A 72089-nucleotide genomic window follows, 5' to 3' on the forward strand; every position below is an offset into this window, starting at 1 on the left:
TGATATTATAGGAAAGCAACATCTAGTTATATGTAAATTTCCTTTAAATGATCTGAAAACAAACGAAATTTCCAGCGATTGCATTGAACCTTTCATTAATCTTTTTGAAGTCACTTAAAATTCCTTTTATATATTTTTTGAACGTCTGGTGTATTTTTGGTGAGAACGATGTAAGGGAAAGAATATCCCTCTGATGGTGACATCCCATCTGTAAAACATGGTGGAAAAACATTAATTCCATCAATGAAAAAAAAAGTTCTCTAATAATAAGGCAAATGATATTTTTCAACAGGACTTCCACTTTGCCACGTTTCTCACAAAAGCAAAGAACCAGCTTGATTGGGTTTCTCAGTCAACATATTTGAATCCCATTAAATCTGTGAATTAAAATTAAATTGGAATTAATAATAAAAATTAAAAAGTGGAATTAAAAACCACTGTTGGTAAACGAAATTCAACTACAAAAAATAGTTTTTTCGTGAAACTAAAAAAAAGAGTGGGAAAAATCAGTAAAGATGTTTATGTGAATGTTATCAGCACAATGCCTAATATTTTAAGTGAGGTCATAAAAGCCACAAAATATAAAGTTGCAATATTTTAATATAGTAACAAATTTGTACCAAGTGTTATTTTTGTACCTTTAACTCAAAATAAAAATTGTAAGTGCTTAATAATCCTAAAGGCTAAATTAAAAAAACAAGTTGCGAACTTCGTAGCTAAATAGAACAATATATTTATTGATTATAGGATAAGAGAGGAAAACGTCACTCTCTACAATCAATTAGAGGCATTATTGAGGTATTAAAACAAAAGATTTTGACCATTGACAGGATATTAGAGAAAATTAATTTAGATATGAAAAAGTTGACATCAATATTCAAGCATAAAATAGTTTTCTTCTAGTTTGATTTTAGGATATGGAGTGCGTAACAACAGCCGATCTTTTTATATCTTATCGCACTAAGAATAATAAATGCCACACAATATCCTGCAAATGTGATTGCATCAGCAATGGTATCTTTTATAAAATTATTACCAATATATTTCTCAAAAATTGACCCTTAGTGACCAAATGACCTCGTTATTATTATATTGGTAACGTCTTTGGTTGCTACACAATGTCATGGAAAATTTTTCCCATCATCAACATCGGACATTCATCCACCTCGGGAATGTATCATAGCTTGATGCATTCAAAAATGATATTCAATAAAAACTAAACGACATGCAATTACAGTAATGAATATTATGCTTACTAGGTTTTTATGTAGGAGATAATAGCACATAACATTAGCGTTAATAGTGAGTAAGACAAGTTATCTGAAACCGATTTTCTCATGCTATTAACATTTAATTTTTTTTTGTTACACAAGAAAATGCGAGTTTTTTTCTACCATAGATTTTCTCACGTCATTAGGAGGAGAGTTCAACATTTAAAATTGAAAAAAAATGAAATTATTTGATTTCTTGATTTTAAAGTTGCTAGGTCAAATTTGGTACTTTCCTTTGAAAATATTTAAAACAAATTTTCTGTTTGTACACTTGTTAAAAATGTCTTGTAAATTTACATTTAGTCAAATAGCAATGCTTTTTAAAATGAATTTGTTTATATAAAATAAGTTGTTTACATTGAATAATTCTTAATTTCATCAATGTTGTTTCTTATTTAGTTTATAACAAGAATTTCAAAAAATACATATCATCGTGCCTGTTGATCACAACAACATAAACTAAAATGTCTAGGTCCAGGCGCCTGCCTAATCCTGCTTATCCTAGACGAGTATGGTCTTTACTAGACAATGGCACATTTCTTGAATGGATCCATGGATGGAACCATCAAGAAAGCGAAAAGGCTTGTGCATGTGTGTGTGAGCGAGGAAGTGGAAGAAAGAAAAGAGAGAGAGAGAAATCGAGAGAGAGAGAAAAGTCACGAAGCTATTCATCTCATTTTTACGTATTTCTTATCGTTTCCATATTAAAATAATTGATAATAATAGAGGAGAAAAAATCATATTTACATTATTGGATGTAATAATAATTCTATTTTTCGAAGGAATATTCATTAAAAGTTTTCAGACTAATTTAAAGAAAAGTTTTTAATCATAAGGGCCTTGGTGAAAATTTAGGCTTTTATTTGCCAATTATTCCCTTTTATATCTTGCAACTAGTATTCATTCCATTCGTAAAGTACAAATTAGACGTTCCTTGGAGATAGTGGATAAAACTGGGTATGTAATACCCATCCTGCTGTTGGTTTTGTTTTGATCGATTTTCTCTTTTATCGGAGGAAACAACAACAAGGGTCTAAATCATTCGACCAATTCTCACAACGGACAGTGAATTCGATATTGAGAAAAAAACATCTTAGATAAACCAGAGAAAAGTAAGTTAGTTCTGCTCCATGCTCCTATTAGTCGTTAGGGATATATTGAACTTCATTAACGTAATAAAAAATGTATGCATTATTTAGTACCATTTAGATATTATTTGGTTAAGCAGTAATTTTATTAAGTAAACGTTCCTAATCTGAAGAGGCTATGTGTCAGGTAATGATAACGATAAGTTAATAAATGATTAATGATGTCATAAAAAATTAAATCAAATTCGGTTGCGTGTGTTTAATTTAGACAGAATTTTCTCTCAATTTTCAAACAAGGTGTTTTGCCCCCAGGACAGACGAAGTATACAAATGTTCGACTATTTATTCAGGACGTGCCCGCCTCGACAACCCTGACCTCTAAACCATGAAATTCCTCTAAAGATCGGTCTCGTGATTTATATCTTCCGGCGAGTTTTGTATTGTGTACAACTAATTCAGTTCGGCGGAAAATATCCTGATTGCACGTTTTCAAAAACTTATCTTTGTGTGTACTCGTGTGTCTCAACAGGGCTTGTCTGGAAGGCTAGACGTTCTGTAATTCCATTTTTTATGTGGATACAACTGTTATATTATTGATGTGTGTGTGTGTGTGTGTGTGTGTGTGTGTGTGTGTGTGAGAGAGAGAGAGAGAGAGAGAGAGAGAGAGAGAGAGAGAGAGAGAGAGTGATTAATTTGTCCAGAACCCCATTAACATTAAAATCTGGATTGAGTAACTGTCATTGTAAAATAAAATAAATGCTTTTTGATCGCTAAAATGGCCTACTGTGCATTTTTATTTTGATGCTAGAGAAAAATATCATACTGATACAATCGTTCATAGATTTATTTTTGATGGATACCAGAGACGGTCCTATTAGTGTGTGGCTAATATAAGAAGATTTCGTATTATGTCATAAACTCTTTTCTTACACATACGATGAGGAGGGGCAATATACAACAAGGGTCATCGCTGGCCCTATGCGCCAGAGTACTCGATATTCCTCGGGGCAGGGTTAAACGATCTTTACGCTAATAAATTACGTTTATTTCAATAATTTAACATAAACAAAACACCTGGCACAAACAAACATGTCTAGTCACAATCACTCCCCCAGAATACTCGATAATACTGGGGGCGGGGTTGAACTAACTCCATTCTCGCTAATAACTTACTTTTACTCTCCAGACGTCACACCCTCATCCCAGAGTAATCGATATTACTACGGGCAGGGTTAAACTGCCCATTTATTCTTATAATCTTTAAATGATGTTTTCTTTTCGTATGTAAATCATTCCGTAAATGTAGCTTTCAAGGAGATACCATCGTTAGTATGTGTGTCACTAATTTTGCAAAACGTCGATTATTCCAAGCTGATTTTTGTTGTTATCTTTAATTAATATATGTATAACTATTTATATTGGTCAAGACTACATAAAGTTCGCACAAGTGCAGAACTTTCTTCATTTTTGTTGGCTGTCACAAAAGAAAATCTGTGTTTAACTGGTCATTGGATAAGAAATGTTTTTGGTGGGACGTGCTGTATTGCTAGACAAAATGCTGACAAAATATTATGATCATTATAAACCTTTTTAAATTTTGTATCTCAATTTCTTGTCAATTATTTATTTATTTTTAATTTTAGTTATCTAAACAGTGGACATAAAAACACGACATTGAGTAATAAAAATAAAAATAGCTTCATATTATAGAAGATAAGAATATAATATCTACTTAATTGACTTTCAATTTCTTTTAAGTATCATCTAACAGAATAGTTTGCTACTGTTGTAATAATTGTTATGTTGTTATCCTAATTGAGTTTGTCATATTGCACAACACTTTCGGTGTCAAAAAGTCTGTCGTTTCTTTCCCCCTGAATTTAGCTACTGTCTGGTAAGACCGTTTGGATTCCGTCATCCGGAAAATCGGTTTTTTATACAATTCGGTCTGCTCCCTTGCATAACCAAAGCACATTTTGTCAGACTGAAGGGTTTCCATTACGCATTTTTAACCTTTTCATATGTAAATACTTTCTAGGGTTCCGTGCAGCTAATGATATATACGGTCTGCACAAAGGAAAATACATAACTTTTCGTTTCTAAGGGGATATCGACTCGTCTTCAGGCTATCGGCAACGAGCTCGAGGAACAGTACAAGTAATCCAATTGCAGCCCACCGTGGTGGGAGAGTAGGAAGAGAGGAGGAAGGCAGAAGTGCATGGGAGTAGAAAGATGGAAGTGACTGGTCCGAAGAAAGCTTCACTTTCACGACATTGGATTTCACTTTCCAATCCTCTTGCCACGCGTACACATCTGAAAATCTCAAGGTCGGCTTCCAACAGAATCAACAGGAAAGCAATTTAAAATGAAATGTATAGAATGTATAGAAAAAATAATGAAACGAAGAACCTTCTGATTGTGTGTTGGACAGTACAGTAGTATGGATAGGGAAGGTGTATCTGTGGGCACTTGTAGACATTTGGCAGAACTAGAGTAATTCTTAACAATTTTCAAACATTTTATAAACCATCTTTACCTATTCGAATTACTTATTACTATCTAGAAAAAATAATAAAACTTGCTTTCCCCCAGAGTGCACAATTTCATTGAGGATTTATGGCTACAATAAATTATTTGGTAATAATACCAATATATACCTGTATACAAAGGAAAAGAGTAGAAAGTTTTAATTTAAATTTATGTACACCCAAAAAAAATTAATTAAACACTCTATACGCTTAGGTCGCAATTTTTATGAATAATCACTCCATAAATAAAGTAAAGAATAGGGAAACATTAAAACGCTCCAAAAAGATATTATAACTAAGAATAAGATTTCAGGTGATTGATCATATTAAAGAAAAAAGTACAAATAGTTCATTGTTAAAAAAGTTAGTTGCAACCATAGTACTTTTTTGAATGATTAATGTTTTATGGCTTGAAATTATTTTATATTAGAAAAATTATCCTTGGATAACAGACTGATAATAATGCAGTATAGAAAAAATGCAAATCATGAATGAAATTGAAAATAAAAACAATATTTAAAATTATTTTTATTTTTTTAAAATTATTTTTTGTTTTGTTTTGTTTCCCCATTACCCATGTCCCTAGCAATTCAAAATTATTAAGTGTAATGTACAAAAAATACAATTAAGTACTTAATTACAGTAAGTATGTAAAAAATTAATTAATGAACTATTAATTGTAGAATTTTAATTTGAAAAGATAAAAATTATATTAAGGTCAGAAAATAATATATATAAAAAAACCCACTTTGTAAGATTGATTTGCAATGTTCATATCAAAAGAAACCCAGTGCAGTGCAAATAGAATATTAATCAATTTTATGATTAAACAATAACAGTAACTTTCAAAATTATTTCCACATTATCGTTTATAAATATGGGTATTATTTATCCGACAAATATTTAAATAACAAAGATACGCTAAATATATTTCTAAAAGGTAAAAATCATGGCCAACCTGGTAATGGTTTAATTCTTTGCTAGCAATTAATAATTTTAATCGACATTATAAAATAGCAAAACGCAAATATTGTTTCTTTTTTCAGCTTTGTATAACGACAATAAAGTAGTCTGAAGACTGTGAATAAATTAAAGGCTGACGTGGAATTAATCGCTGAAGAAGATAAATAAAAATAGAAAAACAGTGTCTTAAACATTTCAAAGATATGAAATACTTGTGTCTATGTAATACTGGTAATGTTTATGTTGCTTAGATTTCGCTGCAGCTTCTTCTAAGTATTTGTTTCTGGATCATGACATCATTGGAATGCCGTGCGTAGATATCAGCGACTTGAGAGATAAGGCAGGCTGAAGATGATCGATAATGATAAAAATTTTCTCATTAGATGTCGGCCACCTTCTCTGATGAGGTTGATATCATCGATACCAGCCGAGTCAAGGTAATAAGAAAGTGAATATATTCAGAATTTGCAGGAAACCACTAATTTTAAACATTAGAAACCTTTCGAAACCAAAAAATAATATTTTTGAAAAATTCAGTCGATGACATAGAAGATGTTCACAAGACTATATTTAACTTGCATTGTTTTTCTATAATTGGCCTTTATAAATATTTCGCCTTTGTTAAAATTAACAAGTAAGATATTTACTGGTTTTGTGCATCTTATGTAAGATAATTATAAAAATTTATGAAAGATAATATTATTAAGAATTTCTGGTTCTAACAAGGGGAGGCTACGGACGTGGTAGCACAGATTTTAATGAAAATAATATTTTGGTGATACTAGGTCTGAAAATATTAGAGCCGAGCCCGAGGTGCCGATAAAATCTTTTAAAAAAATAAGTTAATAACTTTTTAAAATGTATTTTTCTGCCTTTGTTGTGCAGATACTGATGTGTTTAATCAATTTGTTTTCACCTAGGGTAAGAAAATAATATGTACGATTATAATGAATGAGATTAGACATATAAAAAGGTACAAAAATGAAAATGCGCTCCTAGTAAGACAAATATAATATTTTTGTGGAAAAAAATTGGATTCGTTCTAACTATTAAAGCTCTTAAATACGAATATTATGGCAATCGAAAAATATATAATATTTAGGCTAGATTAGTTAAGAACAACTTGTTTCTTCAAAGTCCAGTTTTCAGGCTTAAGTTCCTCTGGATTTGATCCAAATTCAACTTTTATTATAACTGTTGAAAACCATTGCGACTTCTCTATTTCCATACTATTTTAAAACGTTTAGATAATATGACATTGCAAAGGAAAAAATAAGGCTAAAATTAACAACAGAATTTTATTTTATATCTCCAGTTCTAATTTATTTAGGGAAACCAGGCTTGTGGCAATAAACCGCTGTAAGGGTGTTAAGCCCTTGAATCGTCTTAGAAACTACTGTTTCTCTAATTGTTTTAAAAATCGGATGCATTTGGAATGAGAAACATTTGAGAGAAAAAAAATTATTTAGAGGTGATTTAGGGTGAAAAAAGAATATGAAATTTGTTTCTTACTAATCATCTTTCATCGAACTTTCCTTCGTCACTGGGTGAAAATGTATTAAGCATTTCAATATCTGCGATCCTAGAAGCCTACTTTTGTAACTTTTTATAAATCTCGTTTAATACGATCCTTCTTATTACTTTCTTATCCTTGGTAAAAAAAGAAATACTGGTTTGTAACAACCTTGGAATATATGGCCAACAAAGGTAGAAATTGCTTTAAAAAAATTTATTTCTAAATTATGACTTAAAAAAAATATTTCAGTTTTCCCGTTGGCTAAAACGCTCGCTACGTGTGTAATATGTTTCGATCTAGTATCATCAAGTTTCATTAGATTTTATGATCCCACATCCATGTTAATTAAGTACAGTCCAACAGGGTCGACAATATTTTTAATTATCATTTTTTTATAATGTTTGAATCAATCCGGTGACTGGATCAACGCGAATCAATACAGTATACAACAAAAAAGGGCTTTTTAATTCAATGGATCTATGGGAACAAACAAATGTTCTGGAAATAATTTGAAATAAATAAATTGAATAATGTGGAGGATTGGTATGGTTAATATATAAAATGTTAACTAAAAATAATTTAATATTGTACAGAGGTTCTGATTCTTAAGTTAAGTAAACCCAACACAGGCGAAAGAGAAAAGAAAGATACTTTCAATCGCTTCGTTGAATAAGTGCGAAAAAATATAATAATTTAACAAACATTAATTTAATTCACAACTATATATGTGTATATTTACATTTAGGTTGTAACCTTTTTTGTATTTTCAGCGGGTTTTTAATTTTGGGGTTGGGCTCTCCCTAATCATTCTGGTTCGCCTATTATTGCTGATCCTTTTTGGATAAAGGCGTTTTGATAGTTCACATTTGTCGCGCTAGTCCCTTTTACAGAACACCGATCCACTCGAATGTATTTTTCTCCATTTGATTTTTATTAGAAAAAAAATGCTAATGCTAAAAATCGTATAGACCAAAGAGTTCGTTTGCCTGCCTTAACAACGAAATTAGGCTGACCAGATCAAATCGCGGCCAGATTAGAGTAGAATTTTGAAATAATAAAATGTGATCATACTCATTCCTTATTGTGGGAAATCGCAGATCGACTATTATCTTTTTGAAATGTCGGTTCCTTTTTAGATTTATAGGAAATCCGAAGTTGATTGTGAATAGCGGCCAAAGTTGAAAGACCTAAGTAGATATTTTGCAACGTACCCTATGCCGATTCCCCTCCATCACGCCCATTCACAATCTAGGATGGGCCGTCTAATCGAAGAACATGCAGTCGTCTCGGCAGGGAAGTGACTCACGTCCATATAGCGTTTTATGAGCGGAGCATGCACAACGAACCGTGGAACGATTCTTTACACCACTCTCGAAAAATCCTACGGACCGAGGGGATTTTAAACCACCAGCAAACATTAACGCAACATTCATTCATGATCTTGAACGGAAAAGTCTTAATGTTTAAATGTCAGAAAAACAATCACCTGTATTTTTTGTGAAAACCGATCGTTTAAACCGTTTCGTATTATAATGTTCAAGGAATTATCAAAGAGAAGTGTCTGTTTCAGATTGAAACGTCTTTCAAATGAGATCTGGAAGTGAGACGTTCGTTTCTGCCAGTTCAAAACGTTTCGAAAACGTGCAGTGGATGTAAATCGTTTAGGACGTTCTTCCTCTCTTTTCATCCATTTTCCATCGGTTGAGAGTGGCAGTTAAAAGACAGAGGGAGTATTCAGCCGCACATAAAAAAGTGTACGCTATCGACTCAACAAGAAGTAGACTGCCTCATTTATATTGAAATTTTACATTGAATAAGGGGGATTGAGTTTGAAACTAGTGAAACTGGCTATTTACTTACATGCATTCATCTTTCTCACTGTTTTCCTTCTATCTATGTCCCTATGTATTTGTCACTGTCTACATTCTGTCTGTCTATCTCTCTCTTAACCTCACTCTTCCTTTTGTTCTATTTTTAATACATTTCATATTTCAAAAATTTTATACGAAAGGATATTAGCGCAAATCGTTTTAGAAATGTAAAAATCAACATGTGCTCAAACTAGAAAAAGTCACCATATCCGGATTTTTGGTCAAGTAATTATGTACTAACATTATATGGAAATTATGAACACACACATTAAAACTGACACTAGTGTTTCAATGTTTTTGAACAATGAGTGACGTTGCAAAAACTCAAATATCTTGGAGTTGCTTAGATTCAAGGTATTCCTGGAATGTGCATATCAAGTGTATAAACAAAAAAGCCTGCCGCTGATAAATAAGTTCTCAAGGTAAGCCAAAGTTTCCTGGGAGATTTTTGTAGAAGTCTTTCTAACAGTATTAGTATAGTAGTAGTATTTATATAATGATGCTCTGATCTGCCTACACCCTTACTCTTCCAGTTTGGTACGAAGTAATTAACAAAAAGAAAAATATGAAAAAAATCCTTAGAGTACAAAGGCTCTTCTTGTTCAGAATAATCAAAGGATTCCTTACTATCCAGTAACAAAGGCCTACATTTTAGCTAATATCCCTCCGATGTATAAAGATGGCAGAATTGTAGCAAATAATGGAGGAATTTGAACTGGAGGTTGAATTGGCAAGCAGGTTCTACCATTGGCTGCATCGAAGCTACATTTCCACTCTGACCAAGAGTGTTCCGACTTCAAATTGCAAATTTATATTGACAGGATCAGGAGAAATAAAAATGTCGGAAGTGCCTTTGAAGCGTATTTGAATAGAGACCAAGAAGGAAAATTTAAATTATCAGCCCGAGCTGTTTACTACTAATACTACTACTTTGGAATGGCTAAAGGAGTATATTTCATCTATAGGCGAAGATGGCAATGAAAGAGATAACAGAAGCTTCTGAAGATTTCCCTCTGCCAATATTTTATAGTTTGTTACCGAAGACAAATATGGATGGCTTGGCCGATGCTTACAGGGAGGAAACGATGTTGTTTACTGAAAGTTGTTTTATTGTTCTACAGGATAACCCTAGTTCTCTCAGGCTGGACGGAATCGAGCATAGCTCCATAAATTCAAAGTAATGATCATGTTCACCCTTGTGATGGTGTAACAGCAGACATGGAATCATATCCAATTCTAGTTGCTTGCCAATCACAAAGAACTCCTTTTCTCTGAGATCGCGATCGAGATGCGTTCCTTGGCCTCTAACAATAATGGTGTAATGAGTGACAGTGGATTTGTACTATGTACAGCAATTTAATATATTCTATTAACTTAGAAAAGCATTAATACAAAAGAAATGTTTTGTTTTATACCGTCTGTAAATTTCAAAGTGCAAATATAAAATTATATTAAAAATATAAATTTGTGCTTTAAGGGCATGTAATTTTGTAATGTGAAACAGGCAGAAATAAATCATAGTATTAAAAAAATAAATATTGATTTAAGTCTTCTGTAAAGCAAAGGCTCCAAGGAGCCAAAAGCAGGTCCATTTTCAGTTTCCAGTACACCCGGGCTCCAGTATAATATTCATATTTAATTATTCTGTCGAAAAAACTGTATTTGTTAACCATCCGAGGTGCCAACGTCATGTATGCAGAATTAAATTTCTTTCTGCGAATTGAGTATATTGTATTTAGCTTTCATTAAAAATTCAGCATTGTTGATTTTCTTAGGCATTTAATGATAATGATTTTCTTAAGCATAGGATCCCAGATATATTTTTTAGTTATATTACTATTGTTGTTTTAAAACCTTGCTTTCTTTTCGAGATGAATTTTTTCTAAGTAGGAAGTGGTCTAAAACGCAGGTGAAGCCTTTAGGGCATTTCAGGCATTTTTTGTTTCAATCTTTTTAATATATTTAATTAAAGAATAATCGTGCATGCTGGCTTCCATTTATGAAATAACGCAGGTTACAGATGACTGTTATTTTATATTTCTTTTCTAGATTATTCAACTTTATGTGACTTTTTGTAAATAATGACATAGCTATACAAAAACATTATGAAACTAATAGCCTGGTCATCAATCAAAAATATGTCTACCATATCCATCTATAGATATATTTCAAATTCAGTAAACAGAGTGATCATATTTATATGAACGTGAAGTTGCAAGTAGTCATCATAACCTTCGATGTCCGGAAGGAAGAATCGTATCAGCAGCTGCACATCAAACATATTTTTATAATTAATTGCAGACCCAATTAAGGAAATTAGTAAGCTAAATGTATACACTCGTAAGATATCGTACGGTGTAATTAATAATTGGCTAGACATATTAATGAGATTGAACGAGGATGATCTTTTACGTCTATGATAAAAGGTTTTCACGTCCAATCTGTTATTTAAACAAATTTCCTTCCCAGATGTTGAGTACGTGAACATTTGACAAAGAGGTTTATTTGTCTGCAACACCACAAGTGCAGAAGTATAGTAAGAATTTGTTTGGCGGTGAAGTTCTGATGGAAGGGATTGAAAAGAGGTTGGAAGTAAAATTGGATAAACGAGTTTTCCAAGGGAAAGAGCCGAATCAGGGCTCTGATTCATATCCAACAACTGAAGCGGAGTTGAATCTAGAAAGTAGAGAAAAAGCCTCATAGAAATGCATCATTGATCCAATGCCTTTTGCTTGGCTGTCTTTCTTAACGAACAAAACAATTATTCAAGAGGGAACAGGAGTTTTCACTCTTTTCCGAAAGAACCTGAGTGTGACACCTTCAATAATCAGTGGTCTGCGATTTCGGAATGAAATACTACTTATTGATTTGAAAAATATCTGTTTTTCAATAGCACATATGTTTTTCTATTTTGAAACTAAAAACATTAACTAATGTCTTTTTAAACATGTGCACATAGTCTAATTCTTTGTTAAATAAATTCTAAGAAACATGCTTAAAATCACTAGGCGTGGATTTGTTTTTGTTTTGAAATGCCGGCGTTTACTAACAGAATACCTTGTCTGGAACACTTGCGCCTTGTGGTAAGCGAGACGGAAAAACATTGTTTTGCTTCTTTTCTGCCGGAGAAGATAATTCCTAACCTTGGGATTAGAGTTTACCTCGTCTTAAATTCACAGACGGTGGAATAAATGAAAAACAGCTAATTTTCCATAGGAGATTGTCTATTTGTTCGTCAATTAATTCCACTTTTAAAATACGACTATTATTTTTCAAAAATTGTATCCTCCATAACTTCTTTGCTGGGAGGATTTTGCTTTTGGGTAATAATACCAGAATTTATTAAAACATAGGGCCAATAGGGTTGGTTTAATTACAAACCTCATATTATAGTATGTATTCCGTTTGTTAAGTTTTATTTTGATTATTGAAGGAGAATAATTCAAGAGATCCTCGTGATAAATATTCCGTTATTTGGTACGTTTCGGGCTCATTGATCTATCCTTAGCAGCTCTAATGAGTCATAACAGACGATTTGACATACCATATTGCAACTATGAGCATGGATGGAAATAAGAACATGAATTATTAACATCTATCTATCAATACCGACGTTTCTGTTTGAACATCGTAAATTGTTATGTAATAATTGGTATAATATACTAATTATATATAATCTATAATTTATGAGTCATATATCTGTTAGTTTTATTAAAGGGCTAATTTCGGGTTTTCGGACAAACAGCATGTTTTTTAATTTAATTTTTATTACCCCTATTCCCCATTCTTCATTGTTCGTTTTAATTTGGATACACCATTTATTTTTCATGAGAGTCTGTAGGTTCTGATTAAGTATCAAATCTAAAATTTTGCCGTATTTCATTAATTTTTAATGGTCATTCACTTGTTTAAACAGAAACCGAAAGTTTGCCATTTTCGATACCATTTTCTCTGAATATTTTGGTCTATTATGACCAATATTTTTTGTTTGTTTTATTTTCAGTAATTAACTACAAATTTGTAGTAGGTTTTTAACAAATAGCTAATCAATTTTTAAAAATAACCTAAAGCGATTAAAATTTAGACCTTTTTTAATGTAAAAATCTTTCTTCGCCTTTGGATGTCTGTGTCATGTACTTATATGTTATTGTTTTTAAATCAGTAGTTACCCGTGGAATTTGGTAATCACTGTAGTCAATAAACCAAATCTAATTTCGTCAAAACTGATAGAAAAGTGAAAAGCTACTCATTGATATGTTCAAAGTTTGACAATATTACAATAGTTATTGGCTAATGTTATAAAGTTACCAAATTGTGTGGGATTTTAAATAGTTAATCATTAAAACATTATACAATTTAATTTTGAAAAAAATGTTGGCCTACCAAGAAAGCTTATATAATTGTTTGCAGTCCCTCGAAAATGGCCACATTTATTTTCGTTCCTTAGGTAAACTTAGGACTTCAATGTACAGAGAAGAGACACTCGCAAAGTTGTGCAATAAATTACAAGAGATTATTTCTGGTAGACGAAAAAATTGGGTAGGCATACAACCGTATAGGGTACGCGCAAAGGCGTACTCCCTGGTAAGGAATGGCAGTTTGCACGTTAATAAACAGTAATGATTTATGATTATGACCTTTGCTTTAAACACTAGAAACAATAGTGACACAAATTTCATCTCAGCTCTTATGATTTAACCTTGGTCCCTAGTACATACAATTTAACATCCATGCGGTTTCATTATACTTCTTTGTAAATTATCCCGTTAATGTCTTGCGTAAAGAGCGGATATTGTTTTGTGTCATTGTAAAACTTAAATAAGTAAAATTTAAAATACTGAAATACTTATTGAAAGAGTAGTACAAAATCTTGTAGGAATTGTTATGATAATCAGAACCGGAGCGAGTGTTTCGGAGGCTCCAATGTCATGTCTGCCTCCAATTATAAAGAAGGGTCTAATTAAATTTAATACCCAGGGCCCAACAATTTTGGAAGCTTCTCCGGTTTCTCGAATGTGATAACGTCCTTATTGCGCAAATATCGTTACATATTCTTTGGATCATTAAAAAGCTCAATTTCAACAATTTAAATCGGTTATGTAACAACTGCTTCTCGTGCTTTGACCGGCAGTCTTAATCGTAATAAATTAGAGCTTCATGATCTATGAATATTGCTATTGACGTTTAAGTGATATACTGATATTTTAGACGTCAATGGTGCAATTTCGGTATGGGGAATTTCCACGTATTGAAGTTTTGATAGTAATACAGGGTAAGATGTGCTAAAGATCAAGACAAATATTTACAAGGATAAAATGCGTTCGTCGAGAGCATCAAAAACGACATGTAAAAACAGATAATCAGAAATAAAACGTGCCTTTTCAAGCATCGATAAGAAAACAGTATTTTCAAGTTTTATTAAACACTCAGGTGTGTACTATGAATTTAAAAGGCATTAGAAAAAAGTCTCAATGGATCACTTTTAAGCAATTTTAAACTTTAAATGGACGAGAAATATACAAACCGTCACTGCAAAAGCAATAATTTTACATTGAATCATATTTTTTGTTTATACTTTTTTGTGTGAAAATTTCTGTTGTTTGCATACAAGTAGACAAAACGATAGGTTTAGTTTTGCACATCCATCTCTCTAGAGCTTTTTAGGGTTAGCGATTTTTAGCTTTAGACCTTTGATAAAAATCCATTTTTTCTAGTAATGTTTTTATTACGCTCGTATTTAATAAATGGAATATAGGTGTTTTAATGTACTTAATTCTATCTTGACTTTTTGGTGTATACTTATCATTGATAGCTGTATAATTTTTAACATGAAATTGCTCTTTTATGGGCAATAGATAGCTTCTAAAAATCTGCCATATAATTGAACATAATCTATAAGAGAATAAATAGACACGTCAACTTACCTTTCGCTAGATGTGTAAAATAGGATAAATCAATGTGAATTTAAAACAAGAAATGAGGAGAGGATACGGATATGGGATCACTGATTTTAATGAAAATATTTTTTTTAGTTATACTAGGTCGAAAAATATTAGACCCGTGAACTAACATACTTGCCAATTGGCTTAGGAACCGAGATAATAAATAAAAGCTATTTACTTAAATTTTTAAAAAAAATATGGTCTTCTGCCACTGTTGTGCATGTATTTTAAGGCTGTTATATATCGCTCGATTTGTTTGTCTAGAAGAACAAAATAATGTCACGATTGTATTGAGACAAGAAGGTTATGTAAACAATTTTGAGAATGCGAACAAGATTCAGTAAAGTAGGCCAAAATGTTTGTTTTTGAATAAACCTTCGTTTTAAGCTCTGTTAGGCCTCTTGAGTTCGAATTTTTATTTGAATAATAACATTTTCAGTTTTATTTGAACTGGATATAAACCAGGGCCAATTTTTTAAAAATAAATTAATTTAATTATATTAAAAAGAAGCATCCCCTTATAAGTAAAACCTATTTGGGCAATTTTGGTAGAATTTAGTAATTTAATTGTGGTCTCGAAATTGCGGGGGGAGTTCAAAAGGAAAGTGCGAAGAATTTGTGAGAATTGAATTATTCTACTAATTTTAATTGGGCTCTCCATTGGTATTTACTTCTTTAATAATAAATAAATACATAAATGATCATGTTAAGATTGCATTTTATCTTAAAAAATATTTGGTTCTTAACCAGAAAAATAAGTATTATAAGTCCGCAGACAGTATAACTTCTGTTGTACCAAATGAATTAAAATAAATATATAAGACTGTTCTACTAAGTGTATTTACTTTTCCACATTTAAATTTTTCTGGAATGAGAAATTTCCCGCATACCGTTATTCACTTTTTTAATTAATAAAAAGTGTTAATAATGGGATACAAACATTTGTACAATTAATATGGTACGCAAATGTTGTAACGCTTCATTCGACGATGATCTATAAAAATAAACTTCAATTTATTTCTTGAAAAACTGACTAATGTTGCTTAAAAATGAAGGTTCTATTAGGCAGGTAGATAGTTATCTTTACAATTATTTTTTTATAGTTATAAAATATGAGTTTTTTACATTAAAATATTAATAAATACAAATATTTAAAAAAAAATTATCTTTTTAATGGAATATTTAAAATGGGTTAAGCTTACCATGACAGTAAATATGTACATAATATATAAATGAATATAATGCAATAATAAAAATAAAAAGACATAATAAAAAATGAATCTCATTCTCCACTCTCTCTCTCTCACTCTCTTTCTTTCTTGTGTATATGTACTACTTCATCTTGCGGTGGGAATATTTCATGAGGTTCACCTCTTTTTCTTCAGTTACTACATACAGGCAATAAAAAGTGAAGTAAACGGAAGTTCGTTAAAGGGTAAAATTAGATAAATTTAAATAAAGATTATGTGAAAAATGTACTTCTTGGAAATCTGAAAATTATTATAAACAAGTTAGTTTTGAATATCACTGCTGACTGGTGGCCACTACCACATTTGCTCAATTTAAACAACGTTGAGGGATTCTTGTCGCCTCTTTCGTTTCAAATTTGTATTGTACTTTAAACAACTTTGAATTCACGCGGTTTATAGAGGTTTTAACAATGAAGGACACAAAAGTATATCCCTTTTTCTTCCCTCACTGAATCGAAAGTGATTTAAAGTTATATCGGCCTAAATATAATACCTATTATTAAATGATGAATGTTACGACAAATAATTCTAGTAACAAAGTCACTAGGTAACCGGTCAACTTGAACTTGATCACGAATACGAGCCATGCCATGAGTCATTTCCAGAGAGAACACGAATATTTCCAGCGCTCGCTGATTACATGACTCACCTGATTTCTGCACCAAGTTCATTCTCGGATAATGACCAAGAGGCCGCGATTTTAGTATTTTCCTGTCGTTTTCCAGTCTTAAAATTTTCTTTCTGGGAAGAATAGGCCGGATAAACGTTAACGAAAACCCTTTCCCATGGTTAGTCTCCATTTTTTTCAACATGGCATTTGACGTCTTAAAAGAAAGCATTTAGCCAGATAGTAAACAGCATCCTGGGAAACGCGGGACATCCTCAACAATCAACTGTTGACAAACAATGAAGTTCTCATACGCGATTGCCGAGAGGTTCAAGGATGGCCGATAATAGCTCTCCCAGTTCCCGAACTTTGTCCCAGCTTCAAGGTCCGTTCCCTCCCCATTTCAGCGATAATAGAGACTTTTCAGTCGTTGTATTGTATTACGACATTTGGCGTTTCACGCTCAACACTAAAAAACGTCATACAAAAGATTTCGAGAAGAAAAGATTATTGAGCAATAATTTCAATTAAAATGACGCACGTAAAACGATGTCCAAAAAATATTAAAGCTGCAAAACCACTTTGCAGGTCTTTTATCAATTATTTAATTTTAATATGGTAGAATAAAGTTTAATATTTATTTTTATTAAAAATCATAGTCACATTGACCTTATATTAATAGCTTTTATAACTAACTAAATTACAGCATTAAATTTTGTTGTTAAGTATAGTTTAAGACAGGAGATGAGCTGATTTAAGCATTCCCTTTAACTTATTTAATTCATTGTCTTCTATATTTTTTAAGCTAGTTACAAGAGATCTTTCTCAAAGGTTTTATTTAAATTAATCATTGTTAACTTATTTGAACTAAATGATATGCTTCTGCATAATACTACGTATATACCGAGTGAGTAAAAAAAAATCATAGCCTTTTATTTTTACGCTGCTTATTTTATAGTAAAATTAAGGAGGTTGTAAAGGTTTGTTTTTTCACGTAAAATATGCTATTGCTATTATATTTTTAATAATTTGGCGCGTTATGGTGATCAAATTTGTATTTTTTTAGCGTCATGCCCTATTTTTTCAAACGATTTTGAAAGTCCTTTCTGTTGTAAATAAAATGATACCACAAACCAAAAACCTTTACAAAAATTCCTTTGAAACTCGATAATTTCAATTTATCTTATAACAGGACGAAAAAATTGCAAATTTAATCGAATAGAATATTTTTAAAATTAAATATGAATAATTTAATGTGAGTTGAATTTTTTAAATCTAAACAAAAAAATAACAATTGACAATAAAGTATTGACATTGTCCTGTCCTGAAAGAAAACTTCAATATCTTTAAAACAAATCGATGAACGAAAACTTTATATTCAAAAATTGTAGAATGGAAAAATTCGAATTTGATGCATTTTCCCTCTACAAGTACAACGATAAATCGAAATTATGAGCTTTGAACGAAAACTTCAATAACTTTTCATTTTTTATAATGGACAGTACTTTCAAAATGTATGAAAAAATAAGTCATTACATTAAAACATTAAGCTTAAGCTTAACGGGCTTCTAATTCTAATAAAACATTAGAAGACCTACCGCAATATAGTAATCTAAAAAAATTCTAGTTTTACAATAAGGTAGTCAGAGTAATAATGTAGACTGTCCATTTATAAATATAGAAGTTTAGGTACTTTCATGCTTTTTTTATCAATCTACATAATGTTATGCTATTACAAGAGGAATAAATATAGAGCAGCTTAATTATTAGAGTTGATTATTATTGTGCTTGGTAATAATTATTTCAAGATTTCTCCTTAATTCTGCGGACACAAACACACAACACACTGTTGCTTACAGATTGCGAAACGAATATGTCATCGAGGATAAGAAAACCAAAAAGATCACATACTATTGACATAGTTTAAACAATTTCTTTTTGATGAAATCTAATTTATTGTTTTTCTCTTCTATTTACTTAGTTCTGTTTTGCACTGTCGCTTCAGTCTTAGTTTTTTGAAGAAAGAGAAATACCCATAAGATAGGAGTGAGCAGCTGTGGCACTTACGAAATCGGGATTGGACAAGGTCTTTTACAAAAGGAATAGGCTTTTTGAACGTAGAAAAGGAACATTGGTGATGATGTGAAGGAACCCATGAGTTGAATGTAAGTGATGGATTCGATAATGGTTTGCAAACATTTTCAACTTATTTTGTTTTCCTATATTAAAAGTTGGCGTTTTTTATTAATTCCGTGTATTCCGATTTCTGGGATCCGTACTGCCAATACGTGTGTGGTTTGCCACAGCACCTGTTACGAAAGAGCCTTAATAGCTTTTTTGTTTTCAACCCAGCGGAAATTTGGTTTTGAAAATTGATTCGCCAGTTCATTTTTGGAAAGAGCGATTCTGTAACAAACTATTAATAGAGTCAATCCCGCCAAATTAGTCACAGCTCTTGAGATGGAGTCCAAGGTCGCACATTATAAATAATGACAGCACTAACGTTTTGCCAAGGCTAGGTCAAAATCCCCATCCGCGCGAGTGTTTATGACAGGTTAAAATTTTTCCTTGGTTATTTTCTATGCAATTTTAAGTGAAACATGTCATTTTCAGCTGTACGGTTTAAAGTATGTATCCTTAGTTGACGGTCTTAAAATTTAAAAGGGACAAACCTTGGTGAGGTGTACATTTTTAAACATGAATCTACTAACACTGCAGAATTCTTGTGTCAATATTCCTAAAATAAATTTAATTTAAAAAATTTCGCTGTTTTCGGCACGCAAATAGTTATGGGAACCTGGACGGATGCGGGTGAAATTTCTTTCCAGTTTCCATTCGAACGGGCCGTTTCCGAACGCGCACATTGTCCATCTGCCGCTTGAAGAATGAGTCGTTTAGGCATAAAAGCGGGAGCTCCTTTTACAAAATAATTTATTCAGGTACTTCCTTCTTTTTCTGGGTCACGATAATAAATTCGAAGACTTTCTTTCGGGATCACGTCGTAAATTTCACCACCCCCAGGTGCGCTACATAAGTAATGCACATAAGAATATGTTTTACATGTATCGGCTTTCGTAGAACAGTAAATGCAACTGCAAAGAGCAGAACACATAAAAGATGCTGAAAAATTGCAATCACACCCAATAATAATGATGGTTTATATTATCAGTTTTATCTATATTTCACTTTTCCATCAGTACTTGATTTAAAACTAATTGATAATATGATCAATATTTCAATTCAGTTAAATCCATAAAGTGTTATAAACAAAAGTGTAGTTCTGTCACGTAAGTATAGAACAACATACATTCTTCGTGGAGATTTGTTTTATAAAAGTGCGAATAGCTAACGTAAACTTTTCAAGGTAAAATAAACTCCTCCTTATTTATGAACACAATTTAGAAACTTTCGCTTATATTAACTTTCTTTGGCTGGCGATAGAAAACAAACAAACTTAGGACTAAGTTTTTTATCACATGCCAATATCAATTAGAAAAACGCACAATATATTATAGTTATTTCAATTTATTAAGTAATGGTTTTTATTAATTAAATTTCTTTCTTTTGTAGTTTTAAATGATTATAAATATCCAATGGTAGTGTGCAAGTTGCGCTAAAGAAACGGATCACTTGCGATTAACGGATAATTAATACAGATCATCAAAAATACGTAATGTGTGATTTTTGGCCAACATAATAATTTAATTTTCAATAGTTATTGTAAGTTTAACAAAATTATAATGCCTGACATTGAGAGAAATATTTTTAAACATATTATAGAATGTTTACGGTAATATATTTTCATATAAGATGTTTAAAATTTGAAAAATGTATTGAAAATAGAACAAGAGAGAGTGAGTGAGAGAGAGAGAGTGNAGAGAGAGAGAGAGAGAGAGAGAGAGAGAGAGAGAGATGAAATAGAGAGGCATTTGAAAAAAATGGCGAGAGAAGAAGAGTAACAACAAAAAAGTATAAGTTGACTAACTAGTTGAAAGAGAGAATAGGAGGAGAGAGAATTAAGAGTAAAAGTGAGTGTATGAGTGAATTTTTTGTGTAACAGCATCATTAAACTCAGCAACATACACTGAAACGGAGTCAGTATTACTTCACCCTCCTTATAACCCAGATGTTGCTTTCTCTGAGTATGGTGAGCAAAGTGAGTGTATTTGTGTTGTTGAGAGAGACATTTGAAAAAAAAAATGACGGGAAGAAGAGTACAAAAAGAAGAAAAGTTTACGAACTAGTTGAAAGTTCTTTTGTAACGACATCGTACTTGTTAAACATCGCAACATACACTGAAATGGGTCATAGTCTTACTTCACCCTGCTTGTAACCTAGACGTTATTCTATCTAGCTTAGTTAGCACTTAGTTAGCTAAGTGAGTGTGTGGTTTGAAGAGAGGGAAAAAAAGAGAGAGAGAGAGTGTGTGAGAGAGAGAGAGAGAGAGAGGAATGAGAGAGGGTAAGAGGGAAAGAGAGTGCTATGAAAATAGTTTTTGCAGTTTCATTGATATGTTTAATTGTTTTCTTGATATATAGCTTGATATATGAATGTATGTATCATATTGTTTTATAGGCTTTTTCCAATTTTTTTAATAAGAACAAAAACAATTATTATTATTATATTGTTTAAGTCCAGGGACATCCGACAGCTAGGTCATTTCTGCCCGAGTGCATGCGAAATATAACAACACACATCCAATACGCATTCACACGAATAAATACATTCACACCTATGTACATTGCGTTCATTCCGTTTAGTAGATGGAGTACTCAATATTCCTCCATCGATTTGCCCACAATAACAAACTAATCTATTTGGGGTGGATGGGGTACTTTTATAAATATTCCGCCTTCGACCAAGTCACGCAAACAGTTCGAGGGACGATGAACATACTAATTCAGCCCCTCTCCATTCACACTAATAAATACACTTCCCCATACAAAACACATATTCACATAACACATATGTTGAAGGCTATACACAATAAAAAAATTCCCAATTCCCCTAACAAGCGGAACAATGAACCCTGAAATTCGCTACGGTGTGAGAACCCCTTTTAAATCTGGTGGTATGCCCACTCTCACCCTATAAGGAGCCAAGGTATGACACATTATGTGGGACACATCTAGCATCCTTTCTCTGCATAGGGGGCACCTGCGCGGGGGTTGGTTCACGAGTCAACCGCGTATGACCTATCCTTCATCTCGCAAGGACTATTCCTTGTTTCCGGTTCGGGCTCTCGCGGGACCATCTGCTTGTCGTGCTCTTAACATACAAGACCCTCTCAGACGAACCCGCTCACTGACGCTGCCATCTCTCCCTTATATTGTTTTTACGGCTCGCTTAGCGTCAGAGGGCTGATCGCGATGGGAGGGTGAGTCTTCCGGCTTTCGCCGCTGCGTCTGCACGTTCGTTACCTTCCAGGCCGATGTGACCAGGAAACGAACAATTATTGTATGTATAATGAGCCGAGGGGGAATGAGCATTGTATCACATCGATGTAAAAGTACCACATTTCTCAATGCAATTCTTGGTATTGGATGAATGACTTTCTTTTGTTTGTTAATTAATTACTTCTTGTGTTTAAAAAAAATAGTTTATCTATAAGAAGATATGGTTTAAATTTGTATCTTGCAAAACGTTCCTTGTTCTCAGACTTAATAAAAAAATAATCTGATAGCACTGAACAATCTTATATTTATTCGCTGCCAGGCTGCACCATATAGATTTTGCGGTCGTGTCTCACCGAAGATATTTTACAATTCCCAGGCTTCGGGCGATAAATTAGAAATGAAGGCGCCTATTCATGAAATGAATGCCAATGGAATTAGAGTAGCCAGTAAATCTGTTTTAAAAAGGCTATTAATTAGGATTCGAGGTCGTCGAAATCTTTGATTCGCAAGACAGATTCTATTAAGTTTCAATTAAAATAATATAGGGTCCGATCAATTTGTGTGCGCTTACTATAATTTTTCTTCATCTTCTGCCGATTAGTAACGGATTTTTTCTAACTTCCAATTAATTTCTGCTGTACGAGGCAGGTAAAGGATTCGTGACTTCAAGAATAGGAGTGCCTGTGATACAAAGAAAATAAAAGGAGAAGAAAAAAATCCTTGAAGACTTTTATAAACACATATATATTTCTCTTCCGGAATTAAATCTTATACATGCCACTATTTGGGGTGAGTCATAAATTGCTTGTAATTTCCCAACGTTAAAGCGATCACTTATCGACTCTATCTTCAAATTATTGTTTCTTTTGTTTTCGGAATCACGTCTGACCTCATGCGTGTCAAAAGATCAATTCGTGATTTACTTTTGTAAGTACAGATAAAAACGTCTACTTCATGTACAGAATTGTCCTTGATAAAGTGGACAACGTTCGATCACTGGTAGTAAAAATGTATATCTGCATCCTACAGCTTTTTTTATTTTCATTGTAATCAAAAACTTTAAGAACTAACGAAGGTTTTCAGCTCAATGTTAGCATTCCTTTTTTTAACACAACAGCTATCAAACACTGTCATATGTATTAATAAATATGAAATGAAAATTAAGGTTCAGATTAATTAGCAACTAGACTCTATTCAAGCCAGCAATAACAGAAAGTTTTATATCCTAAAATTATTCGTAATATAATTTATAACTTCATAAAAATATGTAAGCACAATTAACATTTTCTTAGTTTGACATTAAAGTCTCAGTTTAAAAAAAAAAAAAAAAAAAAAAAAAAAAAAAAAAAAAAAAAAAAAAAAAAAAAAAGTTTAAAAACGTTTCTTGCCAAACTGTATTGTGCTAGGAAGAAAATGTACGACATCCGTGACAGGTGAGTCCCATAAATTAAAAAATGCATTCCATTAATGGTTTTTAAGGAAAACACGTTCTAATATTCTATGTAATAATCGCAAAAACTAAGCAGCATTAAAGAAAGACAACATGAGGAAAGGCTATTTTAGAATTATGAATGGTTCGATAACCTCATGAAACAGTTTTTGTTAACTTCGGTAAAGTGGTATCAGTATCGGTAAACAGTTTGGGTGAATTCACTTTTAGGAAACGATGGCTGTGTAAAAGTTGTCTGATCTAAAAATATTTAAGAATTGTCGAAGTTTAAAAAATCAACAAACCGTTAAAATAATTTCATTAAATAGACCACTAATGTGTAATTGTAATTTCGTGTATTACGAAACATGGAAATCCCATGTAGGATAGATTTTATTCTATTTAATCTCTAAGCATTGACAATTGATCATATTTCACTATTTATATGCGTAATTCGTTAAAAAAGCTAAAGTTATAAAAAAAAAGCTTAAAACATATTCATACATAGCGTGAATTCTGCTTTGACTTACTCAACCAAAATTTCTACCGATTTGATACAAAATTTCGATAACTGATACAAACAGTTAATAGCAATTAAATATTATCTATGAATTGTTCGATTGCTAGGAAAATCTCATAATTGAAAAATTTGACTAATTACTGTTTTGAATGATTATGAAGTCTGAAACTGTAACGTTGTCTCAAGAGTAATCTTGATGAAATCTTCATCTTAAAGCACTAACTGAACATCAATTCAATAGATTGTTTTAATAATTTCTTTAATAAAGCTTCCCGTTGATTAAACGTAACATGCATTTTCAATTATTCAGGAAAGTGAAAGCCAGTGTCTCCAGGCTCCGGGATTGTTTAAGCTAATAAATCAGATAAGACAGGGAATTCAATAATCTTTATCTTTTATCGAAGAGACTAGGGAAAACCTCACGCTAGCTATGTCTAAGGGGTCTCCGTTTCCACGTTTCCGTCAGATTCCGAGTGTTTTATGAGATCGTGATCCTGCCTGGAGACACAGAGATTAAATTTCGTTGAATACAGCACCACTCAGTTTCACTCTAACCGAGTGCTGCAGAATGGCATCTGTATTCATTTGAAAATACAATGTTTATAATAGCTTTTGTTTGCCTACTATCGAAAGCCTAATTATACAGTAAATAAAAATATACAATAAATCAAGCAAACTCGTATTGAGTGAAACCTTGAAAAACATTCAAAATATGCAATTTGAACATGTAATTTTTCAGTTTTAATTACTTCAACACTTATCGAGGAATCGAAAAAATAATGGAAAATTTATTAATTAATTTGATAACACAGATCTGAGGGTTTTTCATATAGATAAATAATTAATATTTTGATAGTACATTAATGAAAACTTAAGAATGCTATCAGAAAAAGTATTAAGATTTTGGTCTATAATGAAGATTTCTACACGACAGAAAACCAAAAAGGTTATTCATTTAAAAAATGCATGTGCATAATTAAATTTTTACACTTTTTAGGATAGAATTTGTTTGAATGTCGAAAACCTTAGGGATTGTGGTCCAATTTATTTGTACATTATTTTCAATGTATTGAGGTTTAAATAAGCTAATTTTGAATTTATACTACATTTATATATATAAATAAAACACAAATTGGTCATTTCCCCAATAAATTGAAATTTTTCCCCCTACTATTTAAAATCTTTTGTTGAATGGTAAAATTATTATTTATTACTTATACTGCCCAGTTTCTTAGTATAATCGGTTTGTTTGATGTCTGGTGATGATTTTGACATCATCCCTTTTGCAATGTTTTCTACGTCATTTTTTAATTTCTTCTAGGTATTATAGGTACATTTCTAAGTTAGACTCGATAATTAGGAATTTTATAATAACAGCCCAAGTAAAACGGACTCAAAAAATTACGTGAATTATAAAAATGTACTAAAAGTAATATACATCAATATTAATTGGGCATACATTATTTTAATAATGCATATTACGCATTCATAATTTCTTAAACTGTAAGGAATCACAAATGATAATGTATGATAAAAATGTAAGATTTTACTTGAAGCCAAATGCAGAAAAAAATTACTGTAAATAGAAATTTGAATGGTTGAGTTTTCCTACTTCCATGGGCTCTAATTTCATGAGATTCTGTCTTTCTTTTATCACCAGATAATTAACCTGACCTGAATTTGGCGATATTATGTGCCCGATAGGTTTAACAGTCTTTACGTTAATTATGACTTTTAGTTATCTTATCTTCTCTACAAAGAGAAACATGTGCGGCTAAGGTTTGTTAAGTTTTACAAATCTTTTTTTACAATTTCTCAAATTTGGTTGATTATATGTAACAATTATTCAGGACTTTAAAAATTTTGTCAAATGTTGCCCCTGTAGTCTGATTAACAAAAGTTAATATTTTAGTTTTAACATGGATCAATATCCATGCCCAATTGGAGAATAGACAAATATTTCTGAGTGATCATTATCGCGCGGGAGTGTTAGGTTTAGTTGAAGTTAGAATTCGGTTGGAGTTAGGTTATGTATGGTTAGGGTTACAGAGGCGAGTATGGTTTGATTGGTTTAGGCAGGTTTATGAATTAAGACTGGAGATTTTAGGCAGTGAGTTAGTGGAGAATTAGGTTTAGGGTCAAGATTTGTTTAGAAACGGTAAGCATTATGATAGGTTTAGATTACATTTTCATGATTCAATGTTTTTCCGTGAAACGGAAACAATATGTTATTTAGAAGCGCAAGTTTTATAATAACTTTGTCTCTGTCTTTTTTATTTTACTTTATACATCTCGCTGTTTTGCTATGTTGGTCTTGTTAAAAATGTCAGTCACATATTTTTGTCTGTCGGAAATATAACGACTCTATATTTTTTCTAGGAAAATTGGTATAATTTCTAAGTGACCGTAATGTTTCAAAAACATTAAAGCCAACAAGTTTTTTGTTTATTTTTATTTGTTTAGAATTGGACGGTAATATCGGCGAGCAGGCCGTGTGGAGGCGGCACGAGCCTTGAAAGAGAACAGGTTCGGGTCGACCATACACTGTGGACAAAAAGGCCACACTGGATACTAACAAGGCTGATCTCGAACAAAAAAAATCCATCAACTATCAGACGAAGTAGGTCCGTCCCACACAATGTACACCAGCCAACATACACGGATTAGCGAAAGTGAAACGTCCGTGAAGAAAAGTTCCGAATGTAGCGAGAGATTGCACCGAAACATCCGCACTTGCTCTTTCAAAATCGTCCATCAAAAGAAATATTGATTTCTACGTAAGTTGGATATAGTGGCGTAACCTTACCACTGAGAGCGTAATGGATAGACTGTGGTTTGCCTGGTATACTGTACTGCTCTGAATATTACATGGAAAACGTACATGACTACATGCCCTTAGTCTTTTTTAATTTATAAGCGGATAAATCCATGAAGTTTCTATCCAGTGGATACGTATCTTGATTTACATCGTACAAAACGGCAATAAAGTATCATAACGCAATCGTTACCAACTTTCGTGGGCATAATAATTTCCTATCAACCAACATTTCCTGAGTTAATCTGTGCTACAAAATAAATCAGAATTAGAAGAAAAAGAGACTATACCATTTATTATTTAGAATCTGACAAGTTTAAGTAGCAAAATATTTCTCGATTACCATTTTTTAATGAGTTTATTTGCCTTTTTGCATTTTTTAAGAAATTAAAGGCAAATCGGGCAATTATCTGACCTCTCCATACGTTAATTATTTCTTTCCTTCCCATTGTCATTGATGTTGATCGTTCAGAACGGCTATAAAGTGTCTTATCTCTTATGATCGGTTTTTATGGATAAATAATGATTCAAACAACACTTCCTGCGATAAGGTATACAGAACAAATTAATTGTAAAAAGTGAACAGAATTTGCATATCAAGTGCCTATATGTTCTGCAATTTATTGTACAGAAACGGACGGTTGGCATGTCTAAGCAGCAAAAATATGTCTTAATCGTAATTTTTTAACCTTATTTGTTTGTCACTTTAATAGACAAGATAAGCAATTATTTTGATGTGTCGGTTTATTCTCAATGGATGTTTTCTATAAGCTCTAATCGATTAAATAAGATGCGACACCAAACAAACTGCCTGTTCTCAAGTATTCTACAAATTATATCAGACATATGAGAAAAAGAGACCATGAGAAGTTCAATTCAAAGTACGGGAATGTGTGGTTGGTAGGTGTAAACAGCAAAATTTTTTTCAATAGCAATTTCTCGCTGTTTGCTTATGGCTTTTATGAACACGTTAGATCTACTCTCCCCCTATGTGTTAAGTATGTATTTCCTATGTTAGATTGATTAGTACATTTTTCTCTGGGTTCGTCAACCAATAACAAATATTTTCCAGAATCCAGTAAGTCAATAATTTGAAATAATTGAAAAGGAAATACGTATAAAATTGCATTTGTGTTCAAGATATTGAATCTTCTTCCTCATTGACTTTCCTTGCTAACTTTGATAATTTGATACTCAAAAGCGTTTAAACAGACAAAACAATTAATTTAAATAACTTTTAATTTTATTCGGATTTAATTGGATTTAGAAATGTAAAATGATCAAAATGATATTGCGTCTTGTTATGTAATGAACTTGTCAATTATATTAACGTTACATATGACTGGTTTGAAACTTGTTCGGTTGTCAAACAAACTTAAAGCAAGTATGTAATTTTTTTTATAAAATGATATGTTTTTAAATTATCGTACGTTTTTATCAGATAAATGAAAAGCTTAAACTACTAAGCCAGTTCTGATAATTTTTCTTTTCTTTTTAGATTCGTATCCAATGTACAATAATACAATTCACAGTCTGTTGCAGGTACCCGGGTCGGGTTGATATAAAGATCGCCGAGCCTGCCAAAGCGATTAAAAAACCTTCAACGCCGCAGCGGGATCTCGCCGAGCCGGGCACCATGAGCAAAAAGACGAAATTCGCATCCAGCTCCAAACAGGTTTGCAGTTTTTGGCCAGGACGACCGAGACTTGTTTTTTTTCTATCGCTTCCTCGAAGCCAGCACTCTCCAATCCTGAATTTTACTTCAAACTCGTTATTGATCCACAGTGGTCCCGGCGACTCTCGATTTCCTAGAAGAAGGAAGAATAGCAGTATGCTCCAGATCGTCTGAGGGAGTGTCGTCAGGATTACTTTGACTTATGTTATGACGTCAAACTACGCCAGAGAAGCTAATAGCCATTAAATTAAAATTAAAAACAAAATTCCACCTATCAAGTATGGAAATAATTATTACCATCTAAAATTCTTTTATTTTTGTAGGTCTTAAATTTACCTCCTATATACAACTAATGATCAATCTTCAAAATTATTATTTTATATTAAAGGACAGTCATGGCGTGAGGCCAATTAGAAAGAAAACATCTTCGTCCAGCTCTCGAGGAATGCATCCCCTAAAATTTTGTTACATTTTTTACTGGTCATGTTTGTCTGGTTTTGTATAATTTCAATTTCTAATTTTCAAGGAGAAGTACGTCAGTGTCATTGATTTTAATTACAATTTTTTGATGATACTAAGGCAAAAAATATTAAACGTCCGAGCATTCTTGCCAATAGCCCTAGGGCCCCATTTGTTACAAAGTAATTTAAGTACTTTTTTTAAAGCATTTTTCTGCCTATGCATATATTTCAATGTTTTATTTAGAAACCAGGAAACCAGTCTATTTATTTTGTTATGTAGAGCAAGAAAGTGATAAACGATCGTAATAAAGTGAGATTAGGTTAATAAAAGTTACAAAAACCGAAGGACATATTTTGCCTAATTTTTGACCTAGCGATGGAGTAGGATGAAATATTTTTTTGGCATGAAACAAATTTTAATAAAATAAATACTATTTTCCCACCCCAATAAACGCTGAATGTACATTTTTAGCAAATAAATTTGTTTATGGATTTTTTAACAACGATAAGAAAGGAATAAGTAGGATCGTATTAATGAGATTATTCATATTTAAAAAGAAAACCAAAGACACTTCCAAGCCAAAAAAATATTTTTGTGAAAAATAAATACGATTTTAGGGCCAACGAAAAAGAATTTATTTTTATATATAAATAATATATTTTTAAGCTTTTTTTCTCCGATGTCCTGCGTTCTAAAAATTGATAACTCTGCTAAACTTTACCCAAATTCAAATTTATTACAACCATTTAAAAGCTGGACTTCTGCACTCTAAACAAACAAAAAAATTTTAATAAGTGGCATAACTTTTTAAAAATATATTTTTTATCTTCATTGTGTATGTATTTCAAGTATCAGTCGAATTGTTTTCTTACCTAGGACAGGAAAAAATAAGCAGGTATTATATGAAATTAAATTTGTAAAATGTTACAAAAAACAAAACCATGTTTCCAGCAAATTATATCAAAAACCCTTTTTAAAATTTAAATTATTCGGATTCGTTTTAAGCGCTTTGTTTTTTATGAATGGATTTTCCTTGTAATAAAATTATTTCCGTTTTCGAGCTGCATTATAAAGAGGCAAATTTTTTGCTCTGACATTCAGAGAATATGCAGCTAAGTATGTTAAAATATTATTTAGCAAAACACAGGGAGAAAGATGATATTCGGTTTTTTGCCCCTCCCCACCAAACGAAAAATCCCTCAAAATCTTCGCCTTTGCAATTCCTCCGATTTTTTCGAAATTTCAAAAATGGTGATAACTTTAATAACTCCACCGATCTGCGGGAAACTCTACTTATAAACTTTACTTAAGATACACGTAAGGGAATAAATCTGGTTTCAGTTAATAAATTAGAACCGGTGATATAAAATGAAACATAATTTAGACGTTTTTGCTAAATTATTCTTATTTTGTTAAATTGTCTACTAGTTGAACTTTGTTGACACAGCCTGAAAGTAGATGATAATATTCAGCTTTTCAACGATTGTAATGTCCTTGATTTTTTGATCAAATAAATAGGAGTGTAACAAACTGCCCCCGGCTAATTCTGCCAAAACAATCTATTTTTCGATTGCTATAAAACTCGTATTTTAGGGTTTTGAAGGATGCTTAAAACGAATCCGAATTGTCTTTTCAAAATTTCTTTGCATAAATAATTTGTTGACCTATTTTACTGGAAATGAACTTTTATTTATACTTTTTTAAATTTAATTTAAATGTAAAGATCGTATAAGCTTGAACAGATCCTGAACATTTTATTGCGTTCGTTCAATTACAAAAGCTGTTAACACAAAATGTGAGGAAGTGTGAAACTTTTGTTTTACTTTATCTGAGCTTCTGATAATTCATGTTTGAAATAATACATGTTGTCGTATGGATAAGTTGAATGTAAAAGTTTGCAGTTAAGTGATCCTAATTGATCGTATTTGCCTTTCGCAATCTCGGCTTTCATGCCATTTATTTTAGAAAATATTCTGATAAAATAAGACATGCCTCATTAATAATCCTTTATATCGGTGTTAAAAAGTGCATTGATGTCAAACGTGAACTTTTGAAAAAAAATCGTCTTTCAAGATTATTAAAGCGATTTGAGCTTTAATTTAAATTAAAAATAATTTATTAGTTAAAAACATATTTGTATATCAGGACGTTTAGGAATGAATCCTTGGTATAATATGAAGACATTATTTTTTAAATATGAGATCAGCATTTTTATTTATTTATTTTTACTAACTTTTTCTACTTTCCTGTTACAACTGAAAAAATATTGTAGAGTTTCCTATATATTTGTAATAAATGCTATCTATGAATCGTAGTTTTTCTTTGGCCTTATCTGTTCCTCTGTTTCAGCGTTTTTGCAGAAACAGTACTGTTAATAATGATTATTTATTAATTTTCTTTCTTATTATTATGTTATTATTTTTATTAACATTTCTTTGAGTAACCATCAAAATTTAATTTTTTTTAAGTTTTAGTAACTTCAAATGATGACATTTACGTGACAATTACTTGTAAAATAGGATTTTATCATTGCTTTTAAGGTCGATGTTAGAGAAAAAATGTTTTTGACATATCCAACAAAGAGTAGAATAAAGTCATAAAAATAATTGACATAATGGCACTTTGAGAGTATGTTTTATAATATTTTATCGAAGAAATGAATAAATGCGAGTTGTTAGTAGCTTGCAACCCGATATTCTCCTGACATGAAAAAATTGTAAATCGAGCTGAACAAGTTAAGAAAGAGCTTATATTCATAAATTGTATACACACAAGACTGTGAATATGAAATAAGAATAATTTAATTTTAAGACGTTAAATCTTTCAGCTCTGAAATATAAAATGGGTGATATGTGTCGACCTTGCCCCAGTTTGATGCAATTCTGCAGGCTGCAACATCTTTCAGCGCAAGCACGGTCGGAACATTTGTTACCTTGAACCTTAAAATTAACTCGTTTTTTAAATTCTCCGCGGTGTTTAAGCTAGACAAAGTAGATAAGAAAGTTCAGCTGGCTGTAAATTAACCCTGGTCAAACTTTGCTACTTCGAGAGGACTTGACTCCGGTCAGATGTGTACTGGTTGCAGAAGAACATCACCTTTTGGGAAGGCGACGATTCCCTTGGTGTGAACCGGTTTGGCCGATAGACTTTCGTTTTCGAGGAGGAGTGCAAGTGTGTCTTGTTGGGTAAGACGGCATCCAGCCCTGTCGCAAGACAAATGTCAACACCGCAGCCACACTTTTAAACGGCCTGACATACAATAAAATGACATAAAACAACCAAAAAAGATGTACTGCCTAATTTATGAAATTAAAATTTTAGACGTACGATTTGTAAAAAAAACTGTTTTTGTGGCGGTAATTGATAAAAAAGAAGTAAGAACATAACACATTACAAGTTATTCAGCAATGATTTTTCGCTGATTGGATTCGACTTTTGTCAAAACGTTATTTATTTATAATTTATTAAGATATATTATTTATAAAAATTAAATAATGAAAAAACAAATACTTTAAAATAAGGGTGTTTTAATCAAGATTTTTTCCCTTACTTTCCCAGTAACCCGAAGGGACAAATTGAAAAAAAATCTTGATTAAAACACCTGTATCAACAAGTATTTATTTTTTCATTATTTAATTTTCATAAACAATTAGACAATTATATTAAAAATAGAAACTTAAGGACTGTTAAATATTGTAATATCAAATAGAATATATATTGCGTTACTGGCAGTTTCTTGGAAGTTGAAAAACTATAATGCCTTTTACAGATAAAATTGTTATTTCTTAGGGCTGTTTGTTATCTTTTCTCTTTTTCTGCGTGAGGGGGCATAAAGTATGAACCCGGCCGTTAACGTAACTTAGGTTTTTTAAAACGAAATTCTAAAAAAAGCGATTTTCTATATTTGAATGGGTTTAATTGGTTATTGATGCTAATCATAAGTACGAATGGTTCAAAGATAATCTTTTTTCCAAAAAAACAAAATTGAAACATAAATGTTTTTGTACGTTGAACAAAAATGTTAAGAATAATTTGAGCGAATAAGCAAAATAAATGGGTTTGGAATTGATGCATTCGTCGAGTTTTCGTCCGAAAAGAATCAGTTGGGGCTTCAAATACAGCCGGATAGGATAGCTCAGCGACTTCCTTTTTGCAATTGCCTTCATAAAATGACTCGATCCGAGTTGGCAGTAAGAGGACAAACGGGGTTTATTCTCGGAATAGGCGTTTGTTATCGGATTTGCATATTTGGGTGTCTTCCTTATAGTGCCTTCGTCATACGATTTAATCCTCTGGCTTAAACAAATCGGATGTAAAGCTTGGATATTATTTCCGAAAAAATAAATCGGCTTTGAACCACATTTTAGCAAACGACAAAAGCATTCCGAATCTTGGTCGTTGCGACGAAACGACGCAAATTTACGCCTGCATTTCCTTAAGTCCTATTCCTTATTACAATGTTACCAAACTTTTAGGATATATTCAATTCACTAATTTCGTGGTCCGCTTGACCAATTAATATCTTACAATTAATTAAGGTTTTCAGTTGAGATAAAAAAAGTCAATGGCACGAGCGGGATTCGAACCCACGATCTTCGGCTTGATACGCCGCTGCTCATCAAGCCAAAGATCGTGGGTTCGAATCCCGCTCGTGCCATTGACTTTTTTTATCTCAACTGAAAACCTTAATTAATTTTAGGATATACTTGACTTGGGACTTCCAATAGATTATAATTTCAAATAAAACCTTTGGGCAGAAGGATATCAAAAGAAATAAACTAATAGCTATACAAAAAATATATCAGTGACGTGACATCATTTTCGGTGGTGTTAAGGCAAAATTTATTGAACTTAAACATGTCATGTACAACCAAATAATTAATTATTCATCTCATTAGTTGTCTATTCAAGCGAAATAATAATAAATTAATTAATCAATTTTCTTTTTAACGGCTAAGATTTATTGATCTGTTGAATGAAATAGTATGCTTTCATTATGTACTATATAAATATAACTAGTGCGGGACTCTGTTTTAATGCATCTTTCTAATGAGAGGCAGAGTACTACTATGGCTTTCTAATATGATGTCTCCATTCTCAAATTCTTCTATTCTTCAGCATACTTCGGTCTGTACATGGCATTGTCCATATGATTCTCTTCGGGATGGAATTTCAAGAAATCCTTTTTTAGCGGCTGTTCGTATCATTATAAGCATGCATTGTCGAAATGTCAGCAGTTTAGATCAGCGGTTTGGTCTGTGCGTTTTCTGCCAGTCAGTCACGAACCGTTTTATACATATAGAAGAGCTATAATAAGCTAAATAATTATTAAACTTTGATTGTGACATTTTGGGTTTGTTACGGTAAATAATAGAAAGCTCCATAAAAACAATTGCGATGAAAAACATGATTAAAAGGAAATAGCTTCGGTGAGCCAAATCAGCAGAGAAGCTCTCACTTATCAAGAATTCGTCAATAGGCAGTTCTAAGAGGATCATAATAAGAATAGGCAATGCTTTTCCAAAGTCCTTATATGTGTCCACAAAAGAAAGGAAGAATAATGATCGTGCTAAGGATGTTTCCTTGGGGGAATCCAGATGTTACTGGAATATGAGAGGAAATGGATGTTCCCAACAGACTCAGCAATACAGGTCTGTCAAGTAGATCGGAGGATAAGGTAAAAGGCATCGGGAAGAATCTTCTTGTGTTTCCAAAGTAAATCTAGGTGCGATGCCCGGGCAAAAGCCTAGGCGCAGTTATTAAATTAATATGTATTTTCTTTGATTTGTGAACAGTACTGAAATGAAAATATAACTTAGTACGTTCTTTTTTTTGCTTGACTTGGATATAATGACCTGAAACAATAGACATTAATGCAATATTTATAAGCTACGTTTAAATCAGGAGTTGAAAAACTGGTTGGAAAACATTGGTAAAACAATAATAGAATGTAGTTAGGAAAATATCTGAAATTAAGAATTTCTGTAGTTCAATCTTTGAAAATTTTCCAGAAGTGAGTATGTTAGCCTAAAATAAATCCCATGAATATGCATTGCTTCACTTGTTCACCTCATTAACATGTTTTTCTTGTACATTTTCCTTATGAAAAAAAATTAAAAATGGCTTGTCATTGAACTATTAAATCGGTTCACATGGAACCCTAATAAAACAAGCTAATAATAACCTAGTTTTTAAAACACAAATGTTCTAACATATACGACTTGATAATGGAAAACCGAAAACAGCATTTTTTTTATTTGCTGTTTGAATTGCGAAACACATCTTATTGGAATATACAGCGAGGTGAAGCGGACCAGGATACAAATGTAAAAATGTTCTACGCTGAACAATATATAAATCATTTTAGAACAGTTAATCTCAGTTTAATCTTCTAATTGAAGTGCCTTTGCTGGCTTTTTCACAAATAGAAATTACAAATTGTCAAAATCGAAAGTCAAATTTAAGAAATCTTTGCCTATATTGGATATATTTTATGTTGATATGCTAAACACTTAGCTGAATGTCAGGAAATTGACGAAATTGCCATTATAATATTTCTATATTTATCTGTAGATGCTATCAGTACGACAAACACTCGAACAGAGTGTTAATAAAAGGACAGAAAAAATCCTCGTTACTAACTTATTGACTTTAGTTATCGCGGTTTAGTAAAAATTGACTTAACAATTGATAGGAGACCGTTTTAACTTTGATAATATAGTAATCAATCAGCACGGCCGCATTCAAGGACGTAAGACGTTCTGCTTTAAATTACAACCTCATCTATAACCTATAATTTTAAAAGCCATTCTGAACGTGCTAAACTAAGTCTTGGGTGAAAAATCGTCTATTATCTTTCGAATTGTAGGACAGGTGCGTTTCGAAAGGTGTCTTCCAATTAATTTTTTTGCCTTCTGACTTAACTAATCGAAGTAATTTTTGTAGATGAAACACTTGATATGTTGCGATGACATTACTGTTAGTTTAACTAATTTCACTATACGCTCAATTTTTGCAAAGCAAAATTATCCTTCTGATTGCTATTAATTGTAAAGGAGTCAGGAGGTTTTGGGTTATATGCAAAGAGTCCTCAATGTATCCTAGAGATAAAACTCTATTTTACATTTAAAATTAATTAAAAAAGTATACAATCTCGTCTTTATACCACCATGGTTTGGTCATAAAAAGAAAAAAAAGGAAAGAAAAATAATCACACCAGGTCTCATAAAACTTATATATTTAACGAGTTCAGGTTCCTCCTTGAAAAAGGAAGTAGGATTTATGCAACGTCAGCCAATAAATATATGTATTGATTAAAAATGGAAATTTCTCACTGAATTCCCAAAACAACCACCAATAATTAAAAATAGTCATCACAATTATTATTTAGAGATCGTGAGATGCGGTCTGGCGTGACGTATGTTTTAGAAAAACATTTTCTTTATCGTGCCAACGTTTCGACCTTTATTGAGATCATCTTCGGAGCCTGGGATTTGTAAACATTGTGTAAATTATACAAATACAGGTAGAATGTGAAAAAAATGAATTTATATAATGCTAGAAATTTTAGATTCAATCAAATCAAGTCATCACAATCTTAATTATTTGTAAAGTTCAAATCTTCTAAAAGCCGTGTCTGTGTCAGGCATGAAAAGAAAACTTGCTCGACGTGTCCCCAATTGAAGGGTATCATTTTTTGGTTCTATATCGAGTAGTTAGAACACCTGATATAACAATTGAGCTTGAGCACAGCAAAGGAAACCAACCTTGTCTTAAGGTCCTCTGTTTGGGTTAAGGAGAAACAGATCTATAACAGATATCTTTTTAAACTTTTTAAATTTCCATTTATCATTTCTATTAATTTGCTGGTCTGTTTTATTGTATGTAGTACTTGTAAGATATCACGCTTTATGTTTTCTTTGGTGTGTATTGAGAGTGAATGTATTTATTAGAAAAAATGTATAGTGTTAGAGAGTCTATGGTGTAATATTGAATAATCACCGACCCTTAATTTGATTAGTTTTGTAGAATATGTATAGATTTGTTCATTTATAGGTTAATGCATAAACATCAATTTTTTATAGTTAAAACACAAACGAAAAAAAGTTTGAGATTGTGTTTATTTACAATTTCCAGTTTTGCTTAAAATGGTGGTTTAAAAATCATTATTTCTTTAATCGGCTGTGTTTGACACTGTCTTATTTTCGAAAGGCGTTGAAAACAATTGAATGGGAAATTACTGAATGACGGCCGAACACTGAGAAGTATTTTAACATAATTCTGAAATATAGTCTGTCCGCCTGTTTTGAATACGTTCAGGGTCGAAACTTTAACAGGTCGAATGAAGCAAAACATTTCTTAGAACGTTCCCGAAGTCGCGCCATATTTTAATAAAGGTTCCCATTCAGCGTATTTACATTAACATATTTACACATGCCAGCGAGTTATTTAATAAACTTTATATAGGAAAACATCTCTGATAATGAAATTTGAACATAGAGCTATCTTAATTTTATCTTTGTTCACGAAGACGTATAATAAGTTCTCAAACATTCCATGGTATTATTTTCATATATTTCCTACTTAATATAAGAAGAGAGTACACGTTACACTGAAGTGGCTATCAGTTTTGATTACATATTTAAATTAATCTCTCGAAACCTTGATAAGATAAGAAACAAAATTAATCCCAAATGCAAGAGATCAATTTATTTAAACTAGACTACACGATTCCGACGAAAAGGTTTACACAAAAACCTGCTGAGGCTCATTTTAGGCTTGATAAAATATGTCGTCCAAATACTAAATGGCCTGGTTCTTCAGTGCCTAAATTCCGTGACTATCGTTCGGTTCATCTACAGCTGAACGTACTTGGGTGTCGACGACAAGCTGAGAGGAAGTAATTATGAATTTTGTCTGAAAAAGCTTCTTAAGACTCTTAACTTTAAATCTAATAACATGGTTGTTTTGGTATAAATTTGAACCTCTTATATCAAAATTCCGCCGAAGGCTTCACGCTTTATATAAAAATTGACTCTTTTTTTTCCATTTTTCTACATGAAATTTAAATTTATAGCCCTGTTTGAGAGTTAAAGATCCCTAAGGCGTAATAGAGCTACCGACATTAATAGATTTACAGCATAGAGAAGCCTATTGGCTTAATTAGCGGCTAGACGAAGAGAGGGAGCAACAAGTGGATGCTGCTTTGTTTCCGGCCCCCGAGCAATCATTCCGCTTGCTTGTAATGTCAAATAAATTGAATTAAATTACGCTTGACAGTCTTTATTTGAAAATTATTATAATTTATTTGGGCATCGGGGCTGAAATGCGTTCTCAAGCTGGACCAACTATCGCACCGTTACACAGATAAACAGTGACTAAGGAGTAATAATTAAAAGGAATGGAAAATTGGAATCCTAAATGAATGTATCTCATGATCTTGTATAGTTTAATCATCATTTTAATTATATTTAAAAAGTGATATGTTTCAGAGCATCAAATAAAGTAAGCAAGAATGTTCTCAAGCAACGAAATTGTTACGCCAATCTCTTTAAACTGTATTACAAATATGGTTTACGATGTTAACTGTTGGCTTTCCTATACATCCCAACAACATCATGGCCTATGCGGAAGACACCGCATCTCTTTTATCTCAGACGAATAGTATACAGGCAACCTTCAATATAGAAGAGACCTTGAGTTTATCGAAGGTAAAATGTGAAAAGATTGAATGAGGACTATACGTAGGCAGTAGATTGACTTGGAATCCCTACACAACACTTAAGAGCCAACAACTTAACATAGACTTTTAGCACATAGACCTATGGGGTTCTGCCAAGCCACCCACCTTCCTATTAAAAGTTATCAGATAAATTGTATTTTTTAAGTTCTTTACTGCGTCACTAACTTCACGGTCCACAATTACCACAACATTCCTTTTGCCAACATACCGATCCAATAACGCTTTCAAAAGTTCCAAACCAAGCTTTCGATCCATCCTAACCCTACTGCCCATGGCTTAGCTACACTTTCCTTCCTAACAACCCGCCAACCTTCTTAGTCTGGATTAACACTGGAAGTGTACTCGCGCAACACGAGCGACAGCGGTGATGAAAGATTAGAGGGGACAACTCGTCGAAATAAGAACAGTAATAATACTGAGAACCCAATTTTACTTAATAGCGAGAACATACGCGACGGCGAGTAGAAACGTAGTGGTTGGGATTTTGTCGCTTCAAATCAAGCATCCCCCTTCGATATCGACAAATTAATTATACTTGTGGAGGCAACGCGTCCTCATTGGGACCATAAATCTAAGTTTTATAACCAACATCCAGCTATGGGTTGAAATCGGGGAAGAAATGAAGATGCCAGTTGAGTAAATAAACTGGAACAAATATCGCTGTCCCACTCTGCTCTCCTTTATGCTGCTCTGTGTCTCATAACTGAAGGGGATTCCAGCGCTCAAAGGTCGACGAATTCATTTGGAAGGGGATAATTTGTTCTTCCTAAAGAAACAAAAAACCACCCACACACGCCAAATATTACTTGCGTACTGCTGGCTGCCTCGCACAAAACTCTTTTCAGTGGTGGACTAGTTGCGTATCAAGACGCTTGGGAGATTTCACGGCAATGTGACTTTCGAATGCACTGCTTGCCACTATGTCACTGTCAACCATATACGCACATATTTGTAATATTTATTTTAATATAAACAGGCTATCAATACATTATTTAAAAAAATAAAAATCCCATTTAAACACAATGTTTGTACTTCGACTTTTGTCCTTCTTGACCTTTTCGAGTGGTTTTGATTAATTTTCGATAGTGTTTATAAAGAAATCCTCTGATACTGGAAAAAATTGATTGAACAATACAGTTAAACAATACTCTGATGGTATCCATCTCACCTCGACAACCTTTCAACCTTTTGAATCTTTGAATCTCCGAAAAAAATGTGTGAACTCAGATACCTCCGGAAACTATGGATGAAGAAGTGGGCGATCAGTCAAACTGGGCCACAATGGATAATTACGTGAGCCATTTAGATTCAAATCCCCTGGGGTACAATTAGGTAACTTGTGCCGGTTGAATCGCTTCGATGAATACCCTTCCGAGAACCCACTCCTTCTCGGACCGTTCTTAGCCCCACAGCCCGCATTATTAATTTAATCTCCTTATTTGCCCCTAGGACGATGCTAATGCTACATAGAGATTAGGAACTGAAATATCAATTCTATTAATAAACTATTAGGAACTCGATTATCGATACTGGTTCATGAGTTTGGCAGGGGGAAATAATTTTATGGTGGCGTGATTCTAGCCCGAATTTGCATATAATGAACTCTTCAGAAGTCAAAACTGGAGATTACATTACACTAATCGATGTTTTTACATAACGAATTTTAAATCGTTCAAAACAGTCGTGACAACGAAAATTGTAGTTATATACATTCAACCCAAAGAAAATTAATGTTCTTAACTCAGCTTTGATTTGACTTAATTAATACTAATACAAGGTAATTAACTTAATAAAAGTATAAGGTTGTAGAAAAGAACAAACAAGATTTAGTCTGGTAACGCTGTCTCTCGTGACTGTACAGGCATATTCAAATCATAAATTTACAATTTTGCAGATCATATTTAGAAAAAGTCTTCCGTGAAAAACCCTTTTAAAACTATTCCTCGAATACCTGAAAATCTTGTTCATGTTCTAGGAGAAGTTTCATGTCGTTCTGCTGTAATTTTGTGCTTTTTGAACTGCCCGAAAAACACGAAACGCTGAGATATATACCTTTATTGCCTTGTTGACGACGATTTTCACATGATTACGACGTCGAAAAATGGTGAAATTATAAAAAGGTTGATAATAAAAATCCTGAAGACTTGAGGCTTTGCGACTTTATTAAAACAAATTTTAAAAATTGAACATATGTATTGTAATTTTAAAAATGTGTGTGTGTGTGTGTGTGTGTGTGTGTGTGTGATCTAAATTGTTTTCACAGCACAGTAAAACCATTGTTAAAATGTAATATTTACCATAGTAAAAACAGAAGAAGGTTTTGGTATTATTATTTTTAACGATGTATATAATTGTAACAACAAACTGTGAAGTGAACAAGTTTAGTTAATTATTTTATTGCCTACAGTGATGAATTTAAATTGTATCTTGGGATGGATATTTTGGATTTAAATAAGATTTGTGTTGTCAATTATAAAATCTACGTAACTCCACAATATCTGACTCCTCAGTAAAGGTCTTGTGCGACCATGTGTATAAGCCTTTTCTTGAAATATTAATTACAGATGCATATTTTTGTTGTCAGTGTTTGAAATAAAAACTGTTATGAAAATAATTTCTGACAATATTTAGGAGAAGAAAATATGTTTTATTTAATAATTTTAATTCTGATGGTACATAATAAAGATAAGACTTCGTTATGTGACTTATCTGAAGTGCTTGTTAAGCTTTCTGTTTCACGCTGTTTTCTTTGGTGTAACTGGTGGCTTAGGATTGAGGCGTCAAAACAAAACGAACCGTTGAAGGCACGATCCCTGCAGAATTTACCGCATTTCAATTGCTCACACTTGGGTGAAATGGTGTAAAAAGGCCCTCTCGAAATCCGTGCTTTATCGGCCAAAACATGGTTCGATGAGGACAGACGTGCCCCGTGGATCTGGTTCAATGTGACATCACCGGCGACAAAACACTCTCAAGGACCGGCCTTTTGTTCCGACAAACGTGCTACATTTTTTTTCTCCAACTTTTTCCCCCTTACCATAACTAGACGGCAGACCCCATTGTACCTACGTAATAGACAGTAGAACCACTTCCATTGTTGAATAGCAACGTATTGACGCCTTAAGATAAATTAGTTCCTACAAACCTCCAACTTCCATGGTTTGTTGAACACTAAAAGCAACATCAAGTCCTAAAAGACAAACCAGCAAATATAAAAAAAAGTATACACATTAATGAAATAATTACTTTCAAGGTTTAACTTTAATACACTTTATGCTAAATGATTTTTTCAAACAAATTTAGATAAAAAACAACTGATAATGCATTCAAAAATGGATCGTTCTAAGGGAAATACATATTTAAAGTTCACGCAATATACCGATTTAACAGAAATAATTTTATTATTAGATTATATAATAATCTAGTAACGTCGTGTACATGCAGAAAAAGCTTTTTTTTGTAAACACGGATATAAAACTTGTTTTTCTAAGCCTAACGCCAAAGCAAAACGAAAATAAAACTCAGAACAACAATATTATGTGAATAGTCTTAAAATATTTACACGATAATTCTTACAAGGGGAGACAATGGACGTGGGGTCACTTATTTGAATGAAACATTTGTTCCTATTGGTTGAAAAATGATAGAGACGTGTAAGTTCTTGCCATTGGCCCTAGAAAAAATATAAGAAATATAAATAATTTTTTAAATTATTATTTTCTGCCTTTGATGTGCTGGAATTTCAAGATGATTATAAAAGTAGATTTTTCTTACCTGGGATAAGAAAACAATTCTTACGATAGTATTAAATAAGAATAGCTGTAAAAAATCTGAAAAAGTTTTCAATAAAGTAGCCAAAAAGTTTTCGAAAATGTCAGTTTCAAGTTAAGTTATAAGAAGCTATTAAAGCCTTTGAATACAAATGTTTATAACAAATAAAAATATCTACAATTTTGAGCTGGAACAATTGGGGCAATTTTTTTCTCGCCAATGCCCGGTATTCCAACTCAAATTCATAACTCTTCTGGATTTGATCCTCATTGAATACGCAAAAATCAAAAGACGCCTCCAGTATAGTGGGCACAAAACTGTTTGAAAAAGCCAATTAAGTTTCATTTTAAACATCTATTAAAGTCAGAAAATACGAGTTTTGGTAATCAAGAAAAATGTACATTTTAAGATTGCACAGCCCCAGGGGAAATGTTTGTTTTACCGATGTCCAGTGTTCAACTTAAAAATTCATGACTGGATTTTATTCCAGTTAATATAATCGTTTAAAGGCTGCATTTCTCTTCTTTGTCAACAACAATTAGTAACAACAATGCTATTATAAGTGAGAAAGATAAGGATGTAATTAACAAAAACTTAATTAATATTACTACTTACTACAATTATTTAATATTTGGTCAACCGGACTACGAAACCTAATAAAATACAAAAATTACTTTAAATTTTCCAAAATATTTTCCCTCAGGGGTTTTTAGGGTGCAGAAAAGAATATAAACTTTGTCTGATTAAAAATATATTTTAACCTACTTTGCTACATCGTTGCTCGGCCAGAGATTGATATTGTATTTCAATAGATGGCTCAAATTCGTTAAAATGTTTTTAAATTGTTTATCTTCTTGTTCAATCATTTCAATCTCAGCATTCTCTCGGCACTAGGCCTGATCCTCAAACCACCAATCTCTTCCTCGAAAAAAAAAATTAATTTGAGATAATTGGCGTGGATCCTTTAAAGACTTATTAAACATAAAGAAACTTTAGCCTTATTTTAAAACAAATCATGCCTAAACAAACAAACAAATTTTAATTTTTGCCCCAACGTGTATCAACATATTAGGCATGTTGAACTTGACACTGATCTGGTCACAACTAGGTCCGTCTAATTTCGATGGTTTATTCAGTTCACTATGTGAGAAACACCACGAACTAAAATATGATTTATTTAAATCCACCAACTTCGATATGTAAGGGTCGCAACTTATATTTCTGAGTATGACTTACTTCATTTAATTAAATAAAAATGGTGCCATACTTTTCATAGAAATAAAATAATGTAATCGAATTCACCGTACGTTGCTCCCCTAAATAAATACGGACATAAAACTTTTTAACTTTTTACGAGATTAAACTGAATAATATTTCAATGGTTTTTATACTAGTCATAAAAAACATTGACCTGCCCGTAATCGAGAGTAAATTGCCATTATCAATTCTTATATTCCGATTGATAAGACTAGTATTTTTGACTTGAATACTTCCGGGTGAAGGCTCGGACGAGGTGGTAATCTGAAGGAGCAAGGTCAGGACAATTTGGTGGGTGCGGTGGAAATTAGACTCTATCCATGTCGAAAAGTTTTTGTTCTCTTTTTGGACGAAGTATATTGTTAAGAAGTTTCTTTTATTTTCATTTCATCTTCTAAAAAATTCAAACGATTCTGATAGTTTTGATACTGGAAAGCAAATAAAGGAGATAAAAATAAAAACATCTGGAATAATTGAAAACTGTAGGTTTTTCGCAGCCACATAAAAGTAATGTTGCGAACAGTAAAATTTAATTTTCTCCATTTTGCCAATAGAAAGTATCGTCGTACAACTTGGTAGCGCTGAGGCGTGAAATTCGGAATATGGACGTAAAGTGGCAAAAATAGGGCACAATTAATGGGCCTGGTCGTTCTGTCAAAATGTTTCTGCCTGTGGGCCAATGACCGCACGCAGCATCGCGTCATTAAGACTGCGAAATTGCAGAATTAAAAGCAATAAAGCTCCTTCTAACACTGTCATAGTTCGCAGATTTACACCACTCTCGTCAAGACGGTATAGCCTCACAAAACTCTAGTGAGAAAATCAGATCTAAAGAATGTATTGGATTGAAATAGATCGCACATAAAAAAAAATTCTTTAAAAACTAGGATTACAGTAATAAAACAAACATAATAATAAATTTCAAAATTTAGAATATAAGCATACAAAATATAAGTAATATATAAACGCATCAAATGTTATGCAGTTGGTCTTAATTTTTTTTAATGAGAAAGTGCTTTTAGAAATTTTATGCATATATCTACAGTTCGATCGTGTACACTTTATTGCAGGTACAGAGAGAATCAGAAATGTTCAGACTAATGATGAAGGTTCAAAGCTGTTAGATATTTAAAAAAACAATTACTTGTTTGATAATAAAATATTACAAGTTTATAAACCAGCGAGGCTGCATCAGCTAAAGGCTGGCCAAAATCAGCAGCAAGCACAGGAGGTTGAAAGTGCTCTACGCTCCAAACTTCCATGTCCGATTTTTATTCAAATAAAACAAAAAATATCATCAGAATTCACTTCAATTTAAAATTATTTAGAATTTTTTTGATAAATTGAAGAAAAACGCTTCAAAATTAAAGGTTTCGAAATGTTAAAAAATTTAATTTACTCGACAGTACAGATGGAGTAGATTGAAGATTAATGTCCACTCAGTAAAATGTAAGAAAAACAAGATTGCTTCTACGTCTTGACGGTAAAAATTATATTTTTTGTTTTCACAATGATTTATTTGACTGTAAAATATAACACAGGTATTTAAATGTTAATATTCAGTCAGTAACGGATTCGAACGATGTGGCCCACATTAGTTTTATTATTTTTCAAGACAAATATTACTATATCTTGTAGACGGAATGAGGACAATTAAATCATGAGTCATTAAAATTATCTTCAACAGGGATCTCCAAGGTGAAACGTGGTTCCTTTATTATCAAATTACCGGAAACATTGTCGAAACGGTCTGAGTCAGAGTCGGTCGTCCAGCTGAAGGAATCACCTGCAGGACTCGTCCAGATCGCGAGATACGTTCCACCTGCCTTCCGGGTGTCGCGGGCCTTTTAATTTAATTAATATGAAATTTCTTCGAGCTTCTTACATTTATGCTAAAGTTTAATTAGGCATTTGTTAAGTTTATAGTTTATAATTCAATCAAGAAAGGGAAAAATAAATAAATCCATATTATTTTATTATAATTTTCGATATATTAAACTGGTCATCAATTTCTCTACAATTTGTCCAATATTAATTAACTAATTGTTCACATAATTTTTATTAAAAAAATTATCATGATTAAAATGTTATCACGATTCTGGAGCGTGATGTACTTTTGGTGGATCTAGAATATAAGTATTATTTTATATCGCGTTGTTTTCTCATTTACGGGCTGGATAGCATTTAAAATATGTTAGGGATTTTCAAAAACGGTAGACCGATCTTTTGTTAAAAACATCTTCAGTTCTTTAAAAATCAATTTCGGGGACTTCTGCCTTCCTTAGTCCTATTTTCAAAAATTACGTAAATTATAATCGCTATAACATATTTTTACATTTTTTTATGCAATGAACACGTACACCCACACTCTCCCTCTCACTCTTTCTCGCTTCTCTCTCTCCCTCTCTCTCCCTCTCTCCCTCTCTTTTCCTTTCTCTCTTTAACTCGTTTTTTCTTCTGTCTAATTGACATCCACCCCCACCTCATTTTTTTCAGTGTACAGGACTTTTGACGGGTATGGATGATGTCTCAGTTTTATTGCTTTCTTCATTTTAATGATGGCAGGCCGTTTGTGGATCCCGTCTTTATGGTCTTGTTAATAACTGACCGAGAGATGAAGGAGAAATTTTTAATAGTTAAGGCGTTGGAAATAATTAACAGGGTTCAATTTCGAGTGTAATCTTGAGCTATTATTCTTTCTGACTCGGGTGACCAAATTATCAAAAAATGGAACTGGTGGGTAACGTTGTTTTTACTTCCAAGGATACGATGCGGTAGAGATATCTATAAAAACTAGTCACAACTTGTAGCACTAGTAACAGCGAGTTTTTTCAGAAAGATTTTTTTTGAATTTCGTTGATAAGTATAAAGAATATATTATTTTTCTTTATCCCGTGCGACTTGGTAATTAACCTAACTGAACAAATAAACCTGAATTACGGAGATACGCTCCTTTGGTAAGACCTCGGACTAGTTCAGGATTCACGCACCGTCAAAAATCCCTGAAAGTAACGATATATTATTAAAACATTTGAAAAGGTAGTTTTTCTTCCTGGCATTAGTTTGATTTTCAATGTTTTTTGCGATTTGCAAAAAACATATATATAAANATATATATATAGGAAAATCTTCTATTCACCAAAAATTTAAAATGGCGTCATTTACAAAAATGTTAAATGACTGTACTGGACTAAGAGAGTTGTCTCGTGTGCAGCATCTCTGTATTGATGTTTGATCCACGTGGCGTATTGATGCGATAACTTAATAATTCATCGACCTGTTGAGTACCAAGCAACAGATAAATGTTTTGTACCGTCCAGTCAACTGGAATAAACTCCAAGTGCAAAATACAACAATAACATATTAATTTATACTGGTTGATAATTGTTTTCCAAAATATATTTCTTGTGGTACCTATAAATTCCAAATTAGACGAGCTTTTGGATTTTGGGCTGAAACGTGCAGATTTTAAATCTTTATTTCACATATCACCATACCATAATACCATTACAATTTGTATATTATTTAGTCATAACATGACATTTTTGTTATTAGACTAAATAAACATGTTTAACCTTTAGACGTGGATGGTTTATTTATTCACTGGAACGCCACAGCCATTCTCTAAATATGATTATAATCAGTAAACTACAAGTTGTTCCAATAGAGTAATTTCCCTAGCATTACTTACACTGTTTGGCTTCTTCAAATGCAACAGCAATTCCAAAGCCTTCTCAGCTTCATTATATCATTTGAAACTATTCAAGCCCAGGATTTTCTTCTATTCTCCCATCAAGGTAATTAACCAATTATTTAAAAATAGTGAAACATTTTGTTGCGTCACATTAGCTTGACAATCAGTCGGTTTTTATCACCATTTGGAAATAATACTAACCCATCAAATCCCCCCTGAGGATAATCAAGAATGATCACACTAAATCTAAAACTTCACTACTATTGGGTTGTCCGGAAAATAATGCAGGATTTTAAGTTTTCATTAAAAAAAATCTATATAAAATATTCTGTTTACGTTTACAGGATTACTCATTTGTANGAAATTATTTTGATTAAAGAACATTGCTTTAAAGTAACTAGTTTCTTTTTTTTTGTTTAATACCAAAATCCTGCATTATTTTCCGGACAACCCAATACGTTTGCATGATCATTAAGTTGATATTCTATCCTATCTCAACAAAAATGAACAATGCTTACATATTTCGACCATGTTTGCTCACGGAGCTAATTATTGTTTGATTATCTGTTGGTTGGTCCGTATTTAAAACTAAACGCTCATTAACATATTTGCGCATAGTAGGTAGATTGTGCATTTTAAAATTCTAAGGGCAACGGTCTGAATCGCACCCACAACGGCGTCGACTCGAACTACTCTCTGGATCAGTCCCAATATAACCTAACAGGTTATTTAATTGATTTGAAGTGGATTTATCTCCACAGTTTGATTATTAATAAGAAATATTCATTCTTAATATTTAATTTTTGTACCCTCAGTGAAAAAATGGATAAGACAAATTTTGTTCAAATTATATAAGCGCTTATTCCAATAAGTCTTTAGGTCTGAGAGACTAAATAAAAGTGAGGGAAAACGTTTTAAATGAATGTACATTTTTAGATCTGTCGAAAAGTTATCATAATTATGCTTGGCTAATTTTTAACTCAAATGAAACGGTTGGAAAGCAGAAAATCTTTCAGGCAGTTCAACAACGTTTAGATAATTGGTCGTTGTATGGGAGAGCAATATGGTTGGAAAAAATTGATCAAAAATTTTATTTGCCTGGTTCTAATTTATTTGCGATAGCGACATCTGTGGTATTACACGTAGTTTGTAACGTTCTAAACTTCTGTAAAGAATCCTGTACATTGTTGGAAGTTATTTCAAAGTTATCACAATTTTTGTGATTTTCTAAAAACAATCTGAAGCATTTAAAAGACTATATTTTCGAGGAAAAATATTAGATTTTCTCCAAAATCAAAGGTTTAGGTGTGTGCAAAAAAAAGAATATCAACTTTGTTTCTTGCAAAAATAATACTTTAAACTAGTTTGCTATGTCGGTCGGTCTCTACGTCAAAATATTATATTGTATTAAAAATTACTAATAAGTAACGGTTATTAACTAATTAATCATATTATATTAATATTACATTAAACTGCAAATACATGAACAAGAAAGGCATAAAAATATACTTAAAAATGTTGAAATTACTTAAAATATTTTTTATCCGCTCCCCTCCCCAAAAAAAGAAAAAAATCCAGAGCTGCGTTTTTTTCAGTTTGACCATGAGATTTGAGCATAAGCAAACTTTGCAGAAAACGTTTTGGGTTCCTTTGAAGCACATCACAATTACCTCATCCAAATAAGAGTGAATGATTTTTCCGAAAATATTTCAAAATAGTTGTTTGTTGTTTGTATTTAGGTTGGTCTGTGATGACTAACTTAATTATGCAGAATAGTAATTTCTGATTATACAAGTAGTAAGACTCTGCTTGATAGGTATCCATCGTACTAACAAGCAATTCAGGAGTTCAATTTTGGCCTGCTTCTTTTTGCCTGTAGTTTATTTGGGAAAGTAATGTATGACGTGAATATGCATTTGGTTAGTAAATTCGTATAATATGTTCTGTAGTTACACATGTTATATAAAAATGACAGGTTTTCTGTTTGCATGACCATAAATGTAACAAATTAGTGTTTTGATTGGTATTTTTAATTTTTCGATTATGCCGTTTCAAGTATGTAAACTTATTAAAGAAATACCGGTTGATAAAGTTCAATAACAATTAGTTTTCGCTTTTAGTGTTATTGCAAATGTCTCGCCAATTTATTTGTCATTGATTTTCCGCAGACGAAGAAAAACGTCTGACTATTTTCATATTATTTGTTCATAGAAGATGAAAGCAAATTCTCTCCTAAGAACGTTGGCTTTTGCATGAGTTAAGGACGTTAGGTCTTGAGATGGTCAGTGCATTTTGTTTTTTCAGCCATTAAACAGGTTAAGGATCAGAAAATATACTTAATGTATCGGTAAGGAATGTTTACAACTCCTTTCACTAGTAAATACCCAACAGAAAGAATTTATGATTCAACAGCATACTCATGAAATCACTTATAATGGAAAATTTTACACTTAATTAACAATTTCACGGGATTTTATATACGTAGAGAAGTCTAAATGGAAATCATAAGATTTTAAAGATTTATGACTCCGGCAATCCATCGACTAATGAGAAAGCCTCCCACCTCCAGGGCTAAACACATTAAAAAGTTTATATGGGTTAATCAGGATAACCTCGTGATCGGCTAATTAATGGAAGGGAAACATCGCCGTCGTTAATTACACACTAGGGCTTTAGTTCAACCGGAAGGTCAATTTTTTAAGGGCAAGATGCCAACAAGATCTCTGACAACAAAGAGGTCGCCGCAATTCTTTTTCGACCGTCCTTTATTTTTCAGAGGGTGGATTTACTGAGCGCCCCCAACTTTCCGCTCTAGCGAAGGTTGCCGGCATAAATCAGCTGTTGAAAGGGGCTTGTCATCAACTGTTGTGGCAATTTAACAGAAAAAGAATTAAAAGTATCGGACGAGAAATTTTAACAGTTTTTGTATAACTTCGATCCAAACGATAACAAACACCGAGGTGCAATAATGAAATTTAAGGATTGTGGAAAAATGTCGATATTATACTTTATAATTTTGTGTAAGGGAAAAGCTAAGAAAAAATTTGGTTAATACGCACATTCATTAAAAATGTGCATAAGTATACGTGTGCTTTTTGGGATCACCGCAAAAAGTTGGTGTAAACAAAAGAAACGAAAATTGAGTGAGAAAAAGGACCTAACCTTCAAAGACTCCGTTTCTCAATTAAAACCGTCTCTACATAAATTTTAGAATTGCAAAAAAATATATAACCAACTGAATAAAATAGCAAACCAAGGAGCACAGGACCCAGCAGAAAGATTGTTCTTTAAATGGGTTATCTTAAACAATACTACAAACATTGGTAAAAAGGCTTGGAATCGTTATTTGGGGTGGACTGTCGTGGTTAGCTTAACTCGATGTTTTATGTAAGTTCATATTTCTTATTGATGTTTATGTTTTGTAAAAAAACAAAGTCATTTGTTTTACTTTTCTCTACTTACATTCCTTTCCCATTTTCATCCGACTTCTACCACTGCTATACCAAACTATTTTTAATATTTAGAAACTCGATACTAAGCATGTCAAATATTATGAAAGAAAAGTTTTAAAATGGCCTTCTTAATTTAAAAAAAAATATCATTATTAGTGGTTGTGATACTTTTGTTTTGATATTTTAAAAGTATCGATATAATTCATTTGGTTTTAGTAGTGTGCATGGTCTTTATAATCTTTAGAAGCTGAAGATATAGGTGAGTCTGTCGGTATTTCCGTAACGTTAATACACGTCACTCCAGTTGGGTAATCGCTCTGGAATCAGAATTCCTGAAGGATTGAATAAAAAAAAAAAAAAACTAATAATAAGCTTCGCAGCTCTTTATTAATTTATCGTAAGAAGTGAACTCATTTTGGCTGTGGTGTGATTGTTGTGTAACTACAAAACAGAACTTTATTATTTACTCTAGGCAGAACGTCAGTGACCATATCGAGACGCTAAAATGGCTGAAGTTTAAAAATATGAAAGACCAAAAACAGAACGAAATTGGAGGAGGCTAGATTAATTTTCAAATTTTGTGTTTCAGGAAATCTAGCAATTAGTATATTATCGATCAATGTGTATATTTGAACCTATAGAAATATCACCTAATTTGACGAATTTTTGCAATACATTTCCTACTAATTTTTTATATCACTTCTTCCTCTTTGTAATCCTGCCAACCAAACTGTTATAAATTAATAAGCGAATTTGGTAGTCTCGAAACAAACCTGAAAATGCAAATCAGTGGAATAATGTTTACAATTCCAGCGCGATTCCACTATTCTTTGTGTTTACTACAAGTCTGTAAAAAGATGAGGATATTGTAATCTAGGTATAAGGCAACAAACACAGTTTGAAGCGCTTTTTAATACGCGTAAATATTATTTCATGGCTTGATGTAGTACACACGTTCGTTGCCAAGGGTCACCTGTACAAATTAAAGCCTTACAAATAATCTGTCCTTCCAAATACCCTCTACTTAGTGTAACTTCTACTATTATCTGGCAGAGGGGTTCTTGCAGGTTGAACAAGGAATACTCCGACTACTACTCTCTGGCTGCAGGAGTACTGCATGGCAGTGTGATTGAATCAATCCTCTATATTCTCTACATTCGCGATCTACCACTCTGATTGCGTTCTTTGCCGATGACCCAGTTGTAGTTGTATCTGCAAATCTGACTGAGTTCGTTACTTTGAACTCCACCTAGATTCACGCTTAACATGGAAGCAGCATATGCGACTGAAACGACAAAACTTAAACAGACGGTCTAGTCTACAAATTATAGATAAACAATCCGTGTTATCGACGAAAAACAAGCAAAATTTATTAATGTTCAAGCCAAGTTAACCTTAATTTAAAAATCATAAGAAATAGTTTGAAAGTCCTAATGATGGGGATATATACCTCAAAACCTTGACGAAGGAAATAAGTGTTTTCATTTCAAATGTCCCGATCTTTAATATTTAATTATAATAGTAACAATGTCTACTTCCAATCTAAAGTCCAAAGATCAATTATAAATCCTCTGTATCTCCATAACTACCCTCCACAACGTCTTTAAAATCAACAATATACCTAACATATACTTACACAATGAACCTGTTCCTCATTCCGACAATGTTAACTATTTAGTACTTACATTTGATAGAAGATTAACTTGAAATTACACACACACGATTAAAAAAACAGACACTTAACAAACGTTTTAAAATGCTTTATTACTCAACCGACAATCAAAATTCTACTAAAATAAATACTTTTGACACACACATACCTACTCAAACCTATTTCACTGTAAGGGTGCCAAGCTTATGGATCAGCTAAATATTCCATTATTCAAACATAACAAAGTTTTCAATCCAAAATTCTAAGATTAACTGTTTCTGCCCTTCTTACGTACACAATAACACACTTCACAGAGATCGTCACATGCCAACTGTTTTTCGTCCATGAAAACATAATACAAATATTTTCATACTAAATGATTAAATCACACAACCACACAAATATAATAACTCCATTCCCCACATTCACCACGTAAGCGACTGAGAAGAATACGGATAAGATGCGTCTTAAATGATCAGTATCATTTTATTAATCCAGAGCGGCTGCCAATGGGTAGCTTTTTCTATATCGCCCGTAATGTCACGATCATAAATTGAAATCCAATCTGCTGGTTGTATGTAATACATGTACAGTAGTAAATGAAAATGAATGAAGCAAAAAAATAATATTTTTTTACGAGGGTTCGCAACAGCAGTGGTCATATCAACCTTGAGGGGACGGTGTTTTGAAAAAAGCCCATTTGTAAGTATGTAGGGTTCTAATGCAGGACCGCTGGATTCAATCTGGTGTCAACTTCTGTACCGTTACGGCTGCCGACGCCATCTTTTATTTATTTTTTGTTTAACTTTATTTTATTATTTTTTTGAGGGTGAACTATCTCTTAAGAAGAGAAAATACTATACTTGACAAAAAGGTCTCTAAGTGGGCGAAGCTCAACTACGCAAATATTTGTAAATATACATGTATTCCCTAAATACTTGTTATAATTTTAAATTGAAAATCGTAACAATATTTATTTAAAAAAGTTGTATTCCGTTCCAGAGTTTACGTTTTGCTTATAATGAGGAATGCAAAGTTATGACCGATTCAGAATATTGTTTAAATAATCTTATGTAATGTGGTTATTTTGGGTGATGTATTTACTATCCAAAATATCTTCTGAATCACAAGAATCCCTGTGAAATAACAATTCAGCTGTTTATTTATGCAACTAGTGACCCATGAAGTGGCTCTGATAAACCTACCCAAGGGCAAATAATTCTTGGAGATATGCTCAGAATCTCTACAATGTCTTGTGCGGTGTTTTCAGCCAAGGTTGGATTTGCATGGTCGGAAGGAACACTCCCTCTTTTTGAAGTCGAAATTCCCGCATCTGAACGTGAAAAACCACTTACGGCGGCACTAGCGTCACCCTGCTGACTAAAATATAGCCAAAGTGTTCTGGAAAGTACACAATCAAATGTAGAAAATTTATGGTAATACTTAACCATGTTTTTTACTATTTACAACATATACACTGTTGACCTGACTAGAAGACTGATAGACTAGAGAATGATATTGATCTATGCTCTATGCAAAAATTAGTTAAAAATTACTGATTTAATTGAATTGAAATATAACCAATTTTTATTTGGACATTTAATCATTCCTATGATGTTCATTATAAACCGCGCTGTGCTTAAGTGAAAATAATTTTCAAGATTTGCCATCATATAGAAGAATATCAAATGAAGCCAGACAATAAACCCTACGGCTTTTACAAAGTACTAATCCTAGCGCTTCTAACTTCTGCTTAACTGCTCCGGTTTGGCAGTGTGCCTGCATAATGTTTAAACTATTACATAGACCGCAGAGAAAAACGTCAGCTTCCAATGTAGATTTTATAAAAAATAAATCAATAAAAATAAAATATAGATAGAAAAATAAAATGGATTGCACGGAAATCTGGAAAATGTTAAATATGTTAAATTGAACGCAACCCGCATATTATATATATATATANATTGCACAAGCGTCATATTAATTATTAATTAATCCTTCATTTATTTTCAGCTACTTACCCAAATTCAGTCTATATATATATGTATATATATACTAGACTATCGAAATATGGGATAATTTAAATGGTTAAGGCATTGACACGGAGCTCTTTACTTTGGGTATCCTTATTATCCAACAACCCTGCATCTGAACCCGAAATTCAAAAACACCGGCCTTCCAAGGGTTGATATGACATCCGTTCTTGGGCGCCCTTGTTAAGAAAAGAAGAAAAACATCATATTTATATACTGTTCACTCAAGTAACTAATTAACTCAATATTCTGTGATGGGCGCTTTCGCACTACACATTCACGCTAATATATTTACTCTCAATATACAAAAATAAGGAAATAAAAGACAAGATACCCTTGTGCCAAATGATCTTAAAATGATCTTCTGTTTACACAGTTTTAAATTATTAAAAATATTTCTGGTTCCTGTTTATTGATTATTATACATTATTGAAAATGGAAGTATTTGTATAGTGCTAGGTGTTAGAAGTGACTATCTTACAATTTTTTTTAATAATTCGGCTGATGAGTATGCTACTGAAGTTCACCGACAGTGAGCCGACCCATCGATGCTACGTCATCAACCGTTTATAACTTTTTTATTGTGTATGAAGAATTGCTTTGTATTTTTTGTTTTGCGTTGTTTTTAATGTTTAATCCTTCTAAATATAGGGTTTTCATTTTTTATAGGGATTTGTGATTCAATTTAGACCCAATAACAATACAACAAAGGGAATATTTAGTTTTAACAAATATTACAACAAATTGAACGTTGAAAAATATTTAGATATTATAAACAAAAACAAATAAAATAAAAGATGGGTTTAAAATTCTGTTGACGAAAATATTTGCACGCAAGATTAAAAATGTTTGCTTTCTGTAATATTCATTTTCCCTTATCCCTTTTTATGGTTTAGATTTACCGTTGCCTTTTTGTCTCTACTGCGTATGCTCTATTTTAGGAAAGTTAAACTGATCTGTATTGCACATGGAACTCTTCGTATAATAATTTGGTTTGTCAATTTACAATTAATATAGAACAGATGGATAATTAATCTTTATTTTCTAGTTTCATTATTAAAGGTGCTTATAAAAACAAAAATAACCTGAACTTAAGATATAAGCAGTTACGCTGTGTTTTTTCATGCTCATGTTGTGCATTAACTTAAGTTAGTTAACCTGGTTTTTTTTTCAATTTTTGTATTTTCTAACACAAAATTCATAATTGGGCTCATGGAATCGTCCAGTTTTAACGAAACGAGGTGTTTTCTAACGGTCTGTGACTGTTTATCTATCTGGTTATTCGTATTCGAAGGACTTCACTATTAGACATGACTAAGTTGATGAATGTATAGACTCACGTGAATAACATTACAAAAGACAAATAAATTTCAAAAATTCATAATATATTCTCTTAACTTTCAGACATAACTTTGTAATATCAACATTTTTAATCCTTATACAAATTCAATAACTATTTTAATCTTCAGACCAACGAAGATTACGCAAACTTTGTAACCACACTGAAATGTTAACAATTGAATCTATGAAACTATTTTTCTTAAACAGCACTTTTAACTAGTCAACTTTGTAAAGTTATGCATGTTACAAAATGCGCAGCGTGTGGCTAAAGCCATTTATACCACGGTTTATTCAATATACCATTAAATCCGGATGGTAGCATGTGGCTACATACATAAATATTATGTGGCCTTTACCGACTGACATAAAATATATTATAGCTCTCCTTCATGCAGTCTCACGTTATGATGACGAATAAAGTTTTGTTTAAAAATAAAAATAAAAATTTATTAATCTGTTTGTATTGAGTTGTCCGGAAAATAATGCAGGATTTTGGTATTAAACAAAAAAAAAGAAACTAGTTACTTTAAAGCAATGTTCTTTAATCATAATAATTTCCCATACTCTCAATACATTTCTCCCAACGTGTTGGTAACTTATTAATTCCGTCTGAGTAGAATTCAGAATTTTTAGAATTGATNACAAATGAGTAATCCTGTAAACGTAAACAGAATATTTTATATAGATTTTTTTTAATGAAAACTTAAAATCCTGCATTATTTTCCGGACAACCCAATAGTTAAGAATTCCAAAAAGACTTCTTTTCTACTTAATCGAAATTTATCATTCGCAAAAAGGGTTTTAATTAAGGCCGAAGCAGTGCGTTGTTAAAAATTCACCCACGTATGTGTTTAAAAGCGTACGATGTGTTTGAAATTTTCGAACAAAGCCTATTTCTAAGCTATTTAATTTGGCTCTTAAAATGTTAATAACTGTCACTGTTTCAGGGTCAGCGGTGAAACAATGAAGTGAATTCTTCTTTCAGTTTTATGTTAATACCAGCCTTGAACCCGGGTCAACGTTTGTTTGCTAATATTGAGCTGTTATCAACTTTGTGCAGAGCATTTGGAAATTAGTTTTGTCCTCTTCTTCGACTTGTCTCGTAAAACCGGAAATTGTCTTCCGACAAACGACAACAAAAGTAAAAAGATGCTGAAAAGAAATTTCTCATGTAACTCTCTGGATCTTGAAGCTGCTGCCAACTTACTATCAGAAATTCACTGTTTCTTTTTTTCAAATTAGTCTGTTGATTTTGTCTGCTATAGAATACTGTTGTACAATGTATTAAATTAAAATTACTAATATTTATTTCTGTTTAAATTTGAGTGGTTGTAACAATATTGTACGACTATTCTTTTCATCTTTTGAAGTTGCCTGAAAAATTTCAAAAACAATTTATCATTAACATACCTAGCATATTATATACGAAATTTGCAATCTGATATTTTTTTTATTTTATTTTTTACGAGGGTTCGCAACAGCAGAGGTCATATCAACCCTTAGGAGCCGGTGATTTTGAAAAAAACCATTTATAAGCATGTCGGGTTGAAATGCAGGGCCTCTGGATTCGAACCCGGGACCTTTACCTTACAGTGATGAGCGCCGTGTCAACGCCTACCGTTCCGCCCTCCGACGCCCCCTACAATATGATATTCTTGATCATAAAAGGATTCGGTAATTGTTTCCTAATAGCTCCTTTGAGTCTAATTCATTTATATCATAGGATTACTTCTTGCAATGAACTAAATCAATGAAACAATCCCAATTAAGAAGATCCCAAACTGTAATACAAATTTTGTCAAGGTATTCGCCAGGTCACAATGAAGGCTTTCTTTAAAAAGAAGGTTTCTCGGAAGACGGTTTACCGCTACACGGCCGATAATGAAGGCGGAGGCTAATGAAATTAACTCCATAATTGATAATCGTGGTGCAATAATGGCCGATGGGGCCCGCTCTATGCACAATGGATAAGAAAGGATCACAAATTACATATTGAAATTAATGATTTTGCAAGGGCAAAAATCAAAATTGCCATTGCGCGAGGAAGGATGAAAGCCCGTTGGCAAACTTGGACACTCCTAGCAATCGTCACCTTAAAAAGTGTCGCAACGCGAAACGAAGCTATTGTTCCACTTATATTACAAAAAGTGTGACATTTATTTATAATGTGTCAAGGTAAAAACAAACAAACAGGCAATAGCGATTTGTGATACTGTAATGATTTCTCGTGTATGCTTAACAAACAAAAAAGTTGAACTATTTAAAACCAAGTCACGTATTATTACGCCCTATCTTTACAAGTAAACAAATGAGAAAGTAGCAACGTTAAAGAACTTGTGTTTAGCCTAGGAAAAACAATAATAAAATCAGAAATGATATGGATAAAATATATTTTTACGGAGATCTTGCTTGATGGAAAACTAAAGAGGATCTAAACGACAGTAAAGGTTAACGAGACAACTATAAGAGATAAATATAACCCAGGGCATGAAAAACCTCAACGTTTAAAATTCCACACATCGTTCATGCACGGCGTTTATTAAGCACTTATTTAGTCCACAAATCACCATGATTAAATATGCTGACGGCATCGTGATCTTGGGGATTTTTATAATTCACAGCGAGCAAAAAATAAAATAAAAATCTTCGCATCATTTTAGGAATGTTGTGATATGAATGGCTCCACGGTGAATCTGCATAAAACGAAGGTCGCCTGCTTTAGAAAAGGAAAGGAAATTCAAGTCAGACTGGATTTTCTAAGACCACGTTAAACCAGTAATCCACTATTAATTACGTTTGTTGACTGAATTACCTCATAGCCTTTATTTGAAAACAAGACAGTTATTATTGATTATCCCAGGCAATCAAACATAAGATGATCGGCAGCAGTAATAGTTGTTTACTGTGAAGCCGTGCGGTTCGTTTTACAAAGTAATGAACATTTCTCTGCTATTTAGTAATAAAAATAAAACACTAAATTAACTTCAACAAAGAATAACATTCAATCAGAAAATATAAGTCAATAACATTAATGGTTTAATTGAAAATTTACAAAACATTGTTTCATTTTATGATACCAACATTAATTTTCGAATGAAAGGTGTTAATAAAATATATACAATTAATTATCAAATTAAAAGGCAAAATGCCACAAAATACCAAAATATGGTTATACAACAAATAAATTGTAAGAATCGCAAAATGGTTTACACTGGCGGAAAAAAATTAAGGAAACAGGATTAAATGGCATATGAATGGTTTAAAATACAAAAAAGAATCTTTACGATTATCTATTCGTAGTAAACATAAAAATATTAGGCAAAGCAATAAATATAAAGTAAAGAAAAATACTACAAATTGTATATCTTTATAATTAAACAAAGTAAGAAGAAAACGCACATAATACATAGGACTATTACAAACATAATAATATATAATAACAGAATATATAACAACTGCCTAGTTTACCTTATAAAGGATACTTGCGTAATAAACTGTCTAAAATTATGCGAAACCAAAGAAAAACAAATGTTTTTTAAAAATTGTACAAATTTAAGTATATAACAAAATAAAAATTAAAACACAATAAGTAACAGTCCTAAACATTTTTATAACTATTTGTTAAATTTATCTTAAATTGTCAAAACAATTTGTTTTGCAATAAGGTTATAAACAATCGAGAAAAGAATAATACTAAATTAAAATAATTTTTCCAGGAATACTTTGTACTTGGGAATGGCACAGGATGCCGAAATTAGTTCAATTGCTTAAAAAACAACTAGAAAAGGCTAAAAAATAAAAAATATTAAACAATTAATTAAAAAAATTCAAAAAAAGTTTAGGATCGAGAGAGAACACATCACTGAATTTTGCGAAATGATTCAGTATGAAACATACTAAAAGAAATGTTGTACAGTATCTACAATATAAACGGTTTCGATCTCGTACATACGTATCTGGTCATAAAATAAGTCCAAGGAATTTTTTTTATTGTAAATTCAATGAAAATTTCAGACAAATGTAAACAAGTTTAATTACCAACATTTTGTTCCACATCTATTGCCATGAAATTATTTTTGTCCTTCTTCCAGAAACTTTTAGGTTTAGAGCCGATAATTCTTCCAACACTTCTGCAGTCCTCAAGTGAAGTAAAGCTTTTGTCATTAATTGAGTTTTGCAAAGCCTGGAATAAGTGAAAATCTAAAGGAACAATGCACGGCGGGTAGGTTAGCACATCCTACAATGCACACATCCTACACAGCCAACTCCAACAATTTCTTGCGCTTCTGTAAAGAAGAGAGAGAGAGAAAAACAATCACCTCGCGTTTAACCAGTTCGTTTTTGGTTAATTTTTAACTTTAATCGTGTGCAGTGTAAACTAGAATTAACGGTTTAGTAGGGCAGAAGATGCTCATAAAAAAGCACCGCCTGCTAATCCTATCTAATACAAAACAGTGGGTCACTGCGTTTTACCTCCAAGAAAGAATCGCACCTGGAGATGTGGAGATGCGGGAAGATGAATTCTGTTCAGTCAACATGTGAGGAACTCATACATCGCTCTGACAAATATATCCAGCTGCTCTAAGATGCGTTGAAACGTTTCTTTTTCTTAACGTTTCTTAATTGTTTGTGCGATTCTTTGTGTCATTGAGAGTGGGATATTTGTGACAAAAGCTTGATTTCCATGGTTGACGTACGACCAGTGCACTTTGATTTCCGAGCCGAGGAAACCACTTTACGCAGGTGCTTACAACTAAAGCGAAATCATCTTACACTTCATAAATTTTTCATCAATCTGAGCTGCGGTTGTCGTTTTTTGAATCACTAAATGTTGAAAATGTACTATTTTCCATCCATTTTACATTGGCACAATAATATTTAAAAAACGACATCTCGAACTAAATTGACGAATAATAACACGAACAAATCTTGTTTCAGTGTGTGTAATCAATAGGGACTAAATAAATTACTTCATTTCGCAAGAAGAATAAAATCGAATTATTTAACTTTGTCTAATTTTACAAACCAATGCATTACAATTTGTGCACAATTATCTTGTTTTGAACACCGTAAAACTACCCGGGCAAAGTATGGTCAGGAATATGCACTTTGCTCGGAACAAAGGCAGATTTAAAAACTACAAACACGTGACCTTGTTAGATTTCTGTTGTGTAACGTTTTGATACTAGGCCTTTGTGCTCACGTACCATTGGATTCCCCTTGCCTATTATAGACCCTCGAATACTAAAAAAATGAGAGGTAATTTGCCTTGACAGCCGAAAATAACCATTTTCTTTCATGTTCAGGATATACTAACTAGTGAAGATTAATTTAAACAAAATACAATTACAAATATGTTTTAACAGTTGTTTATTAAAAAGGCTTTAACGTTTTTTTAAATATTAGTGCTAGCGAAATCGAATTGCTTTGGCTATAAATGTTGTTTTCTTAATTAAAAGTAATACTTAACCTCTGAGCTGAAAAAGCTTTAAGAAAAACATTTAAAATTTAAATTTCACATCTTATACTTAATTCTTGCTGCTATTACCTATGAATAAATGATATTTCTAAAAGAAATTTCCCAACGATAAATTCAGTTAATTTTGTAATAATTCTTTCGAAATCCTACATTCAAAATCTCTGTACAAACTATAACATTTTATTTATATTTACATTCAACAGCAGAAAAAAATATTTTGATTTTACGTGTTTACGATATTGCAGAAAAACTGAGATTTTTTATTCAGCGTCCTCTATTTTACCATATAAGTCAAAATGATAAAATATATGACCATTACGTAATTAATCACGAGTAATTCTTGTTTTTTAAGCGAAATATAAACAAAATTTTCGAAAAGAAAATATATTTGTTTTTAATAATTTTACAAATTATCAAATTCCTAATAATTAATAATTTATGCCTCTTACAAAAAGATTAATTACATCTGGGAATTCACTTTAAATTTAATTAAGCATCATTGGGTCAAGTAATAATTATTGTATATTGTACTAAATTAAAAATGAAATGATGCCAGTTCTTTTCCAAGCCACAAACTCCAATTGAAAAATATTTCATTAATGATAACTTGGTTGTAAAGTATTGTCTTTATTTTAGCCTATGAATAGGATTATTTTTTTGATCTCACGTTTGTAACCTCTGTCAAACCTCCAGGTCCGATCCTGCGTCTGACCCTGTTACATTTATACAAGAGACGTTATGAAATTCATATTGGCATTCATTCTCTCGACAACATTTGTTTTGCCCTTTTAATATTTATGTCCATTCAGGTAAGAGGAAGCCATGGTTTTCTTGGTGGTTTTATCTTTCATTCACCCAGACCCGCCAGCAAGGGTCATATGTAAATTATGATAAATTTTTGCTACCGACGGTTCTACAAGGTCAACCAAGGACATTTATAAATTCACAACGATGTTTTGTTTTGATATTCAGCATCCTTTTTATTTTAGAAAAAAAATCATATCGTTAAAATATAAACCGTTATGAATGTACATGTCTTGATAGTATAAATAAACTTGCCAACTTCTAAATGTAGACTTTTCAATACGAGTTTTTAATACGCAAGCACAAGATCGCATCATTTTATTTATTGAATATATATTGCTTTTTAATCGAAAAATAAAATGGCAAATTCACCAATAAAAAAAAAATTTCCTCTGACGTTAATAACATTATAGGAAAAAATAAAGTTTTCAAACATTTTAGCAATCAATAAACATGATGGACAAAATTAACGCACCATCCTTAAATCGCCCAAGTCCTCCATTCCAACCTCATTCCGGTAGTCATCCACAGTACGAGCTCTATGGGGTCTGGCATTATTCTGCATTAGCAAGAATATGTCTCCGATGTAGGGGTCAAATGGCACTATATGTACTTCGATTATTTCTTCAGATGTAGATCTTTCTCGCTCAACAAACAATTCGCTGCGGACGTCCAAGGAAAAACTACCACCAAAACATCAAAGACCCACCATGGAATTCGACCAGAGGAATCATACAGCAAAGGGTGTACCTTTCTCCTGAGCGTCTCCATATGAAATTATGCCTACCTGAAGATTTGAGGCCAGCTCTTACCACATATGTAAAGTGAACTCGTCCCCAATCTTCCAATGTACAATTCACGTGTTCCTATGCGAATTGAAGCCAGCCCGTTATGGATTTGTGGTAAGAAGAGGTCCGGGCCGTGTGCCGGGCCATGAGGTTATTTCCATTGAGCCTTCCTCTTACAGTCCTGGAGGAAATGGAAACATTTAGGACATGTCTTATCTCATTTCCCGTAATGCTGCAATTTCGTAGAACCTGATATCTCTCTGGTCTGAAGATTTTGGTCGACCCTATCCTGGCTTTCTAGTGTAAAGCCCTGTTTCTATGCAGCGCCGAAGAACTCTTCCTATTGTAGTACTCAGTCGTCTGGCGACGTCGCGCTGGCTGTATCCTTCCTGTATTAATTTTATGACCCTGACACTGTCATACTCACTCGAATGCCTGACTGGAGCCTTTGAAAAAGGTTTTAGAAAAAGGATATTATCAAATGAAATCAACGATGGAAAAGGGTTGGCTGAAAGCGATCTTTAAGCGTAGCAGAATGGAAAGGCATAATGTTAATTTTTTGCGCAAATGGAATTAATCCGTACAAAAGTAAATAAAGGAAATAAACAAATGATAATTTGCTATTTATTTTGACTATGATAGGTCCTATTTACCTGTAAGTAATGTAGAAAGATAATGGGTTTAATTTTAAACTAAATAAACTGGGTGGTAAGTTAAATTTGCCCTTTAAAACCAAACTTTACACCTTAAATTGTTTTTAGAATTTAAAACTTTAAAACCGAAAGACGTTAGTATTAAGTTTTATCGAGGATATTTTTCCACCATGAGTAGAGATAATTGGCAAGAACACGTATTTAATATATTTCGACCTAGTACTACCAAAGAAATTTAATTAAAATCGGTTATTCCACGCTCTGAGCCTATGCTTGTTATTAGTTAAATTTTCTAAGTTTTACCACAAACAAATGAATCCAGGATTTGGTGTTCTGATGTTTGGGCATTCAGCCAGAAATAACTCACAGTTTAGTTTTATTGCGTTTGTTATATAACATCCCTTCCTGTTTTAAATCTTTAATTCAACACACCGGTCCTAATTTTAATATAACATAAAAAAAATGAAAGAAAATATCCTTTTAAGTATATATTTTAACTATGTTCCTGCTCCATAAAGGTTTGTTTTTTAATATTCTTTCAGCCTTGATATTAATGAACACTGTCATTAAATCTACTATGTCCATTATTTTTAAAATTTATTCTTTTTTCATACCGGGTGACCTGAGTTATCTGCTCCGTTTACTTTTCATTCAAATATAATATCTCAAATTATATTTTTAAAAAAATTGAAAACCACGTGTGCCTAATTATTTTTCTTTAGTCTATTTAGGCTATTTAAGGTCACTTTTATAATTTGATTTGAAAAAAAGTTTTGTTTCTACATTGAAACGTATCTTCGTAATCGTTTCGTATTTTAAATAGGTGTTTTACAATATTTTGAGAACAAAGCAAAAAGCATATTTGAATCAGTTTTATTAATCTCATAACGTTGTAAAATTTAAGTGATAATTGATCCAAACTATATTTTAATTTACTATTTATTTCAAAAGCTTTTAGAAAAGTTTTTCTTTTTTTCCGTTTTTTCAAAAGAATAGACCTTTTTAATTATTAGCAGCCGCTCTTTATAAAGGAATACTCCAGATCTTGCTGGTCCGGTCAAACTAGTCAAACTGTGGTCACTCTGTATATCTGTATATATTTATTTTTAAGACTTCCGGGAGAACCAAAAAAATTAATAGACCTGATATCATTAGCTTATATACTAAATGCGAAGCTTAATTTTCTTAGTGGCGCAGAAAGTAGGAGAAAGTTAGGTTGACACGAGAAAACCAATAGGACTGGTCAGTACTTAGTCTTTGCTTTAAACCAGAGCTTGATTAAAGACAAACAAATCCATTAGCCGTCGTGAAAAGTGAACCCACCTTATCTTCTATCTCATACTTTCGCCGAAGAGTCCGATGGCTATTGTGATCTTGAAGAAAGCAACGGGATAAATCATTACCACCCCGGTATCATGGTACATATATCGTGTTTTGCCCTTTCGTTTCAATTTCTCAGATTTTTATCCGTCGAAAATGATATCGCAGTAGCTGAGTGATCGCAATAGCAGAAGGAAATTAATAACTCATACTCTTTGCCTTGACTCAGCGATTCTGAAATCGCTGCTGCGTTACGTCTCCCGTTAAGTGAGATGAAGCAACTTAAGAACTCATAAACGATAGTCATTAAAAGGCAAGATATTAAAACAAAAATTAGCCGAACGTTTGTCACGCAAGTCATTTTGAAGGTAAGATAATTTAAAATTTTCAAATTATTGCTCGGTTGTTATTTTCCTTTCGATGGTTTTTACCTTTTAGATACCAGAAGGAAAGTAATAACATCTCGTGAAAAAATAATTACAACCTCGTAAAAGCAAATGTCTTTATCTATTTATAGGCAATGAAAATTTTCGCAATAAAAACTGTTATCCCACAGAACGGAAGAGAATACCCGCCCAAATTCATAACAACTATAAAAATCCATGAAAAATATTTTGCTATAACCTGGTTTTTCTTAAAAAATTATATGTTATTCTCTTTTATGACGTCGTTTGCACAGTACTAATTGCTCTATGATTTTGGTACAATCGTTCAACATGAGAATTGCGATTTGTTGTATACTAATATATAAAAATATTTATAGATTATATTAACAAGATCACGAAAAAAATGGGTTTGGACATCCTGGTCGTTTTCAGGAAAGGAAATAACATTACATTAAAAAGAATTTATGCATTTCTGATGTGATATTAGTTTCCTGTAAATCCAATAGTTTTCAATCGGAGGCAGTATATTTGCAGCTAAACGTCCGACTCGTCTTGTTATTTTAAAATGCCGACCGCTGTTTTTACATGTACTAGAGCTTGTTTTATATCGGCTTCTATTCTATTCGATTTAATGTTATGTTTTAGTACTATTTTTAATAGTACTGCTTCCTAATATGGTGGATGTTTATGAGGATGTTTTTTTCTTATCCTGTACATAAATAACAACATTGCAATAATCGAAACTGTTCTAATTATCTGGATAACAATTTTTTTATCTACTGTCTTCTATCATTACCACACAGTTTGTTAGGCCAATTGAGAACAATGGACGAAATTCCATATTTATCAGAATTGTTATTATTTATTGTGGTAAGTACAATAATAATAAGTTGATATGCTCATTTTTAAATTGTACAATTTTTTAAAGTAAACGAACTACCAGTAAAGTTATAGTCTGTATTTTTTCCTAAATGAACATTCTGGTGATTGTTATCATGAACGATCTATCGTCATTACATTATCACCAATGAAATATTGTAACGAAGAACGACGAAAACAAAAATTGCACAAATTGTCTAAATATATTGAAAAGTGATAAATTGTAGTTTGAGAAATAAAATATTACCAAATCGAAACAACATATGTATCTCAAAACTTATTTACAAACACAGAAAGAAAATTATAAATTTCTTTCTTTAAATTGATAACTTATATTTATATTGTATCTTAATAATCAACATATTGAAACTAGGATTGAAAAAGTTTATAAATTTTTTTGGTTTATTTATTATTATTTGGGGATCGTGAGATGCGGTATGGTTTGACGTAGGTTTTAGGTAAACATTTTCTTTATCGTGACAACGTTTCGATCTTTATTGAGTTCATCTTCAGAGGTCAAAGTGTTTGTTTTCTGTGTAGATGTGTCATTCTTGTGTGTCGTTTTGAGAGTGCACACTTTGAGCCCTGAAGATGATCTAAATGAAGATCGAAACGTTGGCACGAAAAAGAAAATGTTTTTCTAAAACCTACGTCACACCAGTCCGCATCTCATGATCTCCAAGTAATCATTAACTAACGGTCACTAAATACCACACATTTATTTATTAAGTTGGAACAGTGCTAGAGAGCTACAATACCAAACGAAAAAAATCTGAATCTTTTAGTGTCTTTCTACTCAAAATCAAAGACTATTAAAAATGATTTTAACCTTACAAAAAATTTAAAATAATTTAGAACATAAATTTAAGTACTTCAAAAATTCTTCTTTACTTCCTTGTTTTCATTTAAAAACCTTCCAGGTTTTATTAACATTTTTTTTACATTTCTGCTCTTGTGCTTTGATAATTTCCCATTGTTATTTATTTACGGTAATTTAATTAAATCAACTTTCCTTTTAAATACTTTTCCATAATATAACCTTAGTCGGCTATAGCCTATAAATAGCTATAAATTTTATGTATGTATTTCATAAAACAGTGAGTAGTTGACAAATCTAAATAAATAAAAAAATAGTTTTTTGTAATTTATTTCGCAGTATGCCAAGAAAAAACTAAATTTTTCTAACAATAAAATTATACGGAATAAAATATTATTTTACCTCTTGCCTAGTACTTATCATTAAAAGAGTCGAACTGCGATCATAATGGAATAAGAATTCAGAAAGAAGAGAAAGCTCATCCAGGAAATTGGTCAAAATTCCAAAGGTAGTGTTTCAAAACGAGTCAAAGAGATGAAGTGAGAGAGGATAGACTTTAATGTTTTTTATAGGTTGTTGAAATTTCTGGCCTCCCGTAACCTAGAGATAATTAACTGAGATATAGTTTCTACTAAACTGAATCCGAGGTTGTTCCTGGTTACTAGACGGCAGAGCACGAGTGCGTCCAATTGATGGGAATCGTTTCCCCAATGGAACTATTATTAGAACCGGGCATATTATTAGGCCAGCCTTGGGCGATTTCGTAAATGAAAGGGACAATAAGAAAGTGAGAAACCGCGATGGGCAGCTGGTCGGCCGTTTGACCAATTCCAATCATGTTCCGACCTTTCGAAAATGCGGAGCGGACAAAGCCGAAACAGAGGCGGCGGCTATCTCAATTATGTAAGCCAAGGTCGGGCAGAGTCTTCATCCGAGCGATTGCCCGAATTAACCGCATCCAGGGACGAAAAACACGTAGACTCTAGAGAATTATTGTCCTGGCCGGGAGAGCGTTCATTGTGCGCGGTTGCGACGCTGCCTCTTCGAAATGTCTTAATTGTAAATTGTGATGAATTTAATTATATGTAATGAAGCCTAAATATAATTGATTACTGATTGCTTGCTGGGAGAACTGTCTCTCCTGCCTACAGAGATAAATTGAGAAATAAAAGAGTTTGACGGTGAGAGGGAGAGAGATCACATATTTATTATTCGCTATTTATATAATTATTTTATTTTTTTACGAGGGTTCGCAACAGCAGAGGTCATATAAACCCTCAGGGTGCCGGTGTTTTTGAAAAAAAGCCCATTTGTAAGTATGTCGGGTTCGAATGCAGGGCCGCTGGACCTTACAGTGATGAGCGCCGTGTCAAAGACTAAACCTTGCGGCCACCGACGCCCCCAATTATTTAATTGTTTGTGTTCATAAGATTTATTGGTTAGTTGACAATAATTCAATGTTCAAAATTCAATATAAATGAAATAGAATAAGAAATTATACTTCTTTCAATCTCGTTTTGCACATGCCTTACCTTGTATGCATCAGACAACAATTGAAAAACCAATACTTTTTAAAAGGAAAGTTCCTACTCACAGTAAGCGCCTTACTGTGAGTAGGAACTATCCATTTAAAAAGTATTGAACACCACACTCACTCCATCATTTATAATTTCTATTAATTTGCTAGTCAAAGCAGTAATGGATTATAACACAATCAATAACATCACATCCAATTACTTAAAATCTGTTAATAAACAAGTACTTTTAAATCTTTATTATAAATTGAGACTTTCATGCTCAAAGATTAACAAATCAATCTGGTTCAGTTCCCAATGTTTGAAATTAAACCTAACCCCTAAATTCGTTCTTGCTAAATTAAATGTTAAGAACTGCTCAACTCTCTTACAAAGCAAATGCCAAAAAACCATTTTAAATAATGAATTACATAAATTGTACAGTCTAAGAGATACAAAACGTTTTTATCAATATATTGTACACATTAGGCTTGCGTCATTATTGTCTCAATTAGAATGGGATGAGTTCGATTATGATACGCGATCAAAAATTAAAAAAAAAAACTTACTTTGAGTAGGAACTATCCTTTTAAAAAGTACTGAAAACACACTCACTCCATCATTTATCATTTCTATTGAAAAACCATGTCATGATGAGTTACTGGGCACGCTGCGAGAAAGTATGACACAACTAATTTTATTAAAGGTTCTAGCTAACCTTTACAATGTGAAGAGTCCGATAAAAATACGCCAGAAAGAAAAGCTTTTTGGAGAGGAGTAAGAGAGTGAAAGAAAAGAGGAAAGAGAAGGAATTGGTGGCTCAAAATCTAGCAACGGGGTAGAAAAGCGAGAAAACAGAGAAATAAGAGACAGGTAAAAAGGAAAGATAGGAGAGAGAGAGTGAGAGAGAAAGAGATGATAATGACGTTTGATGATACTCTTGGACGTTTCTGCTACTTAAAGTAGAAAAAAAAAATTATGTTTCCGCCCGGGATCGAACCGGGGGCCTTGTGCGTGTGAAGCACACGTGATAACCACTACACTACGGAAACTTGCTCGCAAGGTGTTGAAAGGAAGAAAGAGACACAGTAAGAGCGAGCATGAACGAGAGAGAGCGACGGAGTGAGCGAGGGTGGGTGGGAGAGAGTGAGTAAGAGAAAGAGGGTGAGAGGTCATATAGTTATTATTGACTATTTATAGCTTTTTGTGTGTTTATAAGTTTAATTGCTTTATTTATTTAAAAAGCATTATTGATTAAAAGTATGATTTTCATTTGAACTATTTTCACACCATAAATTAGTCATACAACATTATGTAAAGAGTGTATCGGTGAGACATCCACCCAAATAACATAAACAAGACCGTAACAATCTAATTATTACGAATTCGTTGGTGAATTTTACCATTTTTATTTATGTACCAACCTGTAGGTAGCAGATTGTGAAATGTTTACAACTCTTGGTAACAGCGTGCGGTACCTAACCATATAAAAAATATTGCGTTAACAGTTGCGTGTATAATGCCCAATTTTTAGTTGCTAAACAAAGCGACTGACAATGTAGTGTATACAATACCACACAAAAGACGTTTTATTTGCCGATCTATTATCAAAAATTCTGTACAAACTTTTTCCGAGGGAGACATAGATTTCTTTTCAAACCATATATAACGGGTTGTGATTGTAAATAATTGAATGAAGCATGAGGAAAACATTCCAACTCTTCACGGAAATGTGAAGAACACCTTACTTCATAGTGCTTAATATTTGACTGAGTTTGACATGGCAAGAGACATACAAATACAAAGATGGATAGATAATAGCTATAATAATGCTACTAGATACAGAACCATGAGAAGTGACAGAAAATGTATACATAGATGGATAAAAGAAGAGAGGAGGGCCGAAAGATAACAGTAGGAGAAACAAAGCAAATAGAATAGAGCTATAGTGAGAGAATAAAGAACAAAGAGAGGGATAGAAAGGTGGTAGAAAAAGAAAATATAGAAGAGAGAGAAGATGATTTAAAGAGCAAAAACTATGATAACCGGAAAAGAAGGGTGAGGGTGAAAGAACAGAGAAAAAATAGATATAGTGAGAGAGTGAGAGAACGGACTAGAAAGTTGAGGAAAAAGAGGACGATAGACCGAAAAGAGAGAGGAGAGACGGGAGAAAAAATAGGACCAGGAAGAGATTGAAGGACAGATAGACATAGAGATATAGTGAGAGAACAGATGACAAAGGATAGAGTTAGAAAGGGGATTGAAGAAGGACAAATAAAGCAGAGAAAAGCTGATATAAGGAAAATAAATTATAATTATGGTGAAAAGGAGGGAGAGGGTGACAGAACGTAGGAAAGAAGAAATGGATAGAGTGAGTTTGTAGTAGGGAACAGAAAAATAAAAGAGTGATAAACAACTGAGAGAGATGGATGAGAAAAGAAATAGACAGTGAAAGAGAGAGAGAGAGAGAGAGAGAGAGAGAGAGAGAGAGAGAGAGAGAGAGTGAGAGGGAGGGAAAGAAAAGCCAAAATAAACAAATTTTTCTTATATGCCTCATAGATGAACCAGGTATTTCCTTAAAAGCTTACATACAGGAACATTTCCTATGGCTTCTGAATCAAACCGTCATCGTCAATGATATTTAAAAATGTTATTATATTGATTTTAGTATTTTTATACTTTTGTAAAATAACATCATGTAGATATCAGTTTATTGATTAACGCTATCTAACTTGAAATTTTAAATAATACTTATTCAATAAATAATTATTCAATAGCAAAGATTTAAGTGCCAACAAGTGAAAAAAAAATATTTTCAGGAGACTATTTTAATGTTTAGAAGACGGAGTTTTTTAAAGAAATAACATCTTGCTTCGTTGGTGTGAAAATGCTGATCGAATATGCATTTTTGTAATGTACGTATTTTAATTTATTATTACATCCAGGTGTGCAAATATAGATTCACACACAAATGGAAATACATTTAAATAAAATAAATAATAATAAATCTTGCCTATTCAAGTTCAATATTTTAAAACTCAACCCTTGATGTGAAATGAAATTAAAAAGAAAGGAAGACTAAAAATACGCAGAAAAATGAATTTTAAAGATACTTTGCTAAAATTTAATCTAAACTGTTTGTATACCATGTGAATCGATTCTATTTTCGAATGAA

General features: G+C 32.4%; 1 long non-coding RNA gene and 1 other non-coding gene across 2 annotated transcripts; one reads left to right on the plus strand and one right to left on the minus strand.

Annotated features, from left to right (window-relative positions):
* The first annotated feature begins 6107 nt into the window (after positions 1-6107).
* Positions 6108-31581, plus strand: LOC112127593. The gene is made up of 3 exons (XR_002910641.1): positions 6108-6287; positions 26845-27158; positions 28729-31581. It is a non-coding gene; the product is annotated as an uncharacterized LOC112127593 (long non-coding RNA).
* A 38312-nt stretch (positions 31582-69893) lies between these two features.
* Positions 69894-69966, minus strand: Trnav-cac. The gene has a single exon. It is a non-coding gene; the product is annotated as a tRNA-Val (tRNA).
* Between the last annotated feature and the right edge of the window lie 2123 nt (positions 69967-72089).

This window comes from Cimex lectularius, unplaced genomic scaffold, assembly GCF_000648675.2.
Source record: "Cimex lectularius strain Harlan isolate CLEC.00 unplaced genomic scaffold, Clec_2.1 scaffold113, whole genome shotgun sequence".
In the NCBI taxonomy this organism is placed as follows: domain Eukaryota; kingdom Metazoa; phylum Arthropoda; class Insecta; order Hemiptera; family Cimicidae; genus Cimex; species Cimex lectularius.